Genomic DNA, 55,807 nt, shown 5'->3' with positions numbered 1-55,807 from the left:
AAAAAAAAAAAAAAAAAAAAGAAAAGAATATGTCTGCTTATTGCTGTGAAGCTTACCAGAATTAGAATTCTTTAGTTTTACCAGTTGAATATGTATGACAGAGTACATAATAGTTTTCAGTTGTGTCTCTTTACATATTTCCCCATCAATGTATTTTTAAAATTTCTTTTATTCTTATTTGGAAAAATAATAAAGGTATCATGGTGAATATTTGAAATAAAATATTTAAACTCTTCGTGTATTTATTGGCGAGACCTCATCTCTACAATAAATCAAAAAATTAGCTGGGTGTTGTGGTACACGCCTGTGGTTCCAGCTACTTGGAAGGCTGAGGAGGAAGAATTGCCTGAGCCCAACAGGTCGAGGTGACAAGGTGAGACTCTGACTTGGAAAAAAAAAGAAAAATAGAAACAAATGCTCACTAAAAAGAGAATGATTAAATTCTTCATATAGTAGCCACTTAACAAATACTACTTGATAAGAAATAACAGCTGTTATTAATAACAAGTACAGTGGTTTGAATGTGCCCCACAAAATATATGTGTTGGAAACTCAGTATTAAGAGGTGTAGAGCCTTTAAGTGGTGGTTAGGCCCTTGTGAAGGGATTTATGCCATTATAGCAGGAGTGGGTTCCTGGTGAAAAGAATGAGATCAGCTGATTTCGTCACTCTGTCTCTCATGCTTGCTCACCATGTGATGCCTTCCACCATGAGATGACCCTCAGAAGATATCGACACCGTGCTCTTGGACTTCTCAGCCTCCAGAACTGTGAGCCAAATAAATTTCTGTTTGTAATAATTTACCCAGTCTGTGGTATTCTATTATAGCAACAGAAAACAGACTAAGACATCCAGGTTGGATATTCTTTTTAAATGCTTGTTCACTGTTTATGTGAAGTCTGTTAACTCTGTATTTATTGACTATTTATTTATGGAGATTGTAGCTAACTTTTTTAGCCAATACATTTTTTTTTAAAGGATTATCTCATTTAGGCAGGTGTGGGGGCTGTCAGGTATATTAAAGTATAATTTATAGACACTAAAATTCATCCTTTTTGATATACTGCTGTATGATATTTTTAGCAAAAAATACAGTTGTCTAAATACAACCATAATTAAGATACAGAACATTTCTATCACTCCTAATATAGAAATAGTTAACATTTCTATCATTTTTATCACTTCCTTATGTCTTTTAAGTCATTCCCCTCCCTCTCCTACAAGGTCATAGCAGTCACTGATTCCATTTTGGTTCCTGTAGTTTTACATTTTTCAAAATGTCTTATGAGTTATGTAGTACCTAGTACCAGCAAAGAAAGAGAAAAGGAGAGGAAGTAATATCTGAATGCATGTCTCTAAATTCGGCTACATTTATTTCTGTTTTGTAAATGAGACTAGTCAGTCTCAGAGAGTTATAGCATTTCAGAGAGTTTCTGAATGTGGGATTTCAAGCCACTGTTTAATTTAGAGACTCGTGTTTTTTAAATCTTGCTACAGTGATATGTAATATAATTTTGTCAACATTTAATGCCTTTTATGGACAGGTATCATACTAAGCTGAATAATTTAAAAGAACACCAAAATAAGGCATAACATATATCAGAAGTTCTTCCCTTCTTGCATCTCACAGAGTCTTGTTGAAGCAAAGATATAAATCAATGGACAGAGTGATCTGGTAGAATTGGTTGTTAAACAGGGGATTTTGGTACGGATGTTTTTCAACCTTTTAAGCCTACGTTTTGATTTGGTAAACAAAAATGTGCTATGATGTTGCTAGTAATTTCAAAACCAACGTTTCAAAATAAAGTAGCGGTAATTCTAGGAGAAAAATTGAATCTTTTTTTTTTTTTTTGAATAGGAATCTCACTCTGTCACCCAGACTGGAGTGCAGTGGCCGCTTCCGGCCACCGCAGCCTTGACCTGCTGGGCTCTGGTGATCCTTCCGCCTCAGCCTTCCAAGTAGCTGGAACAACAGGCGCGCGCTACTACGCCCAGCTAATTTTTGAATCTTTTAAAAAATACATATTTTTATATATCAATCATGTAATATCAGTGTGGGTGGGTCTACTTATTTACCAACAGGCTTTTCATTTCCAGATAGTTTGGAAATCTGTGAATTGCTTGTTTTCATTGCCAGATTGCAATAAAGAAAAATAGCTTTGTAAAATAATCAAGAGAGGATAAAGTTTGCTTATTTTGAAGGTGAATCAAAAGATGTTTCCCCTCACTGAAATTCTCCAGATTGTTTTTCTGGAAGTTACTTTGTTAACCAAATCAAACTTTGAATTATGAAACTGTCCTTGGAGATATTTTGGCCAAGATGGAGCATAACTAAGAAAAAATGTTCCTCACATTGTTTCGAATGGGATTTTCAGACATGTCATTATGAAAGAATTTCCTTAAATCATCCTTCAGAAAAGAATACTAGATGAGTATTGCTTTTTCTTTGAAATCCTTATTCTTAGGTGCTTTATTGGGTCAAAGATGAAGAAACACTAAAGCATAAATTTGCTTTATCCAAATTGTTGAATTTTTTGTTTGCTTGTGGTTGTATTTTTCTAGATACTCGATAGCAAATGGCGACCTAGCTTAAACTAAGTAAAATGACAGTAGAGTTGAAATCTCTGAATAACCATGCACATGGGTAGATCTGGCCACAAGGATGAAGTGCTTTCAGAACACTCTCTTAGTTTCTTAGTCTCTCATATGGGTCTGTTTGTTAGCTTCATTCTGATGTACTGCTAAATCAACAAACGTTTATTGTGTGCCTGTTATGGGCTATATGCTATTTTAATTGCTGTGAAAACAAGTTACGAAATAAGACATACCAGTTTGTTCTAAAGGCTTAATGGGCCAATGAGTAAATAAATAAAGGTATAAGACAAATCTCTGTCCTCAAGGAGCATACTTCCTCATGCAGGAACTTATTATATAGTGGCGAACAGGGTCACAGGTCATTCCAGAATCACAATTACATCTGCAAGATCCATGAGGCAAGAAGTCTTCTCTATCACTAAGGCTAGGTAGAAAAATTTCAGGGAAGAATTATGTTAGGTTGTGTATCCATTTCAGAATCAGTTTCTGCACCCAGAAGGATGAAGTATTGTTAGTAGCCAAACTTGGTTGTGTACCTGTTCAGGGATGGGAAGGGCTAGGGGAAATGAGTATACTGTGGACAGGCAGCGATAGTAGTGCTACTGTAGTGTTTGCATTTTGAAGTTTGATTTCTTGTATTTAAAGTGGCACATAAATTTGCCAAATATCCCAAGCTTTACTAATTTTGGAAGCTTGAAAGTGTTGATCAGCCTCCTAGTTTTTAAATCTAGGGGTGATTATGATCTTCTGCTTGATGTTCAAAGAGCCAGACAAATAACTTTAATGATTTAATATATTTCTTCTCACATAATTCACCACATTGATAGGAAAATTGTGGTCTTGCAGATTATAAAGACAGTTTTGAAAGTCAGTGCTACATAGTGTTTTAGTTTGTAGCCAAAACACAAAAGAAGACCCTGAGACAAGGATTTGTTTGGTTTCAAATAGTTCATTTAAGGGGTTATCCCAGGAAAGGATGTTGAGGAATTAGGAAAGAAACAGGGAAGGGACAAAAGTTAATAAGGGTGCATTAATAATACCACAGCGGGTAGTTGGACTTAAGTCTCGCTGAGCATCCTCAAATAGATCATGTAGAACATACCTCAGTACTGCCCCATTGAGGGATAAATTATTTATCTACTACCTCTTCATTGGTGGTGTTAACTTCTGGGAACTTCTGTTTGTCCTGCTGCCAAGCTGAGTATAGCCCTTCAGGCAGAGGCAGATACTCAGAAATTGTCTAGAGAACTGTTCGTAGAAACTACAGGTGCCCTCAGCAGTGGCTGTGAATGGACATGGGTGGGGCATTGATAGATTCAGCTGTAAATGGTAAAGTATATTGTATAGTCTCAAAATAGGTTAATTTTTTCTTTAATTTTCATCAAAATTCCCATATATTAGTAGAACAGTATAAGTACCTACCCTAACCATGCCCCCCGCCCCCAGAGTTCCATTTATTTCCTTTACATTAGGGTGATTAACATGTCTGCTGCAGCATATCCTAGAAATTTTAGTGACTTAACACAACACAAAGATTTATCTTGGTCATTGTAGGTTGGGTGGCTCTCTGGCAGAGCTCTCTTCCAATCAATGATTCAGAGACCCAAGCTGAAACTCCACAATCTCAGAGGTTTTTTTTGTTTTTTTTTTGTCAAGCCAAGTGGACAGGAAAAATTATGGAAGAGGGACATCTGTTTTTACATCAGCTTTGGACATGTTACTTTATTCATAGCCCTTGGCCACAACCCGTTACCTGGCTCCCACATAACTGGAAGGAAGCTGGGAATTTTAAGGGAGCACTGTCTGTGGCCCATTTAGCTGAAGAATATCCACTCAACTGTCAAGACTTCATTTATTTTAATGGTAGTCTTCAAGACCTGTACAGTCATATTTCCTCTTCCTTACATGTTGTGCATATATAATTAATTACTGTTTCCTTTATTGATAAATCACAGACAGTAAAAAAATAAAAGGAAGTCATTTAGTTTTTCACAGAATTGAAACAGGATATTCTTACCTAAGTTATTGATTTGGCATCTCATGAGGAATTACAGTGGAATTTCTTAATTTCCTCTTTAACTAAAGTTTTGGCAGCACTTGGTGTATATGTTTTCAAGAGTTTTTCCAGTGGCTGATTTATTCCACATGATTTAAATTGCTGTTTCATATAAAACTTTCACAGTTTTCATAGACTCCAATATGTTCTCTAATCCAGTCTAAAATTTCTTCTTTCTTTTTTTTTAAAATAACATTTGCATTAGTTTTATCATGTGACTGTTTAGAAGAAAGGCCCGTGTGCTTAACATTTTCAAATACATAATGCTGAGGAAGCAGAAGCACTTCACCTTTGTCCAATATACATGAAAATCCCTTCTTAGTTTCAGCTGAGCAAAAGAGTATGGGAAAACCAATCATAGGGAAGCCTCAGCTCAAGGTATCTTTTAGTGTCTCTCTTAATAAGGTAAAATAAGAGCAAATCTTTTTTTTTTTTTTTTTTTTTGAGTTAGAGTCTCACTCTGTCTCCCAGACTGGAGTGCAGTGGCCGCTCCCGGCCACCACAGCCTCGACCTGCTGGGCTCTGGTGATCCTTCCACCTTAGCCTTCCGAGTAGCCGGAATTACAGGCGTCCGCTACCACCCCCGGCTGATTTTTGATTGATTGTAGAGATGAGGTCTCGCTGCCCAGGTGGGTCTCGAACCCGCGGGCTCAGGCAGTTCACTCACCTCAGCCTCCCAAAGGTGCGGAATTACAGGCTGAGCCACCGAGCCTGGCGCAAATCTTATTTTTTAATGAAATCTTGTTGTCTTCAAAATAGAAAATGTTTGTAATTATGTTAAGAAAGTGTACACTGGCTGGGCATAGTGGCTCACGCCTATAATCCCACCTCTTTGGGAGATGGAGGCGAGAGGATTGCCTGAGTCCAGAGGTTTGAGACCAGCCTGGGCAATTTAGCAAAGACCTCATCTCTGCAAAAAATAAAAAAGAAATTAACCGGGTGTGGTGGCATGCACCTATAGTTCCAGCTACTTAGAAGGCTGAGGTGGAAAGATTGCCTAAGTCCAACAAGTTGAGGCTGTGGTGGCTGTGAGCATGCCACTGTACTCCAGCCTGGGAGACAGAGTGAAACTCCTACTCAAAAAAAGAAAAAAAAGAAAGTGTACACTGTCAAGATTTTAGTATGGTTTTGGTTTCTATAGAAGACTACTATGAAAACTATATATTTTTGAAATTCTGAATAGGAAATCATAATATAAGTATACATTGCTACTCTGGAAAATCTAATATTCCCCCACCTCACTCAACTTTCCAATTACTAATGTGGTAGGAAACCATAAAGTTCAGTGGCAGCATGCCAGGCATTAGGCTTTGTACCAGTAGCATATCTTTTCTGGAAAGGGCCAAATAGTAAATCTTTTGGACTTGTGAGACATATGAATCTCTGTTACACCTGTGATCTCTGTCATTGTAGCAGGAAAGCAGCCATAGCTGATATATAAACTAATGAGTATGGCTGGGTTCCAATAAAACTTTATAGGCACTGAAATTTGAATTTTATGTAATTATCTTTTTTGTTGTTGAGCCAGTCCCACTGTTTCCTCCAGGCTGGAGTGCAGTGGCACAATCGTGGATACTGGAGCCTTGAGCTTCTGGGCTCAGGTGGTCCTTCTATCTCAGCCTTCAAAGTAGCCAGAATTACAGGTACACATCACCATGCCTGACTAATTTTTGAAAATTTATTGTAGAGGCAAGTCTCACTGAGTTGCCTAGGCTGGTGTTGAATCCTGGACTCAGGCAGTCTTCTTACCTCTGCCCCCCAAAGTGCTGGGATTTCAGGCGTGAGCCACCCAGCCAAATTTCATATAATTTTCATGTGTCACAGAATATTCTTTATTCCCCTAACTGTCTGGAAATGTTAATAACTATTCTTAGCTAACTGACCCATGGATCATAGTTTGCTGACCCCTGCTGTATCCTATAAATAAAATGACTGTGTATACTGTAGGTAAAATGACACATCCTTAAAGGATCTTTCAGGCTAGTATGAGAGGCAAAAAGGGGTGAGTCAGTGGACTATGTGTGAATGTCTAGTCAATCCTATGGGCACACAGAAAAGATGTGCTTGGCCTGGGAAGTTGGGGACAGGTTCTTGGAGATGGTACTTGAACTGGATCTTCACAGTAGACCTTCCTCAAAGGTAAGATGAAAGGAAAATGTATCTTTGCCAGAGATGTCAGCTTTAGATAATTGTGGTATTATGCTTTTTTGATACTGTAAGTGTGAGGTTTATTCACCTAACCATACTTTCCCCTGTATCTCTATGGCCTGACCATGCTGGCCATGTTTTGATTTCTTTTTTTTTTTTTTTTGAGTTGGAGTCTCACTCTGTCGCCCATACTGGAGTGCAGTGGCCACTCCCAGCCACCGCAGCCTCGACCTACTGGGCTCCGGTGATCCTTCTGTCTCAGCCTTCCAAGTAGCCGGAATTACAGGCATGCGCTACCATGCCTGGCTGATTTTTTGATTTATTGTAGAGAGGAGGTCTCGCTGCCCAGGTGGGTCTCGAACCCGTGGGCTCAGGCAGTCCACTCACCTCAGCCTCCCAAAGGCGCAGGATTACAGGCTGAGCCACGGAGCCCGGCTGTTTTGATTTCTTGAGCTAAAGTATGCTTTTCTGGCTCAGGCTTCTTGCACACTGAGCCCTGGGCTTGAAGAGCTCATTCTTCAGGCCTCAGCTTGATGACACCTCCTATTTCATAAGCTTCCAGAGACAATCTGTACTTTTCCTTTCTCAAGACTCATTAGACTTCTGATTGCTGTTTGGAACCTCCCTGTTCCATCAGACTGTAAGCACAGAGCCTGGCATATGTTTCAAATATTAATTTTTTAAAGTAAAAATAATACGTGTGAATAATAAAGTTCATGCCTTTTAGAAGGCTTTAAAATGAAAACGTAAAGATTCTTCTTCACACCTCCATTAACAGTTTTTTGAATATGCTTGCAGAATTTCTCTGGAAGGGCCATATAATAAATCTTTTGGACTTGCGAGCCATATGAATCTATGTTACACCTGTGATCTCTGTCATTGTAGCAAGAAAGCAGTCATAGCTGATATATAAACAACTCACACTCAACATACAGACATAAATATATATCACATTACATATATACATATATTTATAACATTTTGACAAATTTAGTAGAATGGTATCATCCTGTATAAAAAGTTACATATTTTTTCGTTGTTGAACCTGGAGAGTTTTTTACATATACAGCTACCTATTTGAGGGGAGGGGCCTATCTTTATTTTTAACTTTTTGAGGTATATAACTTACATAGACTAAACCTCACTCATTTTACTGAAATTATGTTCCATATATGGATATATTATAATTTAGTAAATGTTCATTGAATTCATAAGATAGGAGGTAGCAGGAGATGACAGTAGATATATATATGTGTGTGTGTGTGTGTGTAGATATTTGAAATGACTTTATTAAGTACATGTAATGTACTGGGAACATTCCAATTTTTATTTTTATTTTAATCATCACAGGTCAATTAAACAGTGAAAATAAAATATTATGCCTTAAAAGAATAAAACAAGACTATAGTTTTTATTCATTGTGTGTTGTGGAATCATTGAAAGCTTTTGAGGGAACAGTAACATGAGCAGATGGTAGCAGGATAGGATGAGATGGAAGGAGGGAAAAGCTGAAGGCTAGTTTGGTGCAATTAATTGTTAAGGCATGAAGTGATGAAAACCTAAAATTAGAGCAGCAGTAGTGAGTGTGGAAAGGAAGGAATGATTAGAAAGGTATTGTCTTTGTGAAATTTACAGCTTTTGATTGGGAGGTTAAAGGAGAGGAAAGGGTTAAGTAATTTTTGAGAGGTCAGTACCTCAGGGCTTTTTCAGGTGTTCTTTTCTCCAGTGGGATCATGTCTCAGATTCTCTGGACTCTTTCTGGTGTCTGTTTTAAGGTCCCTTTCGAGCATCAGCTTACCAGAAAGGCCTTTCCTAACTTCTCTATAACATGGTGACCCCATACAGCATGCCCTCCACTCTTCTACCCTGCTTTATTTTTCTCTGTTTTTAGCATCGAACATATTTGTTGGTTTTATGGTCTCACTTTTCCTATTAAAATACAAGCTCTCCAGTGGCAGGTACCTTTTTCCTTTGTTCTTTTCTTTATGTATACTAGATGCTCAGTGAATGTTTGTTGAACAAATGCCATGGAAGGTAGGTTCAGAATTGCGTGTAGCTCACCTATCTGGACATACCAGGCAGGCAGTTCTGAATATAGTTCTCATCTAAGGAAGAGAGTTGAGGCTAATGGTGTGGATGTTAACAAGCATAGTATAGTTAGTGCACTAATTGATATTAAGAGCCTAAAGGACCTTTTGAAATATGAGACTTGTCAGGCGCGGTGGCTCAAGCCTGTAATCCCAGCACTTTGGGAAGCCGAGGTGAGGGGATTGTCTGAGCTCACAGGTTCAAGAACAGCCTGGGCAACTTGGCGAGACCTCATGTCTACACTAAATCAAAAAATTAGCCAGATGTGGTAGCTCACACTTGTAGTTTCGGCTACTTGGAGGGCTGAGGCAGAAGGATCGCATGAGCACTGCTCTCCAGCCTGGGTGATGGAGTGAGACTCCAACTCAAAAAAAAAAAGAGAGAGAGACTTAAGTTCTGTTTACCTTTTGTATTTTGTTTTTATTGTCACTCTTTGAAGACTGATGTTAATGTGTGTTTATTGATTGCAAATGGATTTCTTTTAGTGTATTTTAATAAAGTATTTGTTTTTCATTTTTGTGAGGGAAGTGAAAGACTACAATGTGAGACCAGAAAGGGGCTGTGGCATGAACTAAGGTACTGTGAACTTTGGTTATAGCTGGCTGATGTTGTGTATGCTAGAGGGCTAAGTACTTAAGTCACCATAAAGTATTTCCTCTTACTGTTTGCTTTGGACTTTAATTTAGTGTAAAAATAGTTGCTAAAGCCTGCTCTAGAGTGATGAAGAAAAGGCTAGTCATTCCTTCTACCCTATTTCGTATAGATTTTACTTGATTTCTTTCTCTTCTTAAGGAACCTCCTTGAAAAGACTATGTCTAACTTCTTCCTGTTTGTGCCTTAGACTATCCAGTGTGACTTCTGCCCAATGACTTTATTGAAATGGCTCTTGAAAAGGGGTATGGTGTCCTCTACATGACAGATGTTTTATATATATATATATATTTTTTTTAACTTAATCCTCACAGCAATCCAGTTAGGCATTCTCTTTTCCAAATTCTCTGTCTTTATAGGTTCTTGAAGTATTCTTTTCTTTTTTTCCCTTTTGAGATGTTTTTGTGTCCTAGGGCTCCATTCAGTACTACTTTTCTCATGTTTCATTAGCTATGCTCCCATGTCCTTAACCTGTCTATATAGGATTACTTCTAAATTTCTCCTCGTGTGGAACTCTAGACACACTCTTTGTATACACATTCACGTGTAAAACTGTCTACTAAGTCTCCAACTGAAATTCTATAGCTATGCCAAACTTAGTGGATTTGAAACAGCTAATTTTCTCCTTGTTTCCTAAGCCTAAAACTTGAGGAACATGTAGTAACACTAGATACCATTTGCTGTGTCTGAGCTTTGTACATATACATTTTCATTTAATCTTCACAACAACCCTGCTTATTTTTTTTATTTTTATTTATTTTTGAGTTGGAGTCTCACTCTGTCACCCAGACTGCAGTGCAGTGGCATGCACCCTGACACCGCAGCTTCAACCTGCTGGGCTCCGGTGATCCTTCCGCCTTAGCCTTCCAAGTAGCTGGAGCTACAGGCATGCGCTACCACGCCCGGCTAATTTTTGATTTATTGTAGAGATGAAATCTTGCCAAGTTGCCCAGGCAGGTCTCAAACCCGCAGGCTCAGGCAATCCACTCACCTCAGCCTCCCAAAGCGCGGGATTACAGGCTGAGCCACGGAGCCCAGCTAACAACTCTTTATTTTACGGATGTGGTAAGAGAAGTTTGGAACAATTAAGGAACCTAATCAGGGGATAACATAACTGACGCAATTGAAGTTGAACCAGGTCTGGATGGTTTCAAATTTCATACTGTCTACTCTGCTTATACTTCTGTTCCCCTTCCCTTTAATGTGGACACTGCATACACAGGCAGTCAGGAAGGACTCAGTACTACTGACCTCTTGAGATGCTCTGAGATATTTCATGCTTCTTGATTCTGGTTGTCTTGCTCACTTGATTTATTGCAATAATCACTTAACAGATCTTCCTGACTCAGTTTCTTCTCTATCCATACTGCTATCCAAAAGTTTCTTCTAAAATGCAGATCTGATTATGTCATTTCCCTTATTGCCTTCAGGATAAAAACCAAAATCCTTAGCATAGCATCCAAGACCTTCTCTGGCCAAGTAATGGTCATATTGCATGGTCTTTTTATTTAAGCCATTATAAAGTACATATGGTTTCTAGAGCTGTGTTTCACTCTTTCCCTTTTATTTTATTTTTGGCATGCTCGTTCCTTCTCCATCATTGTCAAATTCACATTTTTAGAAGTTGGAAACCTCTGCTTGCTCTTCTAGGCATTTCTTTTCTTAAGAACCCCTCACTCATGGTGTTTACCACCTTGTTCATACCTCTTGTGGTAGACAGCCTCTGAGGAGGCTTCCAGTTGATCCCACTTCCTGGTGTTCATGCCCTGTATAATAATACCCTTCCCTTGCGTGTAGCAGGACCTGGTGCTGTATCCCTTTCTTAGAAGGAATACAGCAAAAATGATGAGATGTCACTTCGGATATGTAGTTACCAAAAGATTGTCACTTGTGTCTTGTTCTCCCTCTTTCACTTGCTTGTTTTCAGAGTTCTTGGGAAGCAGCTTGCTTTTTCTATATAGCCCTATGAAGAGGCCCATGTGGCAAGGAACTGATTGTTGTTTTTGGCCAACAACAGTAAGTAAGGAACTGTGGTCTGCAGTAGCCATATGAATGAGTATGGAAGCAGAACTTCCTTCACCTGTGCCTTGGGAACTGCAGTCCCAGCTGGCACCGGATTTTATCCCTGTGATAGACCTGAGTTAGAGACATTCAGCTGAATCACACCTGTATTCCTGACCCCAAGAATCTCTGAGATAATAAATGTTCATATGATAAGCCACCGAGTTTTAGGGTAATTTTTAGTGCAGCAATAGCCAACTAATAACATATTTTGGTGCTTGCAGATGGAATGTTGCTATAACGAATATGTAGAAATGTGGAAGTGGCCTTGGGTGGGAGGAGGTTAGAAGAATTTTGTCAGTCATGATAGACATTTTCCCTTGAATAGACTGTTGGTATAAATCTAGACTTTGAGGAAGCTGTGGGTAAAGACTCAAAAGGAAATGAGAAGCATTATTGTTGAAAACCAGAGGAAGAGGGATTCTTGTTATGTAGAGACAGAAAGCTTAGCAACACTCTTACCCTCAGTAGCATAAAAAGTAGAAAATGTGCTGTGAACCGGGTATTTCTAAGGAGACTTCTAAGTGAAGTGTGAAAGGTGCCACGGGTTTCTTCTTGCTGCTTATGGTAACATGAAAGAGGTGCCTGCCCTGTGAGTCCTTCTCTAGCACTGTGGGCATAGCACTCTTTTAGAATTTATCATACTGTGTTATATACTCTTAATTATCTATATTAATAGAGTATAGTTTCTGTGAGAGGTCTTCTAATGTAGTGGTTTAGGTCTTGTTCAGATTCTAGTTTTTATGAGGTTTACAGGCAAGCCTTGGCTGTTACAAACCGTGTGACAAGTTATTTACTTCTTCTATTCCTTATTTTCTTCACCTGGAGGTGATTAATGATGGTATAATATAAACTCCTAAAGGCTCTGTATTTTTACTTCTGTACTCACCACTGTATCATCACCTAGAAGAGTCTGGATTCATAATAAGTGCTTAATAAAGACCTATTAAATTAATGAATTGAGTAATCGCTACCTCAAAGTGTTGTTGTGAGGTTTAAATTAGGTAACGCATGGAAAACTTTGTTCGTACAAAGCCTAATCAGTATTAATTGCTCAGTCGGTGTTAGTAGTATTTAGCTATTTCATGTTTCTCTTCATTATTTGTGTAGTCCTTGATGCATAGAAAACTCTTCCGTGAATAAAACAACTCACAAAGCAAAATATTTGTGTATAATTCTTTTTGTTGAGTTGGAGTCTTACTCTGTCACCCAGACTGGAGTGCAGTGGCCGCTCCCGGCCACCGCAGCCTCGAACTGCTGGGCTCTGGCGATCCTTCCGCCTCAGCCTTCCAAGTAGCTGGAACTACAGGCATGTACTACTACACCGCCTATGTGTATAGTTCTAGATGATAGGAATCAGTTGAGTTTAAAGCATGATTACTTGGACATGAAGGACTTCTGTTTCTGGCCATGATGGAGAAACAGTCTCTCCTATGATAAACAATGAGAAAATTGGACACAAGATATCAATTGTTATTTTTGGATCTTGGATAACAGGCATTGTGGGAATGTGATTCCTAAGAAAAGAAAACATAGTAAAGGTGAGCACTATGATTGCCCTGGATTTCTGCCAGAGGATACATTTCAAATCATGTTGCAGGCAGAGGGAATCTCAGTCAGGGCATGATTTGTTGAATTGATGGACTAGATATTAGAATTCAGGGATGTTGCAATGCCTGGAAAAAGCTGAACAGAATTTCAGAGAAGAGGGAGTTGTATAGAAAAAGTTCTAGAAGTCTGCATAGCTGTTTTCTGTAACCTTTGCTAAAGGAGTATATAAAATGTGTGTACAATGAAACTCTGTAAGAATGAACAAAGAGCCAGGCTCGGTGGCTCAGCCTGTAATCCCGCGCCTTCGGGAGGCTGAGGTGAGTGGATTGCCTGAGCCCGCGGGTTCGAGACCCACCTGGGCAGCAAGACCTCTCTACAATAAATCAAAAAATCAGCCGGGTGTGGTAGCGCATGCCTGTAATTCCGGCTACTTGGAAGGCTGAGGCGGAAGGATCGCAGGAGCCCAGCAGGTCGAGGCTGCGGTGGCCGGGAGGGGCCACTGCACTCTAGTCTGGGTGACAGAGTGAGACTCCAACTCAAAAAAAAAAAAAAGGTTAAACTTCAAAGATGAAACTGATCCACAGGTTGCTTAACTGACTTTCAGAACAAAGCCTAAGAAATTTTAAAGAAAGATAACAAAAATCCAAATATTTAAAAACGTAATAACACTGTTCAGCATCTAATAAAAAATTACTAGAAGCAGAAAAATATAAACCATAATGAGGAGAAATGAAGGCAATGGAAACAGACTGCAAAATAACAGAGACAATGGAATTTTTAAAGTCAGGGTTTCCTGCTGCTGTCGAAGCTGAAGTGCAGTGGCACAGTCACAGCAGCTTTGAACTCCTGGGCTCAGGCAATCCTCCCATCTAAGCCTCCTGAGTAACTGGGACTAAATAAAGGTGCGTGACTTGATGCCTGGCTAATTTTTTCATTTTAGTAGAGACAAAGTCTCACTGTGTTACCTAGACTGGTCTCAATCTCCTGGATTCAAGCAGTCTTCCTGCCTCAGTCTCCCAGAGTGCTGGGATTACAGGCATGGGCCACTGCATCTGGCTGAAACGATGGAATTATAAGATGACTTTAAAGCTGACAGCCTGTAGACCTGCGCCTTTGGGAGGCTGAGGTGAGTGGATTGCCTGAGCCCACGGGTTCGAAACCTGCCTGGGCAGCGAGACCTCATCTCTACAATAAATAAAAAAATCAGCCGGGCGTGATTGTGCATGCCTGTAATTCCGGCTACTTGGAAGGCTGAGGCAGAAGGATCGCCGGAGCCTAACAGGTCGAGGTTGCGGTGGCCGGAAGCGGCTACTGCACTCCAGTCTGGGCAACAGAATGAGACTCCAATGCAAAAAAAAAAAAAGCTGACATCTTAAATATGCTCAAAGATTTAAAGGAAAACATGAATATAATGAGAAGAAAAGCAAAATGTATTAAAAGGAACTGTGTAGGATTTTTAAAGATGAGAAATGTAGTAACAAACAGCAGTTTCTTACCTAATGAAAAAGAGCAGTAAACTTGACATAGAAGTAGAAACTACCAAAAAATTAAATGCAGGAGAGGGATTAAAAGGCATAATGAATAAAACCTCTGTGATCTGTATGACAATGTGGGTGTGATTTCCTCTGAGAAGAAAGAGGGAGGACTTCCCCAAAAAAGTTTTAAGAAATAATGACTGAAAAATTCCCAACTTTATAAAAACTATAAACTGGCTGGGCTTGGTGGCTCAGCCTGTAATCCCATGCTTTGGGAGGCTGAGGTGAGTGAATTGCCTGAGCCTGTGGGTTCAAGACCTGCCTGGGCAACTTGACGAAACCTCATCTCTATAATAAATAAAAAAATCAGTGGGGTGTGCTAGTGCATTCCTGTAATTCTGGCTACTTGGAAGGCTGAGGTGGAAGGATCGCCGGAGCCCAGGAGGTCGAGGCTGTGTTGGCCAGGAGGAGCCACTGCACTCCAGTTGGGGTGACAGAGTGAGACTCCGACTCAAAAAAATAACAACAAAAAACTATAAACCAACTAATCCAAGGTGTTCAATTATTACCAAGCAGAGTAAACAAAAACCATACCAAGGCATATCACAATAAGATGACTGAAAACCAGTGATAAAGAGAAAAGCAATTTTAAAATAGTGAAAGAAAAATGACATTTTATGTACAACAAAAAAATGATGGCACATTTCTTCCTAGGAACAACATAAGACAGAACGAAATGATATGGCATCTTTTTTTTTCTTTTTTTTTTTGAGTTGGAGTCTCACTCTGTCGCCCAGACTGGAGTGCAGTGGCCACTCCCGGCCCTTGCAGCCTCAACCTGCTGGGCTCCAGTGATCCTTCCACCTCAGCCTTCCAAGTAGCTGGAACTACAGGCACACGCTACCACGCCTGGCTAATTTTTTGATTTATTGTAGAGATGAGGTATCACCAGGTTGCCCAGGCGGGTCTCGAACCTGTGGGCTCAGGCAGTCTACTCACCTCAGCCTCCCAAAGCACGGGATTACAGGCTGAGCCTCTGAGCCCAGCTAACATGGCATCTTTAAAGTAGTAACAGATAAAACTGTAAACTCACATATAATTTTATACCCAGCAAAAATATTCTTCAAAATTAAGACTAAATAAATACTTTTTCATACATATAATACCTGAGAGAAATGTTAAAGATAGTTCTTCAGGTGGAAGGAAAATAATATCAGATGGAAACTTGGTATACAAAGGAATAAAGAGCCTTAAAACCATTAAGTTATGCAAGATAAAAGGGTCTTTTTTCATTATTTGATTTCTTTACAAGATAATTGCTTAAAACAAAATAGTAATAACATTGTGGATGTACAGTGGTACATAGAATGAATGGTAATAGTAGCACAAAAGACAGGAAGCAGCAATGGAAAGTATATAATTCTAAATGTCTTATATGTAAAGTGATAAAATTTCATTTCAAGCTACAGCCTGAGAAGTTAAAGATGCCTAGTATAAAACCTTAGAGCAACTAAGCAAAAAGTAAGAAAGATATTTCTAATGTGTCAGTAAATTACTTACGAAGCCAAGATTATGAAGGAAGAGAGGAAAAACAGGAGAAAGAACAGATGCAAGAGAAAATAAGTGAGATAAGTATGATCATATAATATTAAATGGTGTCCATTTAACTAGTGTCAGACTAGTTTTGTTTTGTTTGTTTTTTTGGGTACCAAATTTCTTTATTTGATGGAATGGTACAAATCAAAGAACTGAAGTGGACATTTTGGTATAACCTATATAAAAGGCAAAGGAAACCCCAACATGCATGCACTGCCTTGGTGACCAGGAAAGTCACCCAGTAGCTATGGGGAAATTAGCCCAAGGTTTAGCTGTCATCACTCTCTCCCAGGGTGTGCTTGTCAAAGAGATATTCTGCCATGCCAGATTCGGGGGCTCCCATCTTGCGCAAGTTAGTTACGTAGTCACCCAATTCTTTGATGAATTTCACCTGCTCATTCAGGTAATGTGTCTCAATGAAGTCACACAAGTGAGGGTCGTTTTTGTCAGTAGCCAGTTTGTGCAGTTCCAGTAGTGACTGGTTCACGTTTTTTTCCCAAGTGTAATGCATACTCCATGGCATTCAGCCCGTTCTCCCAGTCATCACGGTCTGGTTTCTTTATGTCCTGAAGGAAGATGCGGCCACCACGTTGGTTTTGCAGCTTCATCAGTTTCTCAGCATGCTCCCTCTCCTCATGAGATTGGTGAAGAAAGTATTTGGGAAAGTTCTTCAAAGCCACATCATCGCGGTCAAAGTAGTATGACATGGACAGGTAGACGTAGGAGGCGTAGAGTTCCAGGTTGATCTGGCGGTTGATGGCGGCCTCCGAGTCCTGGTGGTAGTTCTGGCGCACCTGCGAGGTGGATGCGGTCGTCATGGCTGCGGCTGAGGACGGGCAGGGATGCGGCAGCGGCGGCCTCGAGGAGGTCGGAGGGCTGGCTCGGAGCGGTCAGCCGGGGCAAGAGACGAGCTCCAGGTTCCATCCAAGCACTGTTGAAGCAGGAAGCCGTGGCGACTCTCGGCACAGGACGTCTCCAGACTAGATTTAATAAAAAATAAGATTCAAGTATATAAAATCTGCAAGACTTTAAATATAGAGAAGTAGGTTGGATGCACAAATCGAAACTGAGCATAAGAAAGGTGGAATGCTGATTACCATTTAAAGTAGATTTTAGCATAAGGACTATTACTAAGGAAAAAGAGGAGCATTTCATAATGACAAGGTTAATTAATCAAAAACATATATTAATTATAAGAATATATGCTTCCAGTAGCAAAGCTTCAAAATTCGTGAAGCAGAGTTCAACATTTGTTTCCCAGTAGTTGATAGTGCAAGTAGACAGAGAACCAGTTAAAACTTAGAAGACGTGGCATACATTATCAACAAACATAACCTCATTTGCATTTATAGAGCACTCAGCAACAGCACAGTACACATTCTTTCCACTTGCACCTGGAGCAATCAAGATAAACCATATGCTGAGCCATAAAATAAGTCTCAGTAACTGTAAAAGAGAGCGAATCAGCTGGGCTCAGTGGCTCAACCTGTAATCCCGTGCTTTGGGAGGCCGAGGTGAGTGAATTGCCTGAGCCCGCAGGTTCAAGACCTGCCTGGACAACTTGGCAAGACCTCATCTCTACAATAAATAAAAAAAATTAGCCAGGCGTGGTAGCATGTGCCTATAGTTCCAGCTACTTGGAAGGCTGAGGTGGAAGGATCGCCAGAGCCCAGCAGGTCAAGGCTGTGGTGGCCGGGAGCGTGCCACTGCACTCCAGTCTGGGCGACAGAGTGAGACTCCAACTCCAAAAAAAAAAAAAGAGAGAGAGAGAGAGTGAATCAATATAGAATATGTCCTATGACCACAGCATAATTAAATTAGATACATGAGAAATCTCCCAAATATTTGAAAAATGTTTCTAAATAATATATACGTCAGAGAAGAAATGACAAAATTTTTTTTTTTTTTTTTGAGTTGGAGTCTCACTCGGTCGCCCAGACTGGAGTGCAGTGGCTGCTTCCGGCCACCGTAGCCTCGACCTGCTGGGCTCTGGCGATCCTTCCACCTCAGCCTTCCAAGTAGCGGGAACTACAGGCGCACGCTACCACTCCTGGCTGATTTTTTTATTTATTGTAGAGATGAGGTCTCGCTGCCCAGGCGGGTCTCAAACCTGCGGGCTCAGGCAATCCACCCACCTCAGCCTCCCAAAGGCGCGGGATTACAGGCTGAGCCACCGAGCCCGGCACAAAATATTTTTATTTATTTATTTTTTGAGTTGGAATCTCATTCTGTTGCCCAGGCTAGAGTGCAGTGGCACGCTTACGGCCACCACAGCCTTGACCTGCTGGTCTCAGGTGATCTTTCTACCTCAGCATTCCAAGTAGCTGGAACCACAGTCATGTGCCACCATGCCCAGCTGTTTTTTTTTATTTATTATAGAGAACAAGGTCTTACCATGTTGCTCAGGCTGGTCTCGAAGCCCTAGACTCAGGCAAAACAAAATATTTCTAAGTGAAGCGTAATGAAAGCACAACATATATATTTTTTGAAGCATGCTTGGAGGGAGATGGTAGTTTTAAATGCTTTTATTGAAAAGGAAGAAAGCTCTAAAATAATAATCTAAGCTTCTACCCTAAGAAGCTAGAGAAAGAGCAAATTAAACCCAAAGTAAGTAGAAGGAGGAAATAATAAAGACAACAGAAATTAATGAATTTAGAAAGCTGCTCATTTTCCTTTTCTCTTTTCTTTCTTTCTATTCTTTAAGAGTTAGGGTCTCACTCTCACTCTCTTGCCCAGGCTGGAGTGATTGTTTACCTTGAATTCCTGGGCTCAAATGATCCTCCCACCTCAGTCTCTGAAGGAGCTGGGACCACCGTGCTTGGCTACAATGCTTGACTAATTTTTAAATTTTTTTGTAGCAGTTGGGCCTTGTTATGTTTTCCAACTAGTCTTAAACTCTTGGGCTCAAGTGATTCTTCTGCCTCAACCTCCCAAAGTCCTGGGATAACAGGCATGAGCCACTGTGCCCAGCCAGAAAACTGCTTAAATAATAGAGAAAATTGGTGAAGTCACAGGCTGCTTATGAACTTTTCGTTAGATTGGTGAAAGAGAAAAACATACACATTATCAATGCAAGGACTGAAAGAGTGGATGTTACTACAGATCCTACATAAATTAAAAGGATAATGAAGGAACATTATGGATAACTTTGTCAATAAATTTAATAACTTAGATGAAATAGATAAATTGAAAGAGACAAACTACCAAAGAAGTAGAAAACCTGAATTCCCATTATCTATTTTTAAAATTTAATTCATAATTTGAAACTGTCTTAAAAAGAGAACTCCAGGCCAAATGGCATCAGTGGTGCATTCTGCCAAACTTTTAAGAAACAAAAATAGAAGAAATAATACCCTAAACTCATTTTATGAGGTAGTATTATTCCAATACCAAGGCACACAAAGACATTGTAAAAAAAAAAACAACTATAGAACAATATCCTTCATGACAACCAACATAAAACTTCTTAACAAAATATTAGCAAGTTGAACCTAGCAATATAAATATAATGATGATCCATCATGTCCAGGTAGAGATTATGCCAAGTATGCAAGTTTGATCTAATAGGAAAAAATCAGTATGAAGTTAATTCTTGTTATTTGCAGATTTTGTGTTTGCAAATTTGCCTACTAGCTAAAATTTATTTGTAACTCCAAAGTCAATACTTACAGTGCTTTTGCAGTTATTTGTGAACATGCATGTGCAGTGGAAAATTTGAGTTGTCCCACACACTCGTTCCCAACTGAGTCAAACAAGGCACTCTGCCTTCTTTCAGCTCTCATAGTATGGGCAAGTGCCCTTTTCATGATCTATTTAGTGCTGCATTTTTTGCTTTTTGTTAATGATTTTGTTGTTTAAAATCATTATGCCCTCAAGCACGTGCTTTCTGAGCACAAGAAGGCTGTAATGTGCTTTCCAGATAAATTAACAGGGGTTAGATAACTTCATTTAGGCATGAATTATAGTGCTGCTGACCATAAGTTCAATGGTAATGAACCAATAATATGTATTAAATAAGGTATCTTTGAACAGAAATACACATTAAATAAGGTTATGAATTGATGATTTGGTGAAAATGTGATTAGAGGCTTACAGGAGTATAGCCCTGTATTTCCCCTAGGAGCAGTGGCTCAGTATTTGCTAATTCAATGTTCATGGTGACTTTGTAGAACAAATAACTATCATAAATAATGGGAATCAGCTATTAAAAAAAATTTTTTTTTGGAGACTCAGTCTCTCACTTTGTTCCCTAGGCTGAAGTGGTGCAGTCATAGCTCATTGCAGCTTCAAACTCCTAGGCTTAAGTAATCTTCTGGCCTCAGCTTCCCAGGTAGCTGGGACTACAGGTGCAGCCACTATGCCTAGCTAGTTTTTTTGTTTTGTTTTGTTTTTAAGTTGGAGTCTCACTCTGTCACCCAGGCTGGAGTTCAGTGGCACGCTCACAGCCACCCCAGCGTCAACCTACTGGGCTCCAGCGATCCTTCTGCCTCAGCCTTCCAAGTAGCTGGGACTACAGGCACATGCTACCATGCCCAGCTAATTTTTGATTTATTGTAGAGATGAGGTTTCGCCAAGTTGCTGGTCTGGTCTCAAACCCACGGGTTCAGGCAGTCAACTTGCATTGGCCTCCCAAAGTGCTGGAATTACAAGCTGAACTACTGAGCCTGGCTGCCTAGCTAGTTTTTAAAAATGTTTTTGTATACTGTTCCCAGCTAATTTTTAAAAATGTTTTTGTAGAGATAGCGTGTTACTTATTGCCCAGGCTTGGCTCAAACTCCTGGGCTCAAGTGATCGACCCTCCCACCTCAGCCTCCTGGGACTACAGGCATAGCCAACCATGCCTGGCTACTTTTAAAAAATGTTTTTGTAGGCCTGGTGTGGTGGCTCATGCCTGTAATCCCAGCACTTTCGGAGGCCAGGGTGGTGGAGGATCACATGAGCCCAGTGGTTCAAGACCAGCCTCACCAACTTAGTGAGACCTTGTCTCTATAAAAAACAAACAACAAAAACAATTTAAAAATTAACTGGATGTAGTAGTACACACCTGTAGTTCCAGATGCTAGGGAGGAAGGGGAAGGTACATCCCTTTAGCCCAGGAGTTTTTTTGTTTTGGCTTTTTGGGTTCTTTTTTTTTTTTTTTTTGAGTCAGTCTCTCACTCAGTTGCCCAGGCTGGAGTGCATTAGAGGCTTACATGCTCACAGCCACTGCAGCCTCGACCTACTGGACTCAGGCAATCCTTCTGCCTCAGCCTTCCAAGAAGCTGGAACTACAGGCATGGGCTACCACGACCCGATTATTTTTTGATGTATTGTAGACGATGACTCACCAAGTTGCCCAGACTGGTCTCGAACCTCCGAGCACAGACAATCCTCAGGTGTGCACCATGATACCCGGCTAATTTTTTTGATTTATTGTAGAGACAAAGTTTCACCAGTTTGCCCAGGCTGTTCTCGAACCCATGGGCTCAGGCAATCCTCTCGCCTCTGCCTCCCAAAGTGCTGAAATTACAGACGTGAGCCACCATATCTGACTATTTTGTTTTTTTAAAGAGAGGTGAGGTCTTGCTTTGTTGCTCAGGCTGGTTTTGAACTCCTGGGCTCAGGCATTCCTCTTGCCTTGACCTCCCAAATTGCTGGGATTATAGGCATGAGCCACCGTGCCTTGCCTATATGACATTTTTAAAAAGGCAAAACTAACCTTTAATGACAGAAAGTAGGTCAGAGTTTGAGTACATGGGTGGAGAGGTTGACTTCAGTGGGGCATGAAGAATTGTTTAGGGGGAGTGGCAGTGTTCTAAATCTTGATGGTAATGGTAATTTAATGACTATATTTGTTTTTCAAAACTCTTCAAATTGTACAGCAAAAAATGGGTACATTTTGTGCAAGTTATATCTAATGTTTAACTAAATAATAATTACTAATTGGATTTTTAAATTTTCTAAAATAGCCCATGTCTTTTTGATATTATGCCTATGGAAAATTATTTTGGATAAATTAATAATTTAGTTCTTTTTCTTTTCTTTTCTTTTTTTTTTTTTTGAGTTGGAGTCTCACTCTGTTGCCCAGGCTGGAGTGCATTGGCATACTCAGGGCCACCGCAGCCTCGACCTGCTGGGCTCAGGCCATCCTTCTGCCTCAGCCTTCCATGAAGCTGGAACTACAGGCATGGTCTACCATGCCCCGCTTATTTTTTGATGTATTGTAGATGATAGCTCACCAAGTTGCCCAGGCTGGTCTTGAACTTCTGAGCTCAGACAGTCCTCTCATCTCGGCTTTCCAAAGTGCTGGGATTACAGGCTTGAGCCACAGCACCTGTCCTAATTTAGTTCTTAGTAAAATTAATTATTAATTAGATACTACTGTGCCTGTATCCATTTTTGGTTACGTATCTGTTAATGTTTTGTTGAGTATTTCATTAGTAAATAAATTAACTGAAGAAGATACAAAATTAGAAATGAATTATGGGAACTTTTTTTCTAAATTTTCCCTTAGGTTGTAAATTAACTCTCATGTAAATTTATCATTTTTAAAAGCAATTTTAAATGTTTAATGTTCCACTATATATTTCCCATTAGTTTCTCTGTTCAATTTTTTAACATGTTGCTTATGATTTTGACTTATGAATGTTATGGGTATCTTTGCATTTCAAGCCTTTTTTGCATTTGATTATTTTTTCTGTGTGCATACCTGGATGTAGGATCATTGATTGATTGTATATGAATTTCAAAAATACAGAATGAATTTCAAAAATACAGATAATAGGTTCTCATGTCAAATTTGAAAGGTATAATACAATTGGGAATGCACCTCCATTGTGCCAGCCATCCAGTTCTTCTCTTTAGAGGCAGTGAGTATTATCAGATTTTTGTGTTTCCTTCCAGAAACATTTTAAGAGGATGAAGTGGAGGAGAGGGAGGGAGGGAGAGAGAGAAAGAATGAGAGAGTGTGTGTGTAGGAGGAAGTTTAGACAGTGGATGAAAGACAAATAATTTTATAATACTTTAATTATACATACTCTATAAACTAAAATCAGCTATATTTATATTTACTTGAATTTAATAAAAGGAAACTATAATGAAACCAGTGTAACCTCTTTAGTTTAAAGGTTTCTTCACCAGAATAAAGCTCTCTGTAAGATTAAGAAGAGAGAGATTTGGAGGGGTTTTGTTTTGTTTTGTTTGTTGAGTTGAGGTGTTGCTCTCACCCAGGCTAAAGTGCAGTGACACAACCCTGTCTCATGGTTGGCAGCCTCTAACTCTTGGGTTCAGGTAATCCTTTCTCCTCAGCCTCCCCCATAGCTGCAACTACATGCGTGCACTCCCCTATGCCTGACTTTTTTTTTTGTAGAGGTGAGGTCTCACTGTGTTGCCTAAGTTGTTTTCAAATTCCTGGACTCAAGCAATCCTCCTGCGTTGGTCTTCCACTGTTGAGATTATAGGCATGAGCCACTGTGCCTGGCCCCTATTTTTTTTTTTTTTTTTTGAGACAGCATCTCTCTTTTCATTGTCACCCCTGCTGGAGTGCAGTGGTGTGATCATAGCTCACTGCAGTCTTGAACTCCTGAGCTCAAGTAATCCTCTTGATTTAGCTTCCCAGGTAGCTGGGTCTAGTGTGCACCACCAAATGTGGCTAATTAAAAATTTTTTTAGAGATGGGAGTCTTACTTTGTTGTCCAGGCTGGTCTTAAACTCCTGGCCTCAAGCAGTCCTCAAACTTTGGCATCCCAAGTGCTGGGGTTACAGGCATGAGCCACCATTCCCAGCCTGGAGTAATATTTTTAAATTATTGATAATGTAATATAGATTGGCAAAAATTGATGAAATACACTTATTCAAAATATGGGGAAATGGATGGCCTTGTGATGGCATTGTAGGTTTTTGCAAAATTATTTCTGGTAGAAGGCAATTTGGCAATACTTAAAATTTTAATCTGTGTAATTTTGAATGTAGCAATCTAATGTCTAGAAGTTTGTCACAAAACAGCATTAAACAAGTGTAAAAAGATATACTTCTGCCACTGAAAGTGTCCATCAATATGGGTTAAGTTACAGTGTATCCTCCACCCAATAGGAAAATGTACAACTATTAAAAATGGTGATGTGTTGTAGATTTTTATTTATTGCCATAGAAATAGATTCCCAACTTGCCCCTTTACATTTCTCTCAACAATAAGTAATCAAATGTCTACTTTATATAAAATTTATATAAAATTATGTGTGCATGTGTAGACAGATCTCTGCCATTAAATAAATACTCATTAAAATGGTTATCTCTGGATGGTGGTTTATGGGGAATCTTTTCTTCTTTTGGTCTCTTAGATTTCTTTATACTGAATATTTGTAATTTTTATACTCGGAAATGGAAAGTTTTTCCCCCTTTCTGAGCAAATGAATATATCTAATTTATTCCTTCTGCTTGCTGATTTTATGGATACTTGGAGATAAAGCCTTTAAGCCAGTAGTAGTAGCTGATCAAGTTTTACAAATGCCTAAATCTAAGGCTGTCGAACCTTGGTAATGGAGTGCCTACGGGCCATGGTTAGGGATACTCTGCTAGTGCCATTGAAGTTACCCAGGAACCAGTTGAACTGGTCTGGTACTGATAGTTGGGGAGCTCTGAACTCCAGAGCCCAAGGCTTTGACTGAAACGTTCAGTGCCACACCCTGCTGTATGTAGTTAACTAATCTCTTTGAAGATTTGATTTTTAAAGAACAAGTCAAGTTTGAGCCATTGTTTTGATTTACTTTGAATTAATTTAAAAATCTGAATTTATTGTATACGTGGTGATAAATGATAGTAGCATTAGAAGTCTTGCTCGTGTCTGCATATCTTCTCTGGTCCCCCTCATTTAGGGTAATTGATCTTTCTTACTTAACCAAGAAAGTTAATGTTTCCATTGACCATTTAGGAGATGCCTCCTATTTGTCAGGTACTGTCTTAATCACTGGAATGGGGGGAAATAAAATTCCTGCCCTGCACCGTCTTACTCTGTAGCGGAACACAGAAATAGTCAGGGGCCTTTCCAGTGAACCATGTTGTGGCAGCACCCAGGAGGGCTTTGACCTAGATGTTGATGTGTTGCTTGGGTTTGGGTTCCTGTTCAAGGAAGATTTTCCAGAGGAAGTGACATCTGAACTGAATTTTGAAAGGTCATGCATGAATTAGCAAAGCCCAGGAAAGGGATGTGAGCGGTGATCTAGGCAGGAACAAAGACCTGGAGGCATGCAAGGGCATGGCAAATACTGGGAACAAGTCAATGGGCTTGGTAGGTATTGAGGCTGTGCTGGCAAAAAAGTGAGGCTGTAGGGGCCAAAACATGAAGGGTCTTGTCAGCTGTCAAAGAGTTTCTTCTTCCGTACTTCCTTGTGAATACAGCCTTTGTTCACCTAGACTGGGCATTTTGAGTCATCTTTGCCCTTCAAGTTTCCCTCCTGTTACCTCCATGATTACCTACCAAATCCTGCTAGTTTTGGGAATTTGGATTGAAATGGGGAAATGGCAAGCCAGGTGTAGATTGTGTGCTTTGTTTCAGGTTGTGATTTACTCCTCTTATTTTCTAGGGCTTAGCACTGGCTCACAGGCTCTTAGTAAATGTTCAAAGGAATCAGTTAAAGGAAAGGAGTTCAAAAGAGAAAATGTAATTAGCTGGCGTGGTAGTGTGTGACTGTAGTTTCAGCTACTTGGAAGGCTGAAGGTGGAAGGATTGCCTGAGCCCAGCAGGTTGAGTCTGCGGTGGCCATGAGCATGCCACCACACTCCAACCTGGATGACAGGGTGAGACTCCAACTCAAAAAAAAAAGAAAGAAAGAAAGAGCTGGGCTCGGTGGCTCAGCCTGTAATCCCACGCCTTTGGGAGGCCGAGGTGAGTAGATTGCCTGAGCCCATGGGTTCGAGACCCGCTGGTCAGGCAAGACCTCATCTCTACAATAAATCAAAAAAATTAGCCGGGCGTGGTAGCGCGCGCCTGTAATTCCGGCTACACAGAAGGCTGAGGCGGAAGGATAGCCGGAGCCCAGGAGGTCGAGGCTGCAGTGGTCGGGAGCGGCCACTGCACTCCAGTCTGGGCGACAGAGTGAGACTCCAACTCAAAAAAAAAAAAGAAAGAAAGAAAGAAAGAAAAAGAAATGTTTAGTATTTTTACATAATTTGTATAATTTTTGTATAATTCATCAGTTCTTCATTATAGGAATAATAATTCTAATCTTGGGAGGCATAATTGAAAAGTTAACTCTTGGATTTTTAATTTAAAAAATTGTAAAATGAAACCAGACCCATTATTAAGATCTGTTTGATTAGTATACTGGTAGGCAGCTAAAGCAGCAACAGTCATAGTTAGTGAAGAAAAGTGCCAGATAGGTTTTAGCAATTTGGTTTAATGAATGTATACTAGTTTACATTGTGTGTGTGCCTTTTTCCCCCAATAGCTGAGAATAGTTGTCTTGTGACTATCACAGTAGGGCTTAATTTTTTAGTTAGAGAAAAAAGTGTGAGCATGTATATTTATTGCGTTTCACTAGCCAAGTTAATAATGTGAGAATAAGTTTTCTTGAACTTACGGGTATGTACTACATTTATTTTCTGTTGTGTTGAATCAAAATATACTATAAAAGGAAGACTGTACATGAAGAGATGGTTAGCATTTATAACAATTGGACATTGTTTTAGTGAAATAATTGTGCCATTTTTGAAAGCAAATTATGTATCTGAAGCATATCTGTGAAGCAGCTTTTATGATTATCAGCAACACAGCTGCCATAACTGTTGTCTTAATGGAATTGGATCTTTTGTTATGTGGGTCACATAACCAGCAACTGAACTTTCATACTTGTAACTGTGCAAGACCCTTATCAAGACAATAACATAATACAATTAGAAGGGAGGTGTCAAAAAGTGTTTTCATACACACATGGTATTAAGAAGAGGCAAGGTATTTGCCATCATATAGAACTAGAATGATGGCATTCTAATATAATATTATATATATATTCAATATTTTTAAAACCCTATGGAAGTTAAGCGTAAATTAGCTAAGCTTATATGCTTGCCAAAAAATAGAGATATAAGGGTGTTCTAGCATAGAAACCAAGACATAAAGGAATATAGCAGAAACCAGAGGTCGGCAAACTTTTTCTGTATTGCTCCAGATTGTCGAATTTTAAACTTTGTATGCCGTGAGGCAAGATGACATATATTATGTAGGCACTAACATAACCAGAGAGAAAGTCCTTTTTCACAAATTTTTAACTGGTGAAATTTCAAAATATTAATAATTGACTACTTCTTTAGTAATGCAGTTGTAGTGAGTAGAAATAATACTTTTTAGGAGGATAATGTTTCATGTAATTCTGGTTCAAAGTTAATGTTTTACATCATCAATCAGTTGCAAATGCTCATCTCTTAATGCTGCTTTGTAATGAAATTTTACATGTCATCTTTGACTGTGACTTTTCATCCCATAAGTGATATGCATAGCATAACTTTGCCACTGTGACTGCTAGTGCTGAGTGGCAGTGAGAGGGCCACAGAAGGTCTCTGCTGCATGTGCTTAACTCTTTCTCCATAGTATAGAAGCATCCATGGACAATGAATGGGCATGTCTATGTTCCAATAAACTTTATATATGGACACTGAAATTTAAATTTCATACAACTTTTGTGTATCACAAAATGTTTTGATTTTTTTACCCCAACCATTTAAAAATGTACAATTTTTAACTTGTTGGCCATACAAAAACATTTGGGACATATTTGGCCTGTGGGCTATAGTTTCCCAACCTGAGATATAAACCATGAAAAGTCTCAACATCTAATGTAGTCATTTCGTATTTTTAGGCATTTTATGATTTCAGAAAATCAATAACTTGTTTTAAAAACGTTTCTGTTGTTTTCATATATTTTCTGTGACAGTGTACTGTATGACAATACGCTCCCTATAAAAATTCAAAATTAAGGCCAGGCGCAGTGCCTCAAGCCAGTAATCTTAGCACTTTGGGAGGCTGAGGCGAGAGGCTTGCCTGTGTCCAGGGGTTTGAGACCAGCCTGGGCAACCTGGTGAGGCCTTGTCTCTACAATAAATAAAAAAATTAGCAGGGAGTAGTAGCGCGCCTGTAGTTCCAGCTACTTGGAAGGCTGAGGCGAAGGATTGCCTGAGCCCAGCAAGCCAAGGCTGCAGTGGCCATGAGTGTGCCACTGAACTCCAGTCTGGGTAACAGGGTGAGACTCCAACTCAAAAAATAAAATAAACATATTAACATCTTATAGAGATCGAATTTTTTTTTTGAGTTGGAGTCTCTGATTAGTGATGTTGGGCATATTTTCATATGTTTGTTAATTGCCCATATATCTTTTTTTTGAGAAGTGTCTATTTATGTCCTTTGCCCACTTTTTGATGTTTTTTTTTTCCATGTTGAATTGATCACCTGAGCCCAGAAGGTTGAGACCACAATAGCCATGACAAAGTGAGACTCCAACTCAAAAAAAAAAAAAAATTTATGATGTTGGCTGCGGGTTTGTCATATATGGCTCTTATTATTTGAGATATGTTTCTTCAGTGCCTAGTTTGCTGAGGGTTTTATCATGAAGGGATGTTGAATTTTATCAAATGCCTTTTCTGCATTGGAAATAATTTATTTAATGCCATTCTAAGATTTGGGGGCTTAATCTTAGAGGATTGTGTGCATTGAATATGATTTTAACGTAGTACATTTTCTTTTTTCACTGGCAGCTATGGGGTAAGGTTAATTAGAATTACTTCTAACAGAAAATAATGCATAAATTTATTTTCCAATTATTAAATCACATGTATGATGTTAATTGATACTTAAAGTTTATTTTGACTTACCAAAATTGGCCTTTATTGTCAAAATTTAAGTTTTTATAAGTGAAAAATATCGATCAAATTAGTTATTGCATTATTAACTAGAATTGGTTGTTTACAATGTTTTGTCTTCCTACATAGTGAGAACAGTTATGTTATTGCAAGACTCACTTTTTTTTTTAATTTAAAATTTTTACTTTTAGAGGTGGGGTCTGACTATGTAGCCTAGGCTGGTCTTAAACTCCTGCTTCAAGGGATTCCCCCCACCTTAGCCTCTCAAAGTGCTGGGATTATAGACGTGAGCCACTGTACCTGGCCAGTATCTATTTTATTATATGTATCTTTCCACACATTAGTTATTGCATTTGCTTTCTTGCTATTATATTATTTTACTGTTGTAATACAGTGAACATTTTGGTTTATGTATCTCCTAGGATAATCTCAAAGGCCAGGGATCAATTAGCAAGGTGTTAATTTGTCTTTAGAGCTATCCTTAGGGCTAATACTAAGTTATCATAAAGTAGCTGTATTATTATTATTATTATTATTTTGAGTTGGAGTCTCACTCTCTCACCCATGCTGGAATACAATGGCATGATCACAACAATCATGGCTTACGGCAGCCTTGTCCACCTGGACTCAGGCAATCCTTCCATTTCAGCATCCCAAGTAGCTGCTACCATGCCTGGCTCATTATTTTATTGTATTTTGTTGTGGAGATGAAGTCTCAGTCTGTTGCCCAGGCTGGCCTCAAATGGCTGGGCTCTAGCTGTACTCCCAACTCCACCTCCCAAAGGGCTAGCATTACAGACACGAGCCACTGCGCCAAACCCAGTATTACTTTTTTTTTTTTGAGTTGGAGTCCCATATGTTACCCAGGCTGGAGTAACAGTGACATGCTCACAGCCACAGCAGCGTTGACCTGCTGGGCTCAGGCAATCCTTCCGTCTCAGCCTTCCAGGTAGTGGGAACTACAGGCACGCGCTACCATGCCTGGCTAATTTTTTGTTTTATTATAGAGATGAGGTCTCACCAAGTTGCTCAGGATGGTCTCGAAACCGTGGGTTCAGGCATTCCCCTCACCTTGGCCTCCCAAAATGCTGGAATTGCAGGCTTGAGGCACTGTGTCTGGCCCAGCATAACTTTCAAATGTTATGAAATAATATGAAGATTGTCACTAATTTTTTTATTTCCCCATGATTTTTACCTTTCTGTCTTATTTTCATTTTGCTATTATAGTTCCCTGAATAGTATAAAACCCAGGTTTAATTTATGAACAAAAAGAAAATTTGGATAATAATTTGTTGGCTGTGAGGGATACATTGTTTCTGTGGAAGATTCCTTGGCGCCCACCCTTAACAATTTTGGTTTGGGAGGCCTAGGGTGGGACTGACTTTTTATTCAGTATGCATTTTCAGAGACTCATCTAAATATCTGTGTGTATCAGTAGTTTTTTCCTTTTTATTGTTTATGTATACAGTTATTCATGGTTTCACTTTCTGTGGTTTCAGGTACGTGTGGTCAACTTTGGTCTGAAAAGATTGAATATAAAAATTCCAGAAATAAAAAAATTATACACCATAAATGACATGCCTTTCTGAGTAGGCCAGTGAAATTTCTCACTGTCCGACTCCTCCCAGCACCAGTACGGGCATCATCGTTTGTCCTGCCTGTGCACACTGTCTATGCCCCCCACCTGTCTATCTCTTTTTAGTCTTGGTTATTGGCTCAACTGTCAGTATTGCAGTGTTGGTATTCAAGAGACCACTGTTTTACTTAATGGCCGTTAAGTACAGCAGTAGTGATGCTGGCATATTGTTAAAATTGTTCTAGTGATTATTGTTGCTAATTTCTTACTGTTCCTGATTTTTAAGTTAAACTTTATCATAGTTTTGTGTATATGTAGAAAAAACTATATATAGGGTTTGGACCATCTGTGGTTTTGGGCATCAACTGAGGGTAAGGACTACTGTATTTAAGTTGGAGACCTTTCTTCATAGTTTAAAATGCACTTTCTACTTTGTTTCCTTTCTACTCTGTTTTGGTAAAATACATATTTTTGGCTTAAATCTAGGTGACAAAACGCGACAGCCTTCCTCAAGCCCCTCCAGTGTTATCCGACGTACGTCTTCCTTGGATACTCTTGCTGCTCCGTATCTGGCCGGGCACTGGCCTCGTGATAGTCATGGGCAGGCTGCACCTTGCATGAGGGACAAAGCTACACAGGTAGGTGTATGATAGTCCTTACCCTAAAATCTCTTACTCCAAAGCCATTTCTCATATTATTGTCCTACTCTGAGTAGAACAAACATCAGTGTATATTAGAATGGCCTGGCAGTTTCTGGCATGTCCTCCTTTCTTTTCTCCCTTCTCTCTCTAATAAACTTTGTTTTAAAAAAAAATTACCTGAGACATTTATCAAAAGTGCACATCCCTAGGCCTGACCTCCAGATATTCTGTAGTAGGTCTTGGTTGGGACTTGGGAATGTGCATTTTTAAAACTTCTCAAAGTAATTCTGATACATACTGATAATAGACATACTTTTCTCCCAGTTATTCTTTATAAGCTAGTTTAGAACATCACAATATTGCATATACAGAGTTTCAACTTAAAAATGACTTCCCATCTCACGTTATGTTTTTTGTGCCAAAAATCTTCATGTATTGGGAGATGGGGACTACGTTACTTATAGATTATGTAAGTGAAAATCTTCTGACAAAGGTTTGCTGGAAGCAAAGCTCCATACTTTCATATTTATAAAATTTTTAAATTTAAAGTGATCTTAAGAAATCATTCAGCTGTACCCCCCTAGTTTTACAAAGAAGCCGAGGTCCAGGATCCTACAGCCAGGTGAAGACTGCATCTCAGTTTAGTGCACTTTCTTTCATAGCACTTACCATAGTATAATTAATTAAATATTTGTGAAATTATTTAATGTTTCTTGTATTCACTAGACCGTAAGCCCCATGAAGAAAGGAGCTCTGGCTTATCTATTGCTGCATTTCTATCTCCAGGACTTAGTACTCTACACAGAATAAATATCCAGGAAATATTTGCAAAGAAATGAATGAGCTTTGTTACAGCTTTGTTGCTTGTGAAGAATGAACAGCATTTAAAGATTTAAAAGATTATTTATATTGATTGTTGAAAATCAGCTAAGGACTTTCATTTGGTTTGCATCTCAATCAGACTTCAAATTTGCATTATTGTGAATTTGCTTGTCCCAGCATGTTTTTTTTTTGGAGTTGGAGTCTCACTCTGTCGCTCATACTGGAGTGCAGTGGCCGCTCCCAGCCACCGCAGCCTCAACCTGCTGGGCTCCGGCGATCCTTCCGCCTCAACCTTCCGAGTAGCTGGAACTACAGGCGTGCGCTACCACACCCGGCTCATTTTGATTTATTATAGAGATGAAGTCTTGCCAAGTTGCCCAGGCGGGTATCGAACCCGTGGGCTCAGGCAATCCACTCACCTCAGCCTCCCAAAGGCGCGGGATTACAGGCTGAGCCACCAAGCCTGGCTGTCTCAGCATTTTTTGAGAAAATTTTCTTTTAAAGAATCAAGTAGGCTGGGCATGGTGGCTCAGGCCTGTAATTCCAGTGCAGAGTGAGGCTGAAGCAGAAAGATTGCTGGAGACCAAGAGTTCAGGACCAGCCTGGGCAGCATAGTGTGATCCCTATCTCTACAAAAAAAGAAAATTTAGCAGGGCATGGTGGCACATACCTGTAGTTAGTCCTAGTTACTGGGGAAACTGAGGCTGGAGGATCACTTGGACTCAGGAGTTAAAGGCTGTAGTGAGTTATAATGATGGACAACACAACAAGATCCTGTCTCTTAAAAAAGCAAAACAAAACAAATAAACACATTTTGTGGTGGTTTTTGGATTTGCATGTTAGTTTCCAAACTTCTAGGTGTTCTTGATTGGTTCAGTTTGTTTTCTACTCTGATACTCTTTTTTTTGTTGTTTTGTTTTTGTGGGGTTTTTCTGAGTCGGAGTCTCACTCTGCCGCCCAGACTGGAGTGCAGTGGCTGCTCCCGGCTACCACAGTCTCGACCTGCTGGGCCCCAGCGATCCTTCCACCTCAGCCTTCCAGTAGCTGGAACTACAGGTGTGCGCTACCACACCCGGCTAATTTTTGATTTGTTGTAGAGATGAGGTGTCACCAAGTTGCCCAGGCGGGTCTCAAACCCGCGGGCTCAGGCAATCCACTCACTTCCACCTCCCAAAGTGCTGGAATTACAGACTGAGCCACCGAGCCCAGCCCTATCAGAATACTCTTGAAACTGACTCCTACTGTTAGGGCAAATGCTTGGAATTTGAGTTTACTTTGAGGTTTACACTCCACTGGTAACAACTTAAATGAAAACATAGAGTCTGTACTCATCAAAAGTAGTGAACCCAGCCTGGACAACTTGGCGAGACCTTGTCTCTACAATAAATCAAAAAATTAGCCGGGTATGGTGGCATGTGTTTGTAGATCCAGCTACTTGGAAACTGAGTCGCAAAGGTTGCCTGATCCCTGCAGGCTGAGACTGCAGAAGCTGAGGGTGTGACAGTGCCCTCCAGCCTGGGTGACAAAGTGAGACTTTGACTCCCCCCAAAATAAAAAAAAAATGAACCTTTTCTGAAATTGTGCCTTTTTTTAACCAAAGAGTTCTGTGGAACTGCACTTATTCAAAATTGGTAACTTTGCTGAGTTTAGGTCATGTAATATGGAACATACTATATGTCTCTACTTGTTTTCTTCGTACTCTACATGTCTCACTTAAATTTGTATGAAAGCCGGGCTCGATGGCTCAGCCTGTAATCCCATGCTTTGGGAGGCTGAGGTGAGTGGATTGCCTGAACCCGTGTGTTCGAGACCCACCTGGGCAACTTGGTGAGACCTTGTCCCTACAATAAATCAAAAAATTAGCAGGGCGTGATAGCACACACCTGTAGTTCCAGCTACTTGGAAGGTTGAGGCAGAAGGATAGCCGGAGCCCAGCAGGTCGAGGCTGCAGTGGCTGGGAGTGGCCACTGCACTCCAGTCTGGGTGACAGTGAGACTCCAACTCAGAAAAATAAATAAATAAATAAATAAATTTGTATGAGTTTATTACCTTGAACATTTCTGTAATGCTCTTTCTTTCCCCTGCAGTCAAGTTCAGTGGGTTCAGACAGTCTGTCATTTTAGTAAGAGTATACCATAATATAAGCCATTGGGGCCTCCTTGATATGTGGAAGCAGTTCAATCTTTTTAGCAAAGTGCTATGACCTAGCTCTACATATATTGATTTCAAGGGTACAAATACAAAGAAAATGTATTATTATTATACTGTTAATCTTGTTTGTATAGCTTATGTATAGAATCTCCTAAAGAATAATGCAGCAGTAACTGGCCACTCCAAACTTTCAGTTACATAGTGGACCCCCATCTTTGGCAAGTTAATTTAGCACTAACACAATTAATGAAAAATTTTCAAATTTCTTATTGGCAAATGGATTTCCCTAACCTATGTATGCTAACTAAGTCAACTTTTAAAAATTGTGGTTTAAAACTTATAAAAGTTTAAAATTTCTGGTAAATCAACTTTTTAAAATTGCAGTAAACTATATGCAACATAAAAGTTGCCAGTTTGACCTTTAAAAAATGTATGCACACCTTGCTTTATTGCGCTTCACTTTATTACTCTCTGCAGCTATTGCATTTTGATACACATTGCAGGCTTGTGTAGCAACCCTGCAATGAACATGTCTGTGGGCACCATTTTTCCAACAACATGTGCTTACTTTTTCATCTCTGTGCCATATTTCAGTAATTCTTGGAGTGTTTTAAACATTTTCATTATTGTATCTCTTATGGTGACCTGTGATCAATGATCTTTGATGTTACAATTTTAATTGTTTTGAGGTACCATGAATCATGCCCGTATAATATGGCAAACAATCGATGAATGTTGTGTGTGTTCTGACTGCTCTCCTAACTGGCCATTTCCCCATGTCTCTCCTCCTTGGGCTTCCCTATTCCCTAAAACACAACAATATTGAACTTAGATCAGTTAATAATCCTACAATGACCTCTAAGTGATCAAGTGAGAGGAAAAGTCACATGGCTTTCACTTTAAATCAAAAACTAGAAATGATTAAGCCTAGTAAGGAAGGTGCATCAAATGTCAAGATAGACTGAAAACTGGGACTCTTGTATCAGTTAGCCAAGTTGTGAATGCAAAGGAAAAGTTTTTAAACTTTTAAAAGTACTGCTTACATGTATACATGAATGATAGGAAGATGAAACAACTTTATTGCTGATAATGGAAACGAGTTTTAGTGGTTTGAATAGAAGATCAGACTGGCAACATTTCCTTAAGCAAAAGCCTAATTCAGAGCAAAGTCCTAACTCTCTTCAATTCTATGAGAGGCAAGGAAGCTGCAGAATAAAAGTTTGACACTAAAGATTGGTTCATGAGGTTTCAGGAAAGCAGCTGTCTCCATAACATAAAAGTGCAGGTGAAGTAGCAGTTGCTGATATAGAAGCTGCTGCAGGTTCTGAAGAAAATCTAATTAAGATCATTGATGAAGGTGGCTACACTAAACAAATTTTCAGTGTAGACAAAACACTGGAGATGCCATCTTGGACTTTCATAGCTAGAGAGAAGTCAGTGCCTGGCTTCAAAGGGCAGGCTGACCTTCTTGTTAGGGGCTAATGCAGCTGGTGCTGTTAACTTGAAGCCAGCGCTCACTTGTCAGCGTGAAGATCCTAGGGCCCTAAAGAATTAGAATAAACCTACTCTGCCTGTGCTCTGTAAATGGAACAACAAAGCCTGAATGACAGCACATCTGTTTATAACATGGTGTACTGAATATTTTTTTTTTTTTTTTGAGTTGGAGCCTCACTCTGTCGCCCAGACTGGAGTGCAGTGGCCGCTCCCGGCCACCGCAGCCTCAACCTGCTGGGCTCTGGTGATCCTTCTACCTCAGCCTTCCGAGTAGCCGGAACTACACATGTGCACTACTACGCCCAGCTGATTTTTTGATTTATTGTAGAGATGAGGTCTCGCCAAGTTGCCAGGCGGGTCTTGAACCTGCCGGCTCGGGCAGTCCACTCACCTCAGCCTCCCAAGGCGCGGGATTACAGGCTGAGCCACCAAGCCTGGCTGGTTTACTGAATATTTTAAGTCCACAGTTGAGACTTACTGCTCAGAGAAAAAGATTTCTTTCAAAATATTACTGCTTGTTGACAATGCACCTACTCGACGAGGAGTTCTCATGGAGATGTATAAGGAGGTTAATGTTGTTTTCATGCCTGGTAACACCATATGCTTTCTGTAGTCCATGCATGGATCAAGGAGTATTTTTGATTGTAGATTCTGTTATTTAAGAAATAAATTTCAGCTGGGTGCGGTGGCTCAAGCCTGTAATCCTAACACTTTGGAAGACTGACCTGAGAGGATTGCCTGAGGCCAGCGGTTCGATACCAGCCTGGGCAACTTGGCAAGACCTCATCTCTACAATAATTTAAAGAATAAGCCAGATGTGGTAGCACGTGCCTGTAGTTCTGGCTACTTGGAAGACTGAGGCAGAAGGATCGCCTGAGCCCAGCAGGTCAATGCTGGGGTAGCTGTGTTCATGCTACTGCATTCCAACCTGGGTGACAGAGTGGGACTGTGACTAAAAAAAAAAAAAAGAAAAAAAAGAAAGAAAAAAATTTCATAAAGCTATAGCTGCCGTAGATGGTGAGTGATTTCTCTGATGAATCTTGGCAGAGCAGATGGAAAACCTCCTGGAAAGGATTCACCATTCTGGATGGCATTAAGAACATTTGTCATTCTCAGAAGGAGGTCAAAATATCAACATTTTCAGGAGTTTGGAAGAAGTTGATTCCAACCCTCACAGAGGACTTTGAGGCGTTCCATCTTGAGTGGGAAAAGTGACTACAGATGTGGCAGAGATGGAAGAGAAATAGAATTAGGAGTGGAGACTGAAGACGTGACTGATTTGCTGCAATCACATAATAAAACTTGAAAGGAAGAGGAGTTGCTTCTTATGGGTCAGTAAATATAAAATGGTTTCTTGGTGAAGATGCAATGAACGATGTTGAAATGACAATGAGAATTTAGAATATACCATAAACTTAATTTATAAAGCAGTGGCATGGCTGGGCTTGGTGGCTCAGCCTGCAATCCCAGCACTTCGGCAGGCCAAGGTGAGTGGATTGCCTGGGCCCATGGATTCGAGACCAGCCTGAGCAACTTGGTGAGACCATGTCTCTACGATAAATCAAAAAATAGCCGGGCGTGGTAGTCCGTGCCTGTAGTTGCGGCTACTTGTAAGGCTGAGACAGGAGGTTCTCTAGAGCCTAACAGGTCGATGCTGGGGTGACCGTGAACGTGCCACTGTGCTCCAGCTTGGGTGACAGAGTGAGATCCAACGACCAAAAAAAAAAAACAGTGGCATGGTTGGGGAGGATTACCGCCAGTTGTGAAACAGGTTCTACTATTGGTAAAATGCCAACAGCATCACATGCTGAGAGAAATCTTTAGTGAAAGGAAGAGTCAATTGATGTGGCAAACTTGGTTTTATTTTAAGAAATTGCCATAGCCACTCCAGCCCTTCAGCAACCACCACCCTACAGCAGCCATTAACATCAAGGCAAAACCATCCACAAGGAAAAAGATTACGAGTCTCTGAAGGCTCAGGTGGTCATTAGCATTTTTTAGGAATAAAGTATTTTTAAATTAAGTTGTATATACTATTTTTAAAGACATAAAGCCATTGCATATTTAATAGACGACAATGTAAACATAACCTTTATATGTACTGGGAAACCAAAAAATTCACGTGACTTGCTTTATTATGATATTTCCATATTACAGTGACCTGAAACTGAATCCCCAATATCTCTGAGGCATGCCTGTATGCAATTTAGTGGCATTAATTACATTCACAGTGTTATGCACTCATTGCTACTATTTCTAAAACTTTTTCATCACTCCAAGCAGAAACTCTAACTCCCCATCCTCCCTTGTCCCTACCCCTGGTAACATAACCACTATTCCACTTTCTATTTCCATGAATTTGCCTTTTCTAGATGTATCATATAAGTGGAATCATACAATATTTGCTGTACTGTATTTGACTCATTTCACTTAGTATGTTTTCAAGATTCATCTATGTTATAGCATGTATCAGAACTTAACTTTTTCAAATAAGTGAGTAATAGTAATATTTTATTTTGCATATATACTACATTTTGTTTATCCATTCCTCTGTTGATGAATATATGAGTTGTTTCTACCTTTCTATGTTGTGACAGTGCTGCAGTGAACATTAGCATGCAAGTATTAGTATGAATCCTTGCTTTTAGTTCCTTGTGATGTATACCTAACAGTGGAATTGCTAAGTCATAGGGTAATTCTGTGATTAGCTTTTAAAGGAACTGCTGAACTATTTTCCACAGCAGCTGTACCACTTTACATCCCCACATATGGGGACTCCAGTTTCTTCTCACCAGCTCGCTCTTGTTTTTCACTTAAAAAAAATTATAGTCAGCTGGGCACGGTGGCTCAAACCTATAATCCCAGCACTTTGGGATACTAAGGTGAGAGGATTGCCTGAGCCTGCGGGTTTGAAACCAGCCTAGGCAACATGGTGAGCCCTTGTCTCGACAATAAATCAAAAAATTAGCTGAGTGTGGTAGCGCATGCTTGTAGTTCTGGCTACTTGGAAGGCTGAAGTGGAAGGATCATTTGAGCCCAGCAGGTTGAGGCTGTGGTGGCCGGGAGCGTGCCACTGCACTCCAGCCTGGGCGACAGAGTGAGACTCCAACGCAAAAACAAAAAAACAAAAAAAAAATTGTCATTATCCTCGTAGATGTGAAGTGATATCTCATTGTGGTTTTGATTTCCCTGTTGGTTAATGATGTTGAACATCTCTTCATGTTGGCATATTGGCCATTTGTATGTCTCCTTTAGAGTAAGGCACTTGCTCTGTGCCTCTGTCTACTCTTTGTAAAATGGGGGGAAATAATAGTTTCTATCCTTTAAGGTTATTTTGAGGATTAAACAAGGAAAAACATATAAAACTCTTAGAACAGTGTCTGGCACATAGTAAGAATTCTCAGTAAATGTTCGCTTTAATTATTGTTGGATTAGAACAAGGATGGAATGTAGGTTTCATCTCCTGTGGAATTTGATCAAGTGCTGTTGGCTTTCTTGAGCATTATGGTTGAAAAAGACTCAGGATAATGGTCGCAGAGATTTCCCTAGTAAGGGACCTGGGGCTCTTCTATCAGGTATTTACTGGTTCAGACAATGCTGTAGCAAAGAATATGGTGGAAGTAATTTATCTTATGTTGTAGATGTGTATTTCCAAAAATTGCTGTAGGCTTTTGGTAAGATAAATTGTATCACCATTCTGAACCCTGGTTTCTTCATTTTGAATAATTATGTATTGCCTTCAGGCCTTCCCAGCTCCTGGGGCAAGGATGGGAATGGGAGAAGGAGGTTTTAAAAGATACTGAGAATGGCAGCATCAAGAAATTTGGAACATGGAAACAAGTTGTTAAAGATGTTACTCTCCCTTCCTGCCCCACCTCACCAATTGTTTTGATCATGAGGATGACTAAGATTTACTGTACATGTTTATTTATCATCATCATTACTTGAGACAGGTAGCAGAAATGTGACATCGTTATTTTTTTCCTGTATCATTGGCAGTCATCTTTATTCTGTGTGTGTTCAGATGGCTTGAGAGCCCTTCTGGCACGGTGTTCCAGCATGCCATGGAGCAGGGCAGTCTATGGGACTGAGTTGCCATTTCTGCTTTAGAATTTGTACAGAGCTACATTGTCCCAGTCTCTGCCCCCCCCACTTGCCCCCATGCTTTTTTAAAGATTTCAGTCTGACCTTTTTTCCCAGTTTCCCTTCCAAAAATGTTAGACTAATTTATATTCTCAGCATTAACTACCTATGTAGCAGTTTTACTTAGTTAAACTACCCAATTTCTAGAGAGTGAATGCCTTTTATATTTGCTAACTATACCAATTTAGGGGGAGAAAATATAATGTATATGTGTGGTTGAATTATTTGCGATTTCTTTGATTCAAAAGGTATTCTCTTTCCAATTTCTTTAACCTCCTAGGCTTATTTACCTTATAAATGGTCTATTTGAGTATGTAAATTTTTGTGACTCATGTGATTGGTGTTCTTTCCTATTTCTTTCTTTCTTTTACTTGAGAGACAAAGTCTTACTATGTTGCCCCAGATGGAGGGTAGTGACTGTGCACAGGCACTATTGTGGCACACTACAGCCTCAACTCCCTAAATGATCCTCCCACCTCAGCCTCTTGAGTTATTGGGACTGTAGGCATTACGCCTGGCTCCCTTTTCTATTTCTTTTTTCTTTTTAATGGCATAAAGCAGCCAATCTTTGCTTTTAAAAATCTTAAAACATTATTTACTTCCGGACCTTCTGCATTTCAGAGACTGTGTTTCCTCACCCTCCCTCAAAAGTTTTAATATTTTATGAAATTATTTTATTTTAATAATGTTTGAGTTGGCATTTCCACCTTATGTAAAGTTCTGTGTTTTCCATTTTATGGAAAAGATCCGAATTGAGAAGATTTGTAACATGCTCTGTGATTAAAACCTAATGAAGTCAAATATTTGGTAAACTTTTGACTAAAATAGTATTGTATTATTGAAGGAAATTGTTTATAAATCTACAAACTTATTTAGAGATATTTTCTTTGGAAAACAACCAAATAATTGGAGGACTAGTCTGGTATTTTTAAATAATGATTTGGTAGATATAAGCAACACTAAAATGTATCTTAATGTTATGAAATGGAATTGAAGAGGTGAATCAACTTTTGTTTTTTAAATTACTTTTGAGTAACGCTTGCTGTTTTGAATAAAACAGCAGTTCACTGCCTGAAATTACAGTGTTACATTAGGAACAAAGGAAAATGTTAAAATCTTTTTTTTTCCCCAGACCTAAATCCGATGACCTCAGTATAAGCTCTATTATTGGCTTCTCAATACCATTACCTCTCTTGGGTAAGCCTGGGATTCTGAAAGAATCCAAAGTTCCAGAATTTTTTTTTTTTTTTTTTAAGATAAGGTCTAGTTGCCCAGTCTGGTATCGAATCTCTGGGCTCAAACAATCCTCTCACCTCTGCCTCCCAAAGCAATGTGATTACAGGTGTGGGCCACTTCACCTGGGAATTTCCATATCTTTACTACTTAATTGTAGCTCAGATTTTTCTAGGCCACTGATTCCATACGTTGTTTTCTAAACAAGTTAGGAGCAAATAGAAGGTTAGGTTGCATCATGGAAACCCTTTAAAATAAATAGTTTTATGATTGTGTAATTAATAATATACTTTGAAAATCTTACTTGGTTGTGGTAACAACACTTACTATGCAAAATTTTAAGTATACAGCAGACCTCTAGAACGTATTAATCTTGCTTAACTGAAACTTTATGCCCATTAATTAGTAACTCCCTATTTTTCCCTTCCCCAAGCCACTGGCAACCATCATTTCACTCTCGTTCTATGAATTTGACTCTTTTAGATAACTCATATGAGTTGAATATGCAGCATTTGTCTCTCTGTGACAGGGTTATTTTATTTATTTTATTTAGTATTATGTCCTAAAAGTTCTATCATGTTGTCATATATTGCAGAATTTCCTTGTTTTAAGTCTGAATAATACTCCATTGTGTATATATATATATATATATATATATATATATATATATGTGCCCACATTGTCTTTATCCATTCATCTGTCCTTGAGTATTTGGATTGCTCCTACACTTTGGCTATTACTGTGAATAGTGCTGTAGTGAGCATGTTAGTGCTGATAACTCTTTGACAGCCTGGTTTCCGTTCTTTTGAATTGTCGGATCATATAACAGTATAACTTCTATACTGTTTTCTGTAGTGACTGCACCATTTTGCATTCAACAACAGTGTACAGGGTTCCAGTTTCTTCACGTCCTCCCAACACTTGTCTTTTTTATAATAGCCATCCTGACAGGTGAGGGGTAATACTTCATTGTGGTTTTGATTTGCATTTCCTTGATTAGTGATATTGAGCATTTTTTCATATACCTCTTGGCCGTTTGTATGTCTTTGAAGAAATGTCTTTTCAGATCCTCAGCCCGTTCTTTTTTTTTTTTTTTTGAGTTGGAGTTTCACTCTGTCACCCAGGTTGGAGTGTAGTGGCATGCTCATGGGCACCGCAACCTCGACCTGCTGGGCTCAAGCGATTCTCGGCCTCAGCCTTCCAAGTAGCTGAACCTACAGGTGTGTGCCACCATAGCTGGCTTATTTTTTGACTTATTGTAGAGATGAGGTCTCACCAAGTTGCCCAGGCTGGTCTTGAACCTGTGGGCTCAGGTAGTCCTCTCACCCCAGCCTTCCAAAGTGCTGGGATTATAGGCGTGAGCCACCACACCCGGCCATTAGCCCATTCTTAATTGGGTTATTAGTTTCTTTGCTATTGAGTTGAGGGAGTTCTTATATATTTTGGAGGTTAACCTCTTATCAGATAAAAGGTTTGCATACATTTTCTTTTATGAAGGTTGCTTTTTCACCCTGTTGATTGCCTTCTTTGCTGTGCAGAAGCTTTTTAGTTTTTGTTGCCTGTGCTTTTGATGTCATATCAATGACATCATTGTTGAGACCCTCCTGTGTTTAATTTCTAGGAGTTTTGCAGTTTGGGATCTTACATTTAAGTCGTTAACTCGTTTTTAAGTTGATTTTTATGTATGGTGTAAGAGTCCAGTTTCTTTCTTTTGCATGTGGATATCCAGTTTTCCTAGTATCATTTGTTGAAGAAATCATTCTTTTCCCATTAGCATCCTTGCCAAAGATCAGTTGATCTTTATGGATTTATTCTGTTCCATTTGCCTACATGTCTTGTTGTTATGCCAGTGCCATATTGTTTTTTATTATTGTAGCTTTGTTTTTTGTTTTTTATTATTGTAGCTTTGTTTTTTGTTTTTTGAGTCAGTCTCACTCTGTCACTCAGGCTGGAGTGCAGTGGCATGCTCATGGCTACTACAGCCTTGACCTGCTGGGTTCAGGTGTTCCTTCCGTCTCAGCTTTCCAAGTCGCTGGGATTACAGCTCATACCACCATGCCTGCGTAATTTTTTGATTTATTGTTAATGCACTTTCAGCCAGGTGCAGTGGTTCATGCCTGTAATCCTAGCACTTTGGGAGGCAGAGGTAAGAAAATTGCCTGAGCTCCTGGATTCCAGACCAACCTGGGCAATATGGCAAGACCTCGTCTCTACAGGGGGTATGGTGGTACACGCCTGTAGTTCCAGCTACTTGGAAGGCTGAAGCAGAAAGATCACCTGAGTCCATCAGGTCAAGGCTGCAGTGACCATGAGTGTGCCACTGCACTGTGGCCTGGGTGACAGAGTGAGTCTCCGACTCAAAAAAAAAAGCAAATAAAAAACTCAGTTTCACTACGTTGCCCAGGCTGGTCTTGAACTCCTGAGCTCAGGTAATCCTCTCGCCTCGACCTCCCAAAGTATTGGGATTTACAGGCATGTGCCACGTGCCTGGCCTATAACTTTTTAATATGTTTTGAAATCAAGAAGTATTATGTTTCAGCTTTGTTCTTTCTCAAGATTTATTTAACCTTCATGGTCTTTGGTAGTTTGATATGAGTTTTAGAATTGTTTTTTCTATTTCTGTAAAAAAATGCCTTTGGGATTTTGATAAGGATTGTATTGAATTTATAGATCACTTTGGGTAGTATGGATATTTTAACAATATCATGTCTTCCAATCTGTGAATACAAAACACCTTTCTTTTTGTGTTGTCTCTAATTTTCATTGATGTTTTGTAGTTTTCAGTCTTTTTTTCTCCGTAGTCAGGTTTATTCTTATGTTTTTTGTGTTAATGTAAATGGGATTGTTTTTCTAATTTCCTTTTTAGACAGTTATCCGCTAGTGTATAGAAACATGTTGATTTTTGTAACATTGATTTTTGTTTCCTGTAGCTTTACAAAATTGCGAAATGTTTTACTAGTTGTAACAGTTTGTTTTACTTTAGGGTTTTCCATAAATAACATAATGTTGTCAGCAAATGGGACAATTTAGCTTTTTTTCTTTTTCTTTTTTTTTTTGTGTGTTGGCATCTCACTCTGTCACCCAGACTGGAGTGCTGTGACACACTCACTGCCACCCCAGCGGTGGTGACCTGCTGGGCTCTGCCAATGCTTCCGCCTCAGCCTTCCAAGTAGCTAGAACTACAGGCACATGCTACCACACCTGGCTAATTTTTTATTTATCATAGAGACAAGATCTCACCAAGTTGCCCAGGCTGGTCTCGAACCCACGGGCTCAGGCAATCCACTCACCTTGGCCTCCCAAAGTGCTGGGATTACAACCTGAGCCACCGAGCCTGGCCTACTTTTTTTCTACTTGGAGGACTTTTGTTTATTTACTTTTTTCCTCCCCTAATTGTCTTATCTATTACTATGTTAAATAAAAGTGGTGAAAGTGGGCATCCTTGCCTTGTTCCTGATTTTAGAGGAAAAGCTTTCAGTTTTTCACAATTATATATGCTACTGGGCTGTGAGCTTTTCTTTTCTTTTTTTCTTTTTTCTTTTTGAGTTGGAGTCTCACTCTTGTTACCCAGGCTAGAGTGCAGTGGCACGCTCACAGCCACCACAGCCTCGACCTGCTGGGCTTAGGCAATCTTTCTGCCTCAGCCTTCTAAGTAACTGGAACTACAGATGCATGACACCACGCCCAGCTAGTTTTTGTGATTTATCGTAGAGACTAGTTCTCACCAAGTTGTGTAGGCTAGTCTCAAACCTCTGGGCTCAGGCAGTCCTCTCACCTCGGCCTCCCAAAGTGCTGGGATTATGTATAGGCTGAGCCACCACGCCTGGCCAACTTTTCTTATGTGGCCTTTTTTCCTCATTATTATTTTTGAGTTGGAAGCTCACTCTCTTCCCCAGGCTGGACTGCAGTATTACGCTCACAGCTACTGCAGCCTCAACCTGCTAGGCTCCAGCAGTCCTTCCATCTCAGCCTTCCAAGTAGCTGGAATAACAGGAGCTTGCCACCATGCTTGGCTAATTTATTTATTTATTTATTGTAGAGATGAGGTCTCAGCAGGTTGCCCCGGCTGATCTCAAACTCCTGGGCCCAGGTCCTTCCAAAGTGCTGGGATTACAGGTGTGAACCACTGCACCCAGCTTTATATGACTTTTATTACGTTGAGATATTTTTATTACTAATTTGTAGAGTTTTTATCATGGAAGAGCATTTAATTTTGTCAAATGATTTTTCTGCATCTATTAATATGATCATGTGATTCTTTTTTTTTTAAAGAAAAAAAGTTTATTTAAAAGTAAATTAGAGAGAGAAAGAGAAGAAAGAGAGAAGATTCACCTCCCCAGTGGGGGAGGTGGCCAAAGACAGGAAGCATGGCAACAGCCATAGCTCAAAGAGCACATGGCTACCCCAGAGTCTAGCAAGGCAATGGCTCGATCATGTGATTCTTGTCCTTTATTCTATTAATATAGTTTATTACCTTCATTAATTCTCTTTTATCTTTGCATCTCAGAGATAAATTCCACTTGGCCATAGCATATGATTTTTTTAATGTGCTGTTGGGTTAGATTTGCTAGTATTTTGTTGAGGATTTTTTGCATCTGTATTTGTTAGAGAGTAACTAATATATTTTTAATCTCATCAAAAATAATTTTGCAGGTGTGCTCCAACTTTCAATGATGAACTTGCAGTGCCCAGTGTACTCCACGCATGATGTTACCTAGCTTCTCTAGCTGACTTGTTCTCTAGTTTGTTCAGAATGCTTTTCGCATGGATAACTTGTGCTCTGGTACACATAGCATCTCCTCATTCTGTAAAACTTTGCTACCTACTTCCCTTGTCCAACTTTGCTGCCTACTTCCCTTGTCCTTCTAGTTCTAGGCTAGATGCGATTCTTAGGGGACCTCTGTAATCACATGGTATCATAATAGTATTTATTTCTTAGTTCCTAGAAGAAGCTCTTTGAGAATAACACCTGTATTTTCTCTTGAACCCCAATCTCCAGTCCATTGTTTGACACATTAGTAGATACTTAATTGCTTTAAGGCAAGACCAAATAAGATTGAAACATATTTAATTAAAACTCAATTTTACTTAAGAATATCCTGTAATCAAAGCACAACTTCTTAGGTTGAGCAAAGAAAGCTATTATCTTTTGAATTAGGAGTATGAGTAAAATTAAGTACTTTACCTCATATTATTTCTGAAATTAGCAAAGCTGTCTGTTGTTCTTTATACTTACTTTTATTTGTCTTGATAATTAATACTCTCATTGTCTTTAATTTGTTGTTAGTAAATCTGTAGGAAACTGTTATATATTCCTTTGCTCTTCCTTGAATTAATTTTTATACTTAAAATTAATATCATTTACTTTAATAATTTCCCTTATGCTTTTTAAACTTTTGGAAAAAATCTTAAATTTACAGAAAAGTTGCGAGAATATATACCCTTCACCTATAATTACCAAGTTACATTTGCCATGTTTTTTTTTTTTTTTTTTTTTTTTTTTTTTGAGTTGGAGTCTCACTCCGTCACCCAGGGTGGAGTGTGGAATGCAGTGGCACGCTCATGGCCACCCCAGCATTGACCTGCTGGGCCCTGGCAATCCTTCCGCCTCAGCCTTCCAAGTAGGCAGAACTACAGACATGCGTTACCACACCCAGCTAATTTTTGATTTATTGTAGAAATGAGGTCTCACCAAGTTGCCGGGGCTGGTCTCATACCCACGGACTCAGGCAGTCCACTTGCTTCGGCCTCCCAAAGTGTTGGGATTACAGGCTGAGCCACCAAGCCCAGCCCACATTTTTCTTTGTCTATTAATATACTTACATTATTATTTCTGAATCTTATGTTTTAGCATGTATGTGAACAAGACTTTAAAAGATGTTACCAATGTTACTCTCAAATTCAGGAGATTTAATGTTGATATAATTCTATTATTTAATATATGGTACATATCCCAAACTTTTAATTGCCCTAATTATGTTCTCTATAACAATTTCCTCTTATAAGCTAGGATTGAAATAAGGAGCACATGTGGCATTTAGATATCATTTCTCTTCAGTATCCTTTAATCTTGGAACACTACCTCCGCCTTTTATAACCTTGTTTGTTTGTTTGAGAGTCTTTTATGCCTTTTTATGGTTTTTTAAAAGTGTAGACCAGTATTTTTGTTGAAGGTTCTCAACATGGGTGTATCTGTTTCTTTATGTAGATTCAAGTTACTACATTTTTGTCAGAAATCCTATATGTGATGTATGTTTCTCTCTGTGCCTATGGATCAAGCGGTGCATGAAGAAGTCAGTGATGTTAAGTTTGGTCCACCAGATAACCTTTGTAACTTATAAGTAATTTGTGGAGAAATATTTGAGACTATCCTGTAACCAGCAATATTTTTACCCATCTGTTTTAGCATCTGTTGATGATGATTCTTACCTGAATCAGCTATTACTGTAGTAGTTCCAAGTGATGATTTTGTAACTCTCATTCTTTCTATGTTTATTTGTTGGTCTAATACTTTTTGATAGCGGTACTTCTTTATGGCATTGTCCTAAGTAGAGTTTATTAAATGCCAGTGGATATGACCTAAGATTCTGTTTTGCCATTTCAATTTTTTTATTATGAAAATGTTAAATGTATAAAAAAGCTAACAGAATAACAGCTGTAGCTGTCTATGATTAAACAGTTTTAAGCATTACTCATATTTGCTTTATCTGTTTGTTTATATGTGTATATGTACTTTGCTGTACTTTTTGAAAGTGTGTTGTAGATATTTATCCCTAAACATTTATCTCTAAATATTTCAGTATGTATTTCCCAAGAATAAATGTATTTCCTATATAGCCACAGTAGCATTAGGTCACCAAACAAAATTGATAATTGCGTAATGTGATGTTATATCCATATCATGTTAAAATTTCCCAAAGATGACTTTTTTTTTTTTTGGTAACTAGGATTCAATTCAATATTCAGACATTGTACTTGGTTTTTCTTTAGTCTCTTTTTATCCAGAACAGCTCATTCTCACACTTCTTTAATAACATTAAATTTTTAAATAAATTATACTACACATTTGTAAAGGAAATTAACTTTTTCATTGTGCAGTTGGTAGTTAATTTGTGGGAGTAATTTTTGGTACCACATGAATATCCTGTTCCTTAGTACCTTTTTTTCTTTTGAGTCAGAGTCTCACTGAACTCCGGAGTGCAATGGCACGCTCATGGCTACTTATCTTATATTCCTTTATATTCCTTCTAATCTCTTGTGTCCTCCATGTCAGAGTGCAGTGGCACACACATAATTATGGCAGTCTCGACCTGCTGGGCTCAGGCAATTCTTCCACCTCAGCCTTCTGATAGCTGGAACTACAGGAGTATGCCACCATGCCCAGCTAATTTTTTGTTTTATTACGGAGACCAGCTCTCGCCACGTTGCCCAGTCTGATCTTGTACCCTGTGGCTCAGGCAATCCTCTTACCTCCACCTCCCAAAGTGCTGGGATTATAGGCACGAATCTCTGTGCCTGGCTCCCTCATAACTTTTTACCTAGTGTTTTTAGTATCCACTGATGATGATGATCCTTACATATATCAGTTATTTTTATGGAGATTGCAAAAGAATTAAAAAAAACAAGAAAAAGTAATTTTTTTCTTACACGTAAATTATCATATTCCATGCATTGTCCTGCAACCTTGTTTTTCACTTAATATATTGAGATTATCTTTTTTTTTTTTTTTTGGTTGGAGTCTCACTCTGTTGCCCAGGCTGGGGTGCAGTGGAACGCTCCCGGCCACCGCAGCTTCAACCTGCTGGGCTCTGGCGATCCTTCCACCTTAGCCTTCCAAGTAGCCAGAACTACAGGCACGTGCTACCATGCCTGGCTAATGTTTTTTGATTTATTGTACAGACGAGGTCTTGCCAAGTTGCCTGGATGGGTTTCGAACCCGTGGGCTTAGGCAGTCCATTCGCCTCATCCTTCCAAAGTGCTGGGATTATAGGGTGAGCCACCAAGCCCGGCTGAGATGATCTTTTTTGTTTCTTTGTTTGTTTGTTTGTTTTGAGTTGGAGTCTCACTCTGTTGCCCAGACTGGAGTGCAGTGGCCGCTCCCGGCCACCGCAGCCTCGACCTGCTGGGCTCCGGCGATCCTTCCGCCTCAGCATTCTGAGTAGCCGGAATTACAGGCGCGCGCTACCATGCTTGGCTAATTTTTTTATTTTATTGTAGAGATGAGGTCTCGCCTGCCCAGGCGGGTCTCGAACCTGCGGGCTCAGGCAATCCACTCACCTCAGCCTCCCAAAGGCACAGGATTACAGACTGAGCCACCGAGCCCGGCTTGAGATTATCTTTATAGAGAGATTACCTCCTATTTTTAAGGGTTTCCCTTCATTATATATAGAGAGGTATAAATCAATTTTATTTTCCAAACTATATTTGAAAACCTCTGCAAGTAAGATCTGAATTAAACACTGAACTAACATCCAAAAACCCAAGGATAAGATTTTAAGCAGGCCAGGCTCGGTGGCTCAGCCTGTAATCCCAGCACTTTGGGAGGCCGAGGCGAGAGGATTGCCTGAGCCCGCAGGTTCGAGACCTGCCCAGACAACTTGGAGAGACCTCTTCTCTACAATAAATCAAAAATTAGCTGGGCATGGCAGCGTGCACCTGTAGTTCCAGCTACTTGGAAGGCTGAGGCGGAAGGATCGCCAGAGCCCAGCAGGTCGAATCTGCGGTAACCGGGAGCGTGCCACTGCATGCCAGTCTGGGCGATAGAGTGAGACTCCAACTCAAAAACAAACAAGCAAACAAATAAACAAAACATTTTAAGCAACTATTGAACTTGGAATTGTATTTACAAAGTAGCTCTTCATCATGGCTTCAGCCCAAAGTTTTAATATAAATAGTAATATAAAATATGTGAAAGAGTTGGGTTCTCTCTGGGACTTATTACATCAACTGGTACATAAAGTGAAAGTGGAGTTCAGGGTGAAACAGGACATAGAGTGGTGGAGGGTTGCCGAATTAAGACCCTTCCCTCTGACTTGGTGTTTAAGAATCCTTGTCAGAATGGAATCCTCTTAGCTATAAGGAGGAGACCCAGCCCTGGGCAGTGACTAATTAAAATTTCAGTTTCTTGTTTTTAGAAAACCTTTCCTTTTCTTCCCCATTTGAAACCAGACCATTTTATAATTAGCATTTGGTAGGCTAAGAGTGCAAAGGATACTCAAAAGTGTGCACTGCAGTTTTTAATACTTATTTTATTGTTTTGGTTAGGCTATACACTCATTAATGTATCAAATTCAAGAGATACAGAAGAGTATACAGTGAAGGGTCTTCCTCCCAGGAGGCAGCCATTGATATCAGTTTTTTTTTGTTACCATGTATATTCTTCTAGAGACAATTATATACGTGTGTGTGTGTGTGTGTGTGTGTGTGTGTGTGTGTGTATGTATGTACAGAGAGAGAGAGAGAGAGCAGTTTCATATAAGCATAATTGCTATACTCTGTACTGACCCTTGAGGTTTTTCCACTTAACAATGTCATGCAGATTACTTTGTATCTACGCATTGTGAATTTCCTTATGCATTTTTATAGCTACATAGTACTTTGTTGTAAAGATATGTCAGTTTATTTAGCCAAGCTTACATAAATCCAATTTATTTACATTATTTCAGTCTTTTACTTGAAAGAACAGTGCTACAGAGAATCGCTTGAATATGTCATTTTGTACATAAATATGTAAATTTTGTATCTCTACAGGATAAGTTATCAAAAGAAAGGTTGCTGTATGTACATTTATAACTTTGACAGCAGTTGCAGAATCCCCTGCCATAAAGGCTGTACTAATTTACACTCCCACTAGCAATGTAGGAGAGTTTATGTTTTCAAATTCCTCAATCTTGGTGAAGTTTTAATTTGCACTCTCTTATTATGGGTGAGACTGAACATAGTTTCATGTTCCAAGAACTCATTTGTGTTTTCCTTTCTGTTGTGCTGTTTTAAATTCTGGGTTTGGTATAACCAACCACTAAAACAATGTTTTTGAGGCTCTTCTCTGCCTATTCTTTTTTTTTTTTTTTTTTTGAGAGTTGGAGTCTCATCATTCCATTGCCCAGGCTGGAGTGCGGTGGCACGCTCACGGCCACCCCAAAGTCAACTTGTTCGAGTCAGGAGATCCTTCAGCCTCAGCTTTCCAAGTAGCTGGAACTACAACCACACACTATCATTCCCAGCTAATTTTGTGGTATATTGTAGTGATGAGGTCTTGCCAAGTTGCCCAGGCTGGTCTCAAACCTGTGGACTCAGGCAGTTCTCTCACCTCGGCCTCCCAAAGTGCTGGGATTACAGACTTGAGCCACCGTACCTGGCCCCTCTGCAGATTCTTAAAACAAGACTAGACATAGTGTAAAAGTTAAGATTATGAGCTCTGGAGTCTTAGGTTTATCTCTTGACTTTGCCACTTCCTAACCATGAGACCTTTGGCAACTTATGTGTGTTAAGTCAGATAAAGCATGTGAAAGCAGAATGCCTAGCACCTAATAAGAAGACAAGAGTGTTAGCTGTTATTAGCATGTTAATGAATAAAATTAAATGCTTTATTTATATTATAATTACAATTATGTAAAATAATTACTAATTTTTCTATTAGTAATAGAAGTGAAAGTTATACACTAAAATATTGTAATTAAGTAAGTGGTTCTGGGAGAATTATGAGTAATTTGTGTTATTTTAAATATTTTCTGATATCTAATTTTTCTGTAATGGAAATATATTTTATAGTAGAAAAATATGGCATGCATTATTGTTAAATGATTTTTGTTAAAATATTCCTGCCCTCTTTTTTTCTTTATAGACAGAGAGTGCATGGGCTGAAGAATACGCTGAAAAGAAGAAAGGGTCTCATAAGCGCTCAGCATCCTGGGGCAGCACAGATCAACTTAAGGAGGTCAGGAGAGTGGGGTCCAGGGCAGTGGGTGTGGGAATGGGGTCCCTTTGCAGGCCAGTTCCTTGGAGTTGTGGGCAGCAAGGATTTACCATTTTCCACTGTTGTTTTTTTTTTCCTTTTGACTTGTGAAATAATGGAAAAAGTTACTGTGTTGACTTGCTAAAGATTTGAATAGGTGAAGAAATACATTACTTATCTGATTGTATTTTTGCCCTTTTTTTTCCTAAGGAGAGTCCATACCTGCCAATATAACATAAACAGATTTATAAAGTTGTAGTGGTACAAGAAGTTCATATTTATTACTTTTCTATATATGATAGTGCTTCTGAAATTGAGTAACCCAGTATAACCAAGTTGATGATAGCTCTATGCTGTGGCTACCTTTTTTTTTTTTTTTTTTTGCCTCTAATTAATGACATTTGCATTTTACAAATAATATAGTAATAGAACAATTCAGTCAAGGAATAATAGGATATTCATTGAAATTGCATTTGTTATTTAAAGATTATATTCGTGAATGTATTTCTTTGCTCAAATTGACTTTAAATACTATATAATTTTTGGAGTTGTTGAAAGGTACGTGTTCAGTAAGAAGTTCAATAAAAAAATCTAAATAAAAGTTGACTTATGGTAAGGGCAATGAAAATAATTGTTATTTTTCAAGTCCTTGTGAAAGCTGTAGTATAATTTATTCTTAGTGCTGAAAACTATTTGTGTAGTACTTGGAAAGCTTGAAGTCTGAGAACAATTTTGGAATGTAATTTTGTTTCTCTTCAAGAGAAAGACAAACATATGCATGCATGTATATGTATGTATGTGTGCAAATATTCTATACAATAAATTAGATTTTGTGATATGGTTTAAAAATTCAAAGGACTTATTAAGGGTGAGTTTTTACCTGTACCTTTTAAGCAAAGATATGTCTTTATTTAGTGTGGAAAACACTGGTGTACTTGTTGTATTTTGTCTTTTAGATTGCAAAATTACGCCAGCAATTGCAGAGAAGTAAACACAGCAGTCGACATCATCGAGATAAAGAAAGACAGTCTCCATTCCATGGCAACCATGCAGCTATTAACCAGTGTCAGGTAGGAGAACAGACACTACAAAATCTGGAAAATGATTTTTTTTTTTGTTTTTCTGGTGACTTATTTCATTGGTAATTGTTTAGGACAAAAGTGTCTGAAAATATTTGAAACAGTGACTTAAATACTGAATCACAGCCTTTATAAGAAAGCAGAATATTAAGTTGACAAAATATTTTCCTTTAGTACACAGAGATATGGCTTCTAGGAGACATAGCTAATTGTTTATTTTGATTTACCATATTTTTGTCTTCATCAGTTCAATATATTGGAGGCAGAATAATATAGAGACATAAACACTGGTTATAGAACAGACCCTGGATGAGTAACTTGTCTCTCATGACCTAAGCATCCCCCATAGGCCCCACCTTCAACATTAGAGATCAGATTTCAGTATAAGGTTTGGGGAGAACAAACATCTGAACCATAGGATCATCAGACCAGAAGTAAATTTCTCACCAGAAACTTTACAGGCTAGGAAAGAATGAGATTGTAAAATCAAAATGAAAGAAAGGGGAAAAAAACCCTGCCAAACAGGAATATTATATCCAGCAAAACTACCCTTCAAAAAATGAAGGGGGAAAAAGGCAAAAACTGGGAGAGTTCACCACCACCAGACTAGTCGTACAAGGAATGTCTAGGGAGTCCTACATCTGGAAGTGAAAGGAGGGTATCTTGAAAACACAAAGATACAATATAAAATTTATTGATAGAGAGATATACAAATGAAAAAGGGAAAGAAACCAAACATTATCACTACAAAACACCTCTAAATAAAAAGGTAAACAATAAAAGAGGAAGAATATACAGAACGATCATAAAACAATTAGCAAAATGACAGGAGTAAGTTGTCACCTGTCAGTAACAACTCTGAATGTAAATGGTTTAAATTCCCTAATTTAAATATATAGTCTGACTAAATGGTTAATAAGATAAGATCCAACTATATGCTGCTTACCAGAAACTCAGTTCTCCTGTAAAGACACATATTGATTGAAAGTAAAGGAATAAAAGAGACTATTCTATGAAAACAGAAGCCAAAAACATGCAGGATATGTAGATAAGATGAAATAGACTTCAAGTCAAAAAAAATAAGAGACATGGGTATTATAGAATGATAAATAAATCAATTTGGCAAGAGGCTTTAGCAGTTTAACATCTATATGCACCCAACACCAGAGCACCCAGATATAGAATGCAAATATTATTAGCACTTAAAGAGAGCGATAGACCCCAATGCAGTAATAGTTAGGGGCTATAGCCTCACCTTTTGGCACTGGACAGATCATCTCTCCAGAAAATCAACAAAGAAACATTGGAGTTAATCTGCACTGTAGACCAAATGGACTGAACAGATATTTATAGTACATTTCATCCAACAGCCACAGGGTGTACATACACATACCAGCACATGGAACATTCTCTTGGATAGAGCACATGTCAGGACACCAATATCAACAAAATTTTTAAAACTTGAAATCGTATCAAATGTCTTCTCAAAATAAAACTAGAAATCAATAATAAGAACAACTTTGGAAACTGTACAAATACATGGAAATTAAACAATGTGCTCCTGAATGACCATTGAGTCAATGAAGAAAATAAGAAGTCAACTTAAAAATGTATTGAAGCAAATGAAAATGTAAACAGAAGTACACTATACCAAGACCTAGGGGATACAGCAAAATAAGTGTTGAGGGAAGTTTATAGCAATAAGTGCTTATATCACAACAGTAGAAAATTTTAAAATAAATAGCTTAAAAGATTACACCCCAAGGAACTGGTAAAACAAGTTCAGGCTGAACCTAAAATTAGTAGAAGGAAAGAAATAATAATCATCAGGGGAAAGCTAAATGAAATAGGGGATAAGAAAAACAATACAAAGTATCAATGAAACAAAAAATTGGCCTTTTGGAAAGATATAAGTTGACAAGCTACTACCTAGACTAACCAAGAAGAAAGTAAGAAAACCCAAATAGCCGGGCTCGTAGGCTCAGCCTGTAATCCCGTGCCTTGGGAGGCTGAGGTGGGTGGATTGCCTGAGCCCGCGGGTTCGAGACGCGCCTGGGCAACTTGGTGAAACCTCATCTCTACAATAAATCAAAAAATTAGCCGGGCGTGGTAGCGCGTGCCTGTAGTTCCAGCTACTTGAAGGATCACTGGAGCCCAGCAGGTCGAGGTTGCGGTGGCCGGGAGCGGCCACTGCACTCCATTCAGTCTAGGTGACAGAGTGAGACTTCAACTCAAAAAAAAAAAAAAAAGGAAACCCATACAACCCACCAAGATTTTGTTTCTCAGTCAGGAAGAAATAGAAAACCTGAACAGACTAAATAACAAATTATGAAATTGAATCAGTAATAAAGAATCTCCCAACAAAGAAAAGCCCAGTATTCGATGACTTCAATGCTAGATTCTAACAAACTTATAAAGTAGAAGTAACACCAATTCTTCTGAAACTATTCCAAAAAATTGAAGAGAAAGGAATTCAACCTAACTCATTTGGTGAGGCCAGCATTACACTTATACCAAAACCAGACAGGGACACAACAGCAACAAAACTACAGGCCAATATTCCTGATGAACATATGATGCAAAAATTCTCAACAAGCCAGGCTCAGTGGCTCAGCCTGTAATCCCGCGCCTTTGAGAGGCTGAGGTGAGTGGATTGCCTGAGCCC

The 55,807-nt window shown here is 39.2% G+C and overlaps 1 non-coding gene and 1 pseudogene across 2 annotated transcripts; one reads left to right on the top strand and one right to left on the bottom strand.

Moving 5' to 3' along the window:
- Nucleotides 1–16,321: 16,321 nt before the first annotated feature.
- Nucleotides 16,322–17,160, bottom strand: LOC103267604 (annotated as a pseudogene). The gene has a single exon (XR_504760.2). The product of XR_504760.2 is annotated as a ferritin heavy chain pseudogene (transcript).
- A 13,949-nt stretch (nucleotides 17,161–31,109) lies between these two features.
- LOC103267608 lies at nucleotides 31,110–53,134 on the top strand. The gene is made up of 3 exons (XR_002482375.1): nucleotides 31,110–31,263; nucleotides 51,953–52,045; nucleotides 53,020–53,134. It is a non-coding gene; the product is annotated as an uncharacterized LOC103267608 (transcript).
- The last annotated feature ends 2,673 nt before the right edge of the window (nucleotides 53,135–55,807 follow it).

Source organism: Carlito syrichta, unplaced genomic scaffold, assembly GCF_000164805.1.
Source record: "Carlito syrichta isolate Samal-C Ts95f unplaced genomic scaffold, Tarsius_syrichta-2.0.1 Scaffold308186, whole genome shotgun sequence".
Taxonomy (NCBI): domain Eukaryota; kingdom Metazoa; phylum Chordata; class Mammalia; order Primates; family Tarsiidae; genus Carlito; species Carlito syrichta.
The sequence above is the reverse complement of the archived record's forward strand: the minus strand, read 5'-3'. Positions and strand labels throughout refer to the sequence as shown.